This window comes from Cynocephalus volans, chromosome 16, assembly GCF_027409185.1.
Source record: "Cynocephalus volans isolate mCynVol1 chromosome 16, mCynVol1.pri, whole genome shotgun sequence".
NCBI lineage: Eukaryota > Metazoa > Chordata > Mammalia > Dermoptera > Cynocephalidae > Cynocephalus > Cynocephalus volans.
In genome coordinates, this window is record NC_084475.1 from 49,648,606 (window position 1) to 49,720,694 (window position 72,089).

A 72,089-nucleotide genomic window follows, 5' to 3' on the forward strand; every position below is an offset into this window, starting at 1 on the left:
GATAGTACATCCTTTCTATGAGACTCCTTTGGTGACATTTACGTTAGCATCCTGGTTGATCTATAAGAACATTTTCTAGTGACTCCTAATTTAAAATGCAGTTTGACACATTTAGAGCAGAAGGCTGAAGAATGAGGTTGGATTTCTTTTCCTATCCCACCCTCAATTTAGTTACCAAGAAAAGATCTTCCAGATCAAAACACTTTACTTCCTCACCTGCAGAAAAGATGTCAGACAACAAGCCTAGACATAATTTCAGATGAGATGCACTTGGGTACTGCATCCAAAGACCAGATGTGACAAGTACAGGGTTGACGATTATCTATAAGTCAAAAATTAAATACTAAATTTTGGTGCTTGAACGTCTTGCATTATGCTACTCAGCCCTTATTATGACCTCGGCATGAGGCTGTACACTATATTTATCTCCATTCTTTATACTTAAGAAATTAACTCTTACTACTTAAATCATCATTTGAAGTGACTTACCATTCATGTGTACTACATCCCAAATTCTCACAATGGTGGGAAAAATACAGAAGTAAATCTGCTCCTACATAGTTGGATTTTACAGGTGAAGAATTAGGAGCTGGAGAAGGGTGTATATTTAGACATTGCCATTTTATAAACATCTGTGGGTGAAAGACTGAGTGGCTAATTAGTGGATAACCAGTAGTTAAGGGAGCAGCAATTAGCTCCTCTTATGTTACCCTGTACTGCTAGAGTTTTTGGTTGGAAAAACCAAAGCCTGTTCTGGCCGATTTAAGGGGAAGAGGAATTTCTTAGAAGGTCACTGGGTAGCGTCCTGCTGGGGATGCTTTCCGTTGCCATCTGGGGACTCCACTGCTGCTGGCACCATGGTTGGTGGACGCTCATCCTGCTGCTGGAGTCTGTGTCCCTTGGCCATTTGCTGCCCTGCTTCTGGATGCTCTCCTCCACCATAGCCACCACGAAACACCCTTCCCTCAAAGATCTGGGGTCTGGGTGGGAGGGAGCATCTGATTGGCTATGTGGCCACTCTCTTTTCCTGGGAGGGGGGCAAGGGACTGTCTTTCTCAGACTTCCCCAACAGGGAGAGAACTCTGTCTCCCACCAATTCTGTGATTCACCCAAATGAAGGGGAGTTTAGATGCTGGGCAGACCTAAAAGATGAATGTTTCTTCTACATATCCTAGCCTTAGCATAGAAATATGACTAAAAGAAGCTGAGATAGCCTCATCTATATGGAGCACTGTTCAAACAAGGCCTGCTGTTATGCTAATGACAATGAGTCTAATTATGACACATTTATTTCTCAAAATCCATGGCCCTCCTGAACCTATTATTCACACAAAGTGAATTTGTCCAGGTTCTGGGTTTGCCTGACACAAGTAAGAATGCTCACACTCAGGCTGGCTTCTTTCTCACTGTGTGGCTTTGCAATTCAGAAGATGTAAAGAGGTTTTCCCTGGCTTTCAGCCTCCCTATCTATTTTGATCATGGGGGTTAATAATGCTGAAAAGCACTCAGAGTATATAAGGCCTCTGAGGAAACGAGAGCTCTATGTTTTATGGCTGGGACATGACTGGTAATGAATCTGCTGGGAAAGTTGCCATTCAGAATACAGCAATGGATATTGGATTCCATCAGTTCTCAGCCATTTCTCCCTTCCCTCACCTCACCCTGCCCCCTTGCTTCCTGCATGCGAAGCAGGCATTCAGAGCCGAGATCTGAGCATGCTGGTAGTCTGTCTTTGCAGGGCTCTGCCAGTATTGGGCAGTGGCTTACCATCCTGGCTGCATGTTGGAATCACCTGGGAGCTTTTAAAAAGCCTGATGCCCAGGTTGCATGCTAAACCAATTAAATTAGAACCTTTAGGGAGAAACTCAGGTATCAGTATTTTTTAAAGCTCCCCAGATGTATATGCAGGATTGAGAATCACTGTGTAGCTCAGCCCCTAAACTCTGCACAAACCAGCCTTCCCTGAGAACAAGCACCAGGCAGTAGAAAGGAAGACCCCACCCTCCTTTTTTTTTTGCAGGATTGAAGTGGTCATTCCTGAAAAAAGTATTAGGTAGTTAGACAAACGTGGGCTTGAATTCCAATTTTTTATTTTTATTTATATTTATTTATTTATTTGACTGGTAAGGGGATGCAACCCTCGGCACAGTGCAGTCTGCACCATGCTCAGCCAGTGAGCGCACTGGCCATCCCTACATAGGATCCGAACCCGCGGCCTTGGCGCTCCCAGAGCCGCACTCTCCCGAGTGAGCCACAGGGCCAGCCCTTGAATTCCAATTTTTTAGTTGCGGTTCTGGGCAGGATACTTTAGCCCTCTGGCCTTCAGCTTTCTTACCTGTAGCGATTTCTGCTTCACAGTGTTTCAGGGATCTTTAAATAAGCAATTTTATTTCAATTTCTTAGTGTACTATATGGAACATAGTAGGGGTTTAATAAATCCTAGCCAGTCTTATTATTGCACTGTCCTTAGAGTTTTCAGAGAATTTTTATATCTACTGCTTCACTAGATCTTCAGCACAGTTCTTTGCCATAAGCTAGTCTAGAATTTATCACCTGTTTTAAAGATGAAGACACTGAGATCCAAAAAGTGTAAGTGTTCTTTCCTGGGCACAAGGGACTTCTCACTTGGATATTGTCTTGACTGAGAAATAAGCAGTGGTGGTGGGGATGTCCCTTTTCCTTCCCATTGCTGCCTCAGCCAGGCATAAGGGTCCCTTTCCTTTATATACTCCCTGCCCCATGACAAGAAGCCAAGCAGCAAGTGTCCAAGGAGGCCAAGAGGATAGCCAAACTGTCAGGAGGAAGAAGTGGATTGTCAGCTTCCTCAGCCTCTGCTTTCAGCTCCCACTTTTCCAATTCTTCCTCTGGTCCAAATCTGATTTCAAGAGAAGGATCTGATGTCAGTCATTTACACTTTAGTATGAGTTTAGATGGTATAATGTCTAAGTGCAAAGGGATCTAATCCATCCCATCATTTTGCAGGTGAGGAAGTCCAGGCCCAAAGAGGACAATCACTTAGCCCAAGTTCGCTCAGCTGATTAATGGCAGAGCTGGGGCAAGGAAGCAGTTCTTCTGACTTCCCCCATCCAGCGTTCATTCTAAATCCGAGTTACGTTCCTAGGGACATTTTCATTTGTTTTCTCATCTCCAGTTGTGGACAGATATTTCTCCACTTGAAGAAATTTCTAGAGAAGGATATATTAAGTGATTAAAGTTTTTCTTAGTATTTCTAAGCCTTTTTAATTTCAAGAGGACACAGATAGGCCTCACATATTACTCATACTGGTTATCCATTGCTATGTAACAAACTGCCCAAATCTACAGCTTACAAATAATAATAATCGCTTATTTTTCTCATGAATCTGGGGATTGACTGGGTTCAGCATCAAAATTAATTTTATTGAATCAACAGGTCATAGTGATCATGTAGATCTAGTAATGACTCAACCAAGAAATTCTTCCTTCTCTGTGAGATTAAACAGCCTACCAAGGAATGTGGTAAAATCTCCCTCCCCCAGAATGCTCTAAAAAAGGACAGGGGATTTGTCTCTGCTTTATCGCTGGCCTTTGAAGGGGGCAATGGAAGAAACAGCCCCTTGGAATTTCTTCCTCATCTGTTCTGTCTCTGTAATATAACTATGTTGCAAAAGGCATTTCTTTCCATTTCTGAGCAAAATCTGGGAGTAACTTGCTACATAAAACAGTGAGTCTGGCTGAAAGGAGTCAATAGTAATAACTAACATTTGTATAAGCCATTTTAGAGCTTCTGGGGCTCCTCCACGTATATTTTCATCTGAAACCCATATCAACTATGGGAAGAAGGATAGATGAGTATTATTACTATCTGCTTTACTTTTCATGTGAAGAAACAAAGGCACAGAACTTAAAGAATTTACCTAATATCCTGAGGATAATAAGTAGCCAAATTCAAACTTGAATCTGTCCAACTCCAAAGCAAGAGCTCTCTACCCAAGACCACCTTACTCAAAGTAGGAGTGTGGGCTGCTACCAGGAGCTTGTCAGAAGTGACGAATCCTTTCTCTCACCCCAGACCCACTGAATCCAAATCTACAGCTGAGCAAGACTGTCATGGGATTCGAATATGCATTCTTCCGTAAGAAGGGTTGGTTCTTAGGTGACCCCTCCTCTCGTATTCATAGCATTAGTATTAATCATATGGACCTGAAAGCACAGGACTGCCCATAAGTAAGAATTCAAGAGCCTGCCACTCAACACTGCCCCCTCCCCCTTTTAAGTAAATAGGAAATGACTTGCTTACAGGCATAAAGGAATCTTGATATTATTTTTTCTTGCTGGTATCTTTGTGTCATGTTTTGGGGAGTATAAAATGACCGAGTCGGGGTGAATGGGAGAGGCAGCTCAGACTGTATGTTAAGCCAGTTGGAAAGGGAGCCTGGCCACTGGGCATCGTACCAGGAAGTCCTCTAGTTCTGCAAAGTATGACCACCGTGCTACAGGGTACAAAACTGGGTTTATCTGAGCGCCTTCTCCAGGCTTCAAAGCAGTTATTTCTGGCTTACTTAGAGATGGGTTGTGATAAAGCCATATGCCCTGCATGAGGGGACCTTTTTCAAACTGCATCTGGCTAGCAGCACTCAACCCCAGCAAAGCCCCAAAAGAGCCTGAGCAGGCTTTTCCTGCCCAATGTCCGGGCTTTGTCTTCTTTAAAGAGCCAGCTGTGTTGCTCAGCAATGTGTGCTCTCCCAGAGGGCTCCCTCAGTTACACAGCACTCCCCCCACCCCTGAAAGAAGTGTCCAGTGAGGGCCCAGACGCCTGCTGGCATTGTGTGGCCCTGGCCAGTAAGCTGTCTCCTTCTTGGGATGCCTCTCCATCCTCTACCAGTTGATCCTGGTGCAGGAGGAAGAGCATGCTTTAAAACATTTGTGCCCTGCTGTAAAAACAAGGGATTTATGAGCATGCCGGTGTGAAAAGAGGGCCTGGGGAATCATTACTGAAAGCATAAAAGACTAATTTTCCCCATAAAGTGGCAGCAATAAATGTCCTGTAAATATGGGCCTCCACTGACTTCTTCTTCAAAAGCATATTTTTATCCCCAATCCAGTAGAGTCTATTTCATATTTAAGAGAGTAAATAACACAGCCTCAGTGTCTGTTCACACACACCTGAAGTGAGGCAGTACGTGCCAAGGCATGGGAGAGCAGCAGAGGACGACACAGTCAGCACTGGCCTCGTCCAGCCCGGAGAAAGGGAAGGAGGGAGGGACAGCAGGAGCAGGACGGGGGCTGGCATGGGGCCGTGGAGGTGTGAGCGTGGGAAGGGCCAGAGAAGGAGCAATGTGGAGTGGAGACATGTCCTCCCCACACTCCAGGAGTCTGGGATGATTCCTCATCACCAACGATTGGGGAAAATGGTATTTTCATAATACCTATTTATGAAAATTAAGCCCTAATTTGGATATAAACTCTGTAGGTGCCCCCTCTATCCCCTGCCCAACTTGTGGAAAAGCACTTGAAGTTGAGAGAGATCTGGAAAACGTTTAGATTTCCATAGTCAGCAGATCAATGAGCAGATGCTGGGTTTCACGGTGTCAGCCAGGGAGATGATCCTTGCTTTTCTGAGATGCTGGGAGGTTGTGGCAGTCCAGGCAGCAGGTCCCTGCGGAGCACGTGCTGCTCACAGGATACATCCCTGGGTGGGTGGGGGTGGGAAAGGCAATCTATGCCTGCTGGTGGCCAAGGAGGAGGAAGGAGCAACGTGTTACTTCATGGTCAGTCAGTAGTGACAGTTTCAAGAGAGAGAGAGAGAATGTAGAATGTTATAGATCATTCATCTACAATATACTTCAGATCTTGCTCTCTGAGAGTAGGATCATAGAGTTGACTAAGGACTTCCAAGCTGGGAAGATCTGGGGAACTAAGCTCTGAATAGATGGGCTTGGGGGGACGGGGGTAAAGGACAGAAAAGAAACTTCTGCTGTTGATGTCATTTGTATGTGACTTGGCTAAAAAGCCTTCCTTAAAAGTCTGAGCAACAGAGGGGTGAGGCGAAACAGCTAAGACCAGGGAGCTTGAAGCCAGACACTTTGGGCTCAAGTCTCAGCTCCACCTTAGTTGACCTTTGGAAAGATATTTAATTTGCTTGTGTCTTGGATTCCTCATTTGTAGAATGAGGATGGTAAGAGGATTGATGTGAGAGTTAAAAGAGTTAATATTTGTAAATGACTTATAATGCTGCTGTGTCTGGCACATAGTAACTCACATGTTGTTGAAGTTGGCTTCATATATGTGTTGGCTACTAAGTTATAGTGAATTATATAAGTATCCTGCTTTACTTGCTATGTATCACATAAAGGAGAGTATCTATTATAATAAATGGGCTGTATTCTTTTCCCACACACACTTTGGAGGCATTGCTGAGGCCAGATTGTGTTTATATATTTAGCCAGTGAAAAACACATATTTTTCAGATGAACTCAGTGACTGGTATATATTTCTGGGACATTTGCTTCTCCTACCCCGACTCTATTATACTCTAGTGCATTTAAGGGAGTGACTTCCCTCAAGATGACTAGGATTAGACATGTCCTAGCTTGTGGGTTTTCTGGTGACTGTGCTTAAATTTCTGAGGCCTGAGTTGTGATTGTTTCTATGTTCCCATCTTTGTAGTGTTCAAACTGTGACCTCTCCTCTTCCCAGGGTGCCTTGATTCATGAGGCACTTTTATAGTGGCCCTGCAGGCTGTCACCCCACCCTGCAGGACTCATGCACAGTGGGAACATGTCCTTGTCTCCTCATTCTCAGTCACCATCTTTTTCTTCTTTTTCCTCCATGAAATCTATTCAACACCCCGCCCCCCCGCCCTCCACCCCCAACACATACACAAACTCTGGAATCTTGCTTGGTCTCCCATGGCTCTTGCCAGGAGGAATCTCTGAGATCCTTTCTCTGGTGCATCCTGACTGGGGTCAGGAGATTCTGGGAGGTGAGGGCCACACTAGTGTGTTACCTGCCATTGAAGCAGGGCAGGCTGATGCTGAGGAAAGCTACTTTTGTTTCTGGGACTGCCACACCCACATTTGGGTCCGGGTGAAGGAGGGGAGGGGCAAGCCTGCCACTTCTGAATCCTGGGAAACAGATGCTGAGACTATTTGTGAAAAAATGGAATTAAAGATGATATGAATCTTTCCATGAACACTTTGAAGTCCCCTTGTATAGGATGCCCCTCAACCAACCAATTAATGAATCAGATGTTAGAGTGTCTGCAAGTGCCTCAAACTGCCCTTTGGTTTGCAGGGGATTAAAATAAAGGGTAGGAGATGTCTCTTGGCTACAATGATGAAAGCAATTAGAAAATTGTTTTGTTAAGAATGAGAACAATTAGAAAATCAAGTTTTGAGTTACTAAAATTAATTGCTATTCATAGGAATAATAAGTATGATAGGCACTTAGAAATGCAGCAAAGATTGGTAGAAGTGTGTAGGCTGTAGAACACAGAACTTTGCTAAAGTGAGATCACAAATCATGAAAAAGTGAGAGTGCTCTGCCTACTCCCAGTGGAGTCAGTTGATCCATTTTTCTGGCCCTTTTACCCTGAATCCATGTATTCTTTACCTAGAGGGACCGGTCCTACTTGGACTGTTGTTTAGCTACCTGGGATCCTACCCTCATTTCCCTGGCTTCGTGCCTCTGTTTCTCTTCCATTTAGTAACCCAACCTTCCTCTTGCTTTTCATTAGCTAACTCCCCTTAGGTCTGAATGTGAGCCCAGGTACAGAATGCAAGACAGGAACGAATGCTTTTTCTTTTGCTTGCTTGAAAACAAGATAGGCTCATCTGTTTATAGACTATTGGAAATAATTCACACTTTTACTTAGTTGGGAAGAGGCACTTGCTGATCCAGTGTTTTATGGTTTTTTTTTTTTTAAAGAAAAAATGAGACATGCATATATTAGTTTGACTTTATGCTTTATCATTAGCCATCATTTTAAACTTTTCAGAATGCTGTCACCTACCCCCAAGGACCTTCATCATGGTTGATATTGGCACCAATTCAGATTACATTAGTGTAAATTTGGGTTTCCCATTGCCTGCTGCTTAATAATAATCTGCAGTTTTGTCCCCATAGTATCATTAGCACCTTCTTCCTGCAGGTGCTGACTGGAGGTGGCAGAAAGCCCCAAGCCAATAGCAATTTACACATATTGGCTCTCCCTGCAGCTAATTCATCTTCATGATCTGTCAGATTCTTCACTCAACTTCTTAACTCTCTCACTACTCTGAAGAAATTGGTCTATCCAGAGTCAACTGAATTAAAACATTTTTTTTGAATTAAAAAAATGTGTGTGTGTGTGTGTGTTTGTTTTTAGAGTCAATTGATTTTTAAGCCTTATCGTAAGGTTAGGGAGGTGATAGACTTTGCAGATCATCTTGTTGACATCCTTTTCTTTCCAGATGAGAAAAGTGAAGGTCAGAGAGATTAAGTGATTTGTCCTAAATCAAATAGAAAGGTAGAGGTAGAGCTGGGCATAGATCCCGTTTCCCCTAATCTTTATTGGGCATTCTTTCAATTGCCCTGACTGTAGCTTAGGATCAAACAGGCACCCCCATGACATAGTGAACTTGTGTATGTGTGGTCTCTTGTGATGGAACTGCTCGAAGCCACAGCACTAAGGGACAGTTTCTAGGCTGAACAGTCACATCTTAATATATTTGAAAAAAGTTAAAATTGAAGGTTGCAGAAATTTTTTAAACGTTGTTAACATATGTTATTGTAGAAGAAAAATAACTTTAACATGCGTAATTTGCTTCTGTATTTAATGCTTGCTAAAAATGAGAAAACATAACTAACACCATTTTAAGTAAGGCAGGCCCAGACACATTAAATTCCAGGAAGGGAGTAAAACCACCTGGTTCCAGGAACCTACTGACCAGTTCCTTATCTAAAAGCCACCTGGAAGATGAACGATTGGGAAGTGCACTGTTCCTTATCAGGGTACCAGCTCACTAGAGCCCACCAATAAATCTAAAGGTGCCTCAGATAATAAGCAAGTAGTACACAACTCATCCTGTTGTGAAAGTCTGTCTAAAAAACTGTATAAAAAGCTCTTGTGTTAAAGGCTCGGGGTCACTTTTGTCTTGAATGCTGAGTTTACCCCAGCATGCTGGAATAAACTCCTCTTGCTTGATTGCATCAGTCTCTGTCTCATGGTCTTTGTGAGGTGAGCCATCCTGACGTGTGGGGTTTGTGCACGGTGCACAGATCTTACATTATCCTTAGAAGGCTGCATAAACATTAAAGATCTACAGAGTATATTTATTCTTTGCCATAATGGATCAAATGTTCGCTCTTCACTTTCTCTTTCCTTATCTTCCTGTATCTGGTTAGTCATCAATCCTGCTCAGCATTGTCTCTTCAAAGTGTTTCTCAAATTCTTTTCCCATTTCCTAGTCAAAAATTTCTCCCCTGTTTCAGATCTGTATGGCTTCAATAGCTTCTTCACTGGTATTCCTGTGCCCTCCACTATTGACCCTGGAGATCTGTCTTCCTTACTTATTCTGGGGTAATTGTCGAAAACTCCTCCTAGTCTTCCTCAGCACATCGTATGGGCGATGACTTCTCCTCATTTAGGGAACAGTCTCCAAACTGAGCTACACAAAGACTTTGCAAGGGGTACGTGTGCATGGACAGATTTTGAGAAATCAGCTCCCGGATCTTCAATAGATATTCAGTGAGCCAACAGTCACAAGATTCTTCTCCCCCATACAAAAGAAAGGCAGGCCTTTTGCTCATCCTAAATCTTACTTCATGCATTGCCCTAGGGCGTAAAAACCGCAGAATACCAAATGAAGGGATGAATTGAAATACTGATTTTTGGAGAAGCTTTTTCAATGTTTAATCACTACACCTTGGTCCTTTCAGGCTTCCTGTTTTTTCTGTCTTCTACATCTCTCTGTTAAGGGTGAAGTTTGGATCTGGCTGGTATTAGGAATGATCTGAACTCAGGACAGATGGAGCAGTAAAAGGTTTAATGATTCTGATTCTTTTGGATTTAACTGGAATGTTTTTCGGGGACTATCACATTTTCAAGATAGTTGTATAAAAACTAGGGATAAATCTTTTGCGTGATTTCCCTCAGATTCAGTGTGCTTTATCAACAAGGTAGTTAAAATCTGTTTATCAAACCATAAAATACAGTTTTTGTTTCATAAACAGTCAATTGTCATCTTATTTCATTTTATAGAGTGTTTAAAATTTTCTTTGCCCTTTTGTCAAGAAAAAGTAAGCCTATGATGAGAAACCTTAAGTATATTGAAGGGTACAGTACATAGTTTTTTTTTTCTCCCACATCATTTTTAGGATGAAAAAAATTTTAAACATACAGAGAAGGTCAAAGAATTATACAGTGAATGCCCACATAGGCATCACTTGGATTCTGTAAACCGTTCGGTATATTTGCCTTATCACATATCTACTTACTTAGCCATTTACAGTGAATGCCCACATAGGCACCACTTGGATTCTGTAAACCATTCGGTATATTTGCCTTATCACATATCTACTTAGCCATCCATCTGTGCATCCATCAATCCATCTTGTTTTTCCATGCAATTCAAAGTAAGCTGCAGACATTAGGCACATACTGTTTCAGTTACTTAGAGGGTATATGAGCACAATAAGTTTAATGACCACAGACTTATAGAAGAAAGCCCCAGCTCCATAGCCTGGATTTCAGAGGCCTCTGTGGAGGGCAGGACTGAGTCTTTGGCAGGCAGTAGTTTTTGTCATGCTCCTCTTTTATGCTTTGTCCTTGGCACTTGCTGGACCCAGTGCTCCAGCAATACGAAGCCACTTGAAGTTCCTCTGCACCAACTGATTCCTGTCTCTTTGTCACGGTGGCATAGGCTGTTGTCTTTGCCACGGGTTTTCTTTCCGCCTCCCAGCTTCCCTGTCTCACTTCTTCTTAGCCTTTAAGACTCAGCCTAAGGAGGACTTCCTTCTTAGAAGAAGCTAAAAGAAAAATGAAAAACAGTAAAAAGCTTGTTGAATTCTACTGAGTATGGTGTGGTGAAAATTCCTTGGATTTCAAGTCAGGCACAGAAAGAGAAATACCACATGTTCTCACTGATTGGTGGGAGCTAAAAATTAATATATAAATTCACACACACACACACACACACACACACACACAAAACCGGGGGGGGGGGGGAGAAGATATAACAACCACAGTTACTTGAAGTTGATACGACAAACAAACAGAAAGGACATTGTTGGGGGGGAGGGGGGAGGGAGAAGGGAGGGAGGTTTTGGTGATGGGGAGCAATAATCAGCCACAATGTATATCGACAAAATAAAATTAAAAAAAAAAAAAGAAAAAAGAAAATTCCTTGGATTGCTAGTCAGATGACCTGAGGGTGAAACTCTTTCCTCAACATCCCACTCAAAAACTTTTTTCTGCATCTCTCATATTTCGTTGTAGTGTGTCTATCCTCTCCTTCCTAGTATGTGAGAGCTCCCTACGGCCTGAATCCTTTGTGATTTATATTTGTATTTAATTATATATAATTTAATAATGAATAATAGATATATTCACAAAATAATATATTTAATAATATAAATAAATATATTTGAATATATTGATATTTATATGCCTATGTTCTTTGTCTTTTTAGGGAATGAAAGCAAAAGCAGAGTCTCATCTCTAACACCAATTGTGTGGCTTTTAATCTTTCTGAATCACTTGCTTATCTATTAAGTGGACATAGAAATACCTGTTCTACCTACCTCATGATGCTTTCTCGAGGATAAAATACATGTGAAACAAAGTTTCCAAATGCTCTGGAAATAAGAAGTGCCGGATAGGTGTAAGAAATTCCTGATGTTTAGACGCCGTATGCAGGGAGGAGGCGTTGCTGGTGCAGGTACTACAGTCCTGTTCATCAGCTTGGTTAATAGTTCTGGTTATGCTCCGCTCTCCTTTTTAAAAATTTTTTCTAAATTCTCCCACACGATGGCTTCTTCCTGTCTAATCTCAATGCCAGCTGAATCCAGTGTGAGAGCCCGACAGATCCCTGACCCAGTAGGCAAACTCCATTTGAGAGCCCGTGGAGATGAGTACAGGCATCTTTGATCAGAACCAGATTTTAGCCTCAGTGAGAAGTTTTACAGGAAGGCTTTACGACAGTTTTCTTCTTACAAAATTAGACAGCAATGAACCATCTCCCAGAGTCCAAATCTGTGCCTGTTTCCCAGGCAGAGCAGAGCAAAGATGTGGTACCTCCTGGTGTCAATTAAGATTCCCCCAGCACAAGTAACAGAAACCTGAAGCAGCTGGCTGAAGCAGTGAGGACATTTATTTTCTCACATAGCATGAAGCAGAGAGGGAGGGCTCCAGAGCTGATAGCTCAGTGGTGCAGTTGTTGGGAATCCGCCTCTTTCCATTTCCCACTCTGCCATTCTAACATGGTACCAGCAGCTCCAGGTACCACACCCAGGCAAGACAATAGTGAGAGAGAGAGAGAGAGAGAGAGAGAGAGAGAGAGAGAGAGAGAGAGAGATCTGTTCCTTAGGTCCAGAATTGTTTCACTTGCTCATTTCTGAACAAAACCACTGGCACGAAGAGGTTTAAGGATACCTTGATAGGTTTGAGACAATCAGGATTCACCCTTATGGATCTGGATCTAGCCTGTCCTAAAGCCCAAGGCCATAGGCAGGGTAGCCACTTGCCGAAATAGAAGAAAGGGGATGAATGCTGGAGAGGTAGCCAATAGCATCTGAAAACTCTCTTCATCTAAATTAGCTACTTAGTCTCAGGAAAACTGGGGAGATACATGCATAGTAAAGATGGAGCAAAAATTCGATGTAATCATATTTTGTTGGCTTTTCCCCCTTCCTTCCTTCCTTCCTTCCTTCCTTCCTTCCTTCCTTCCTTCCTTCCTTCCTTCCTTCCTTCCTTCCTTCCTTCCTTCCTTCCTTCCTTCCTTCCTTCCTTCCTTCCTTCCTTCCTTCCTTCCTTCCTTCCTTCCTGCCTGCCTGCCTGCCTGCCTGCCTGCCTGCCTGCCTGCCTGCCTGCCTGCCTGCCTGCCTGCCTGCCTGCCTGCCTGCCTGCCGGGCATTTTGGCCAGTTGTTGCTACTGCTTTAGTTATCAAATTACTAACCTCTGAAAATTCCATCAGTTCACATTATCCTTTTATTTAATCAATTCAAAATACTTCTCCTTCAGGTTCTCTCAGATCTTTTCTCAGAATTAATCTCTGTCTGTCCTGTATTTCCACAGCATGTTTTGGTACCTCTTAACATAGACTCCCGTCTGCAAAGTTACTTCTGTAGGTTTTGCAGAAGGAAGTCTATGTAGGCATTTATTTTTCAATAGATAGTGAGCAAACATAGCTCAGGGGTAATCTATTTTCATTTCAGTTCCCTGAGCATCTTTCCAGCGTTTTAGACATAGCAGGTGCTTAATATATGTCTGTTCATTTGAAAAAAGGACAAGTTTCAGTGGCCATGTGCAAATGTGGTCAGAAGTAGGCTCTTTATTCTCTTTTGAATGAATTTAACAACCGCGACATTGGTTCCTGTACTTCTAGATGCTGTTGTCAAAGCTTTTCTCAATTAGCCTACAACCCTTCTAAGGATAAAAAACCAAAAGAAAAGTAAAAGGCTTTGTGATTTTCTTTGGTCTTAGGAAAGATGATGTGCATTTGGTGGGTTTCAACCAGATACCTTGGCAACATTCCCATCCTTTACAATAGTCCCCTCCAGTGTGACTCTAGCCTCCAGTTCCTGAGAAAGTTTCCCTTGAGATGAAAACAACTATTTTCGTTGGTTTGGAAACTGCTTTATTTTTACCCCTTCCTTTCTCTTTTTCACTCTCTTTGCTGAGTGGCTTCTCTTTTGCTTGCTGGCCTCAAAGGCTGAGCTCCTTCAGGAAGACAAAATACTTTGCATTGTCCTGGGACGTGGGCCTGAGCAGCCAGTGGAGAACTCCCTGCTGGACTAAGGGCTAACTTAACTCTAAAAGGCAATGGCACACTGTGGTGGAAAAGATTTGCTCCTGTTTTAGCTTCCTCTCTTTTCTTCAGACTGCTCATGCAGTGACTTATAAACACCTGACGTCTAATGTCTTTTATAACTGAGGACTTAGTTTGTGATATATTAAAGGAATATTGGATTCATCATGGGGCCCTTAGAGAATCAGAAGGCTCCTTTGAACCAACATGTTCTCTTTTTGATCCTGAAAGTTGATCACTGGCACTTGGGTTTGAACTGGGAAAGAGAAAGTTATTCACAATGTGGCCTCATTCCGTCCTTGGCTGGCCAGCTGCATAGGTCATGTGAGAGAGGAGGCACAGTGGTTAGAGGAAGAGGAAGAGACAGGGAGAGGCAGATGTGTTCCCTGGTGCACTAACATAGTGTGTTCTGTGTTGAAACAATGCGATAAATAATAGTTAGGTTCAAAGTTTAGCCCAAAAAATTCTTCTTAATCCGTAGAGTGCCTAAAGTCACAAAGTATCCTATATTTGTGTAGAACCGTGGTTCTGAAATGCTTTTGTGTATAGTGCCTTATTCAAACTTAATACTATATGCTGATACTACCATTCCCATTTTACAGATGAGGAACATTCCTAGCTTACAGTATCTAGTACATAGTAAGTGCTTAATAAAGTTTATTGGATGAATGCGCAATCAACAGAAGTAGTATGCTCAGTATCTCATGGCATTATGGTGAAGCTGGGCCTTGAATGAAGGTCTTCTGAATCTTGAGTCCAGTCCACGGATCTTTTCATCTCAGCATTTCTCAGACTTGCCCATGGAAAGACCTCAGTTTTGGAGGAGAGTCAGTGAATCATCTGTGTTTGGGGACATAGCCTAAATTTTCCCAGTGAAAGATTTTTTAAAGAGTCTCTGCTTTATTGACTTAAAAAAAGTGTTTTCCCCCCAAATAAATGTAGTCATGCTTGTTGTAAAAAAGCAACTCAAACAATGCAAATTTATATAAAGCAATCACAGGGTTAACTGCCATTTACAGTTTCTATGTACATCTGGGTTTTATTTTAAAGAATCATGTGAATTTAGCCTTATAGTCCGTACATTCATATACAAGTTATGTTTGAAATGACTTATCACCAACTACAACTGACTTCAGGAAGACACACCATATGTATCCTGTGACTGTGGTATCCCTGGTGCATCATGACCTACCCCTACGGGTACAATGAGTACCCTCGTTTCTTAGTACATTGGAACCCTATAACAAAATGCATTAGACTGGGTAATTTATAAACAAAAGGAATTTATTGCTCATAGTTCTGGAGGCTGCAAAGTCCAAGATCAAGGTGCCAGCAGATCTAGTGTCTGGTGTGGGCTCGCTCCTCAGAGATGGTGCCTTCTATGTGTCCTCACCTGGTGGAAGAGGCAAACAAGCTCCTTCAAGCCTGTTTTATAGGGGCACTAATCTCATTCATGAGAGCCCTATCCTCATGACCCAATCACCTCCTAATGGCCCCCCTCAATACTATTATATTGTTAATATCTTTCAACATATGAATTTTGGGGGGACTCAAACATTCAGACCATAGCACCCAGTTAGAGAACAATAGAGTCCTGCTCCTGCTCTTGCTTCTCAAGACAGCATGGATTATGAGGACTTGTCTGATACTACCCATAACAAATAATATTGTCTCAATGGGGAAATATATGCTTAGTTCCCAACAAATAATTGTTTGGCATGCTAGCTGGAGACTAAACGTGCGCCTGTGAGATTCTTTCTGACCTCACAGTGGTTTAGTTTCAGTCTCAAGCTTTTTGTCAATCACAGATCCTGTGGGTGAGTTATAAAATTCTTCATTTTTCTTCCTGTATTTCATTGGCCTTATCTGGAGATAATGAGAGTAAAAAAGTACGGTGGTGCCTCATGTTGGTAGCCACAGCATCTCAGGCTCCTGGCTGTAGATCATCACTCCAAGCAGTGATTTTTTGATCACACCTCTCCTTTGAATCAACTCTGGTGTTTCTACCCTCATCTCCTTCTGACCACAACTGCCCATACGCGATTGAAGGCAAAGGCCTTTATGGAGGGCAGCAAGGGTTACAGTGTGTCGTTTTCAGCTACACTTGTGTGATCAAAAAATGGGCCTCAGCTCTGAAGCTCCTTTCATCCTCACCTTGGTTTTGGTCTGTGAGTCAGCTTCTGAGGATGGAACAAATTTCCTCCCCTTCCCCTTCCTTTCCCACAACATCCCTCAATTCTGCATAGACCAGGATGGATGGTCCGACCTCACTGGAGGAGGAAATCGCTCTAATTTAGGTTTCGAAAAGGGGTGAAGGGAGGGAAACAAAAGATCAGTTCTTTAAACTGAGGACGGTCCCCTCATTTCTGACTAAAGGAGAAGGGTATTGTACACATGATGGAATTTTGGGTAATCTCCCTGTTTGATTATTTTCCTGCATATTTCAGGAAATGGCCTCTTTGTCTCGCCGTTCCCTGCCTGTTGTGAGAGGCCCATCACCCAGGCATGACGTGGATGATTAAAAGCAGCACATGTACTAGGTCAACAATAATACAGCTCTTCTAAAAATATACACGTGTCCGCTATGGTGTCATTGTGCTGGGAGGCAGGAAAATGAGCTCCACTCTCAGGAGAAATAAAAGGGAAAAAGAATCAACAGCATGATTATAACTCACTTTCCCTTTAGCCTCTCTTGTGTGTTTTAGAGTTTCTGGTATTTTTTTTTTTTTTCCTATGCACTGTCTTGGTGCTTATTTTCATTAAGAAAAGCTGGTACCTGCTGAATTGTGGCCCTATGATCAAAGAACTATGATTTCCTCTTCTCTGTTTTCCTGGAAGCTATTTGAAGTGGGGAGAGCTTGGGTTTAAATTAAGATGTCAATGACAAGCATGAGAAAATGTTTAATTAATGTAGTGACCTTTGGCTAATAAGGGAAAGTATGACCTGGGCTACATTGGAAGAGGCTACCTGGAATATCGTGAAACCTTCTAAACAGGCTGGTTCGGAAATTAAGGAACATTGTCCCTACTGGAACTGGAAGAAGAATCAAGGGAAGAGAACTAACATTTCTAGAGCACCTACTATGCGTGAGGCATTGGATTTACTTTAAGGGTGTGATAACATGCAAATCTGTAACTCACCCTGTGAGAGAGGTATTTCTTTTCTCATTTTGCAGATTAGAAAACTGAGGCTTACATCAATTCAATAACTTGCCCAAGGTCACGTAGCGTGTGAGGCGGCAGAGCTGAGGTTCGTACTCAATTCTGCCTGACTGGTGCTCAGTATGCCACATAAAAGGTCATGGTATAAATTTTAGTATTTGTGATAAAAGTAAACACATATAGTATAGGCAAATTTTATGCAACATAATTCACGTATTCAGAAGAGGATCTATGCGCCAAAATAACTTCTCTACCCAGTCCAAAATTCTCCCATTAGAGGCTTATTCTTTTTGGTTCAATGTTGACTGTTTAAAATACCTAGGAGAAAAAATACATAGACCCTGATGTTTTAAGGTTTGATGCCCAGTCCTCTTCTAAGACAAGACAAAATTTTGTATTCCCCAAATCTTGAGAAAATTAGTAGCTGCTATTGGGCAGAGATGGGAGTAGTAGGGGTGAGGTGGTAGTAGGAAGGACAGTGTTGACAAGTGACAGCAGGAGAGGGGACCAGCCACCGTGTCACTTTCCTTAACTACTGAAAGTCTCAGTGAGTTAGAAAAAAATATGGAAATAACAGTTCTGAAACGATGGGACACAAATTGTCGGGAGTTCATAGCTCAGACCTCAAGGAAGTGTCTGAAATAGTAGCAGAAAAGAGGGAGAGAGATCTTCTGGGGGCTGATGTGCAGTGTATACCTGTGTGTGTGTGGCGGGGGGAGGGTAGGGATGAGCTTGTCTTCTTTCCCAGAGCCCCCTTCTGAATTCTCCATGTCTGTTTATGTTGTCAGCATCTTCCTGTTCACCCTTAGGCACAGAATCTTAGTTATTTTTAATTTTTCCTTTTCTATCACCTGTCCCGTTCCCCAACACACAACACACCCATCTTTTTTTTCAGTGATACTTCAAGATCTAGGATCTTGCACAGTTGATTGTGAATGGCTTTCTTCAGATTTTCCAATCCACATTTAGCATTAAATTGTCTGTAGGTGGCACTCTTAGCTCTGATCACAACTCTCCCAACAGGAATTTAAACTGGCTGTAGAGAAAGTACAGATGGATGCAGAGTCTGGACAGTTGGCTCTAGGACAGGGAGCCCAAATTAGGGCTCAGTATTCCTTTGGCACCCAGAGAGGGTCCCATCAACCTGAAGGCATTCCCTCAGGCTTACCCCCTTCACTCACTGTCCGGCTTTCACAGATTCCCTCATTCACCAGTATTGCCTTTTCATTCCCGAACTCTAGATAACCAGAAGTTGTATGTTACCATGGTTTGACCTTAGGACCTGCCAGAATAGGCTACCCCATGGTAGAAATCCTAGGTATTCCAGTAATCAGCATGGTGATTTGGGTCTGCCAAGGAGATCCTGTAGTTGGGACATAATCTCCTGGATATACCTCTCTTCTTGAGAGAAAAAGTTGGAAAGCACGGTGGCTATGACTCCACACCCCTAACACCACTGGCGACTTAGCGGAGTTTCTGAAACTGAACCTTTAGGGGGTAGTTTCCCACTCCCCCCTTTTACTACCCACAAGCAAACAAACAAACAAACAAACAGCTTCAAAAAACCTCAGAAAGGAGAGAGTGGGAAAATCCCTTCAATTCTTTCAGCTGCATTTGTAGTTCAAATAGAAGCAAGGAATGCTATAAATGTTCTGACAAGGATTGGGGTATTTTTATGTTGACAGACCTACATGTGGGTGAGCAGCCTGTGGTACCACCTCAGGAGGAAAGCTCCCAACTGCTGGGGTCACTAAAGCCAGGTGCTCTTCCTTTCCTTAGCATTAACCTCTGTTTGGGAAGAAGGTTTCTGCCCAAACCAGTTTGGCCTCACTGATGAGAACAGGCTTTATGTTTTTGTGAAAAGAAAGACCATCCTTCCCCTATACCCCGCCCCCTCCCCGCAAAATCCCAAAAACAAAAACAAAAGAACTAAAAAACAAAACCAGGCTAGGGTTTACTGTGAGCTGAGAACAGTGGATGTGGCTTAAACCCTGTTGTGCTTCTGTAGGCCCAGAAGACTGCAAAAGACCTGGAAGTGGCTGTGACAGTCTGTAAACTGCAAGCAGCCCAGTTTGTAAATTATATGTATCCCCATATCCAGGGGAAGTGACTGGCCTGCTCAGCCAGACAGGGCATAGTGGGAAAGGGTGGTACAGTGAGTTCAAGTTCAAATGGGAAAAAAATAAACTACTTCTTTATGCATTTCACTCCTCTGATTTATTTGTTTCTGTATATGCTACCAACATTTTACCAAGGCTAAAAATGTGAATTTCCTATATCCTCCTCACCTCCATCTTTTGTATCCAATCAGCAGTCATGTCTTGCCAGTTTTGCTTTGTTCTACAAATTTCACTTACGTCTCCACTTTTTACACATGAGAACACACATGCATACCCCATGTCTTTCCATTCTGCACTATCCCTGCTCTAGCTCCTGCCTTTCTTGAGTGGCCTCCCCATCTCAGATATCAGATATCACTTTCTGCCCATCCATGGCACTCACTACTACGAGATGAATGGTTGATTGGGTTATTCACCTCCTCATAAATCTTTAGTGGTTACTCACTGGACAATACAGTCCAGACTCTACTCACTGCCCATTGAGGGAGGAATCATATTCAATTCACTTTTTTTTTCCGCAGTGCCTGGGTCTCCAAAATATTTACCAATCTGAATTCAAATTCGATGTTGCCTCATGATTTAGTGTTTTAGCTTTACCCCCATAGCAGATGCTGTCCGTGGCTCATCCCAGAGGGTCACCTATGGCTCCAGTAGACAGTTCTCTGTACACTTAGGCTCCTTGCCTCAAGTACCTGTGTCTCCTTGGCAAAAACTCCTTGGCTTTCGCTAGCTGCAGGAGAATGCTCAGCTGGAGTGTCTTGGCGTCAGCATCCGTGAAGCAGCAACCCTCAGCCAAAGACAGATGGGAGTTGTTGGATAACGACCCCAGCTTCCCTGTCCCTTGGGAGGACAATTCTGAACTGTGCTTTATGAAGTCCTTCAGTAGGTCTCTAGTGGGAATGCGTTGCGTTTGTCCACAGTGACAACCCACCCATTAACTCACCCTCCCTTTTCTGGATGATTTCATAACTCCCTCTTGTGGGTTTCCTGGAATCACTTCAAAATAAGCTATATAAACCCAAATTCTTGTCTCAGGTCTGCATTTAGGGGAACTCAATCTTCTCTATGCAGCACTAGCTCCACACACTGGGCTACAGGCTGTCCTCTGAACAAATCCTGTGCTTTTCTACCTGTCAGAATTGTTCCTTCTATCTGGAACACTTTCCTTTCATTTCTGTAGATTAAAACTCCATTTATCTTTGAAGACCTCACGATGTGTACTTCTCTTAGGATGTAAAACATATTCTCCCTTGCATGATAACCGTTATGCATTTGCTTTACGTCTTCTACTAGACTATGGACTCTCGGGGGCTCGTTGTCGTTCTGTTTGCATCAATCACAGTGCCTGGCACTAGTTATGTACTCAATAAATGCATGTTGGCTAATAGTTAAGTGGATTGTCAGGGATGGAAGTTTTTCATTCTTCACATGTCTGATTCCTAGGACACTGCCTGACACACTAGAGATAGAGCATTTCTAATTCCCAGGACTTTAATGGATCAAGATGTGATTCTCATTTAATTAGTTTAAGGATTCCAGGTATTTACTGAATGACCTTGCTTTGCAATTCTAAAAGCAGATTATTTTTTCAAATTTGGAACCAAGTAATCTCAGCACCTTCTATGGTACCCATAGCCCCTGTGTTATGGCTGGAGCTGACCTGTAGCAAATGTATTTTTAGTGATCTCAGAGCACATTATAACATCACTTTAACTGCAATTTCTTCTCACCATCCTGAGTGAACCATAGTGATTACTGGGGTAATAATGGACAGATAGCTAAATATGGTTAAATAGAAGCGGCTGATGAAATGTGTGTGGCCTGTGTGTGTCTCTCCCAAGGGACCAGCCATCATACACATTATCCTCCCTTCTAAATCCTATGGTCCCTGAGATGGCCCAAGGCCTGCTTATCAAGATTGCCTGGCTTCAACACCAGAGTACCTCCTGCTGGGAATAAATGCTTTAGCTGGGTCCCTGCCTTTCCGCCTGGGCTGCACCCATCATAAATGGCTGATTAAGGGTCAGACTCTAAGGGTTAACAGTCAGAACACAGCAGCTAACTGTTGACAGTGTCCCAGAACCCTCAAGTTAGGGGTGGGGGCTGAGCCTGAACTCTTGACAGCCTCTCTCCAGCATTGTGTCTTCCGTGTACATGAAGCTGAGACTGAGGGGTATGTGTGTGTGTCTGTGTGTTTGTGCGTTCCATATGGTATATGATGCTAAAGACTCTTGAAACTAGTAGGAGTATAGTACTAAATTTCCTTATGAGAAGCTGGATGATGTCTGCAGTGATTTTGGTCCACAAATCTACATACCAGAGCCAGGTCAGACAGAGTTTTATTTTCCCTTGATTATTATTTTTTTAAATTTTCACTATTGCTTACACCTGCATGCTGCTTAGGAAGTGAAAATTTGATTCCCAGCAGGATGAGGACTTCTATTTCTCTCTTCAACCTAGAATCGGGACTGTATAGCCAAAAGGCGGTCTTTGTTTCAAAATCACAGACCTGTCCCCTTCTTCCTGAATATTTAGGGTTTAGTTTATAACATCTGACTGCTTGATTACAGTTTATACTACCTGAGTCTGGAACAAATATCAGTGTGGGATGTGATCAAGCAGCTTTATTTCTTATCTCCCAAAGTCCATTTAACTCAATTCTGTTGGTTTTCTTCTTCTCCTGCTCTGGATGCAAACTCAGGTATACCCAAGAATTTTCTGGCTTCTTTAGGTATTATCAATAGTCTCAACCAGATATTAAAATCCCTAGTCCCATTGTAGTAGATTGAATTATGCACCCCCAATACACACTGAAGCTTGAATTGTGTCCCCCAAGTTTTATGTATTAGAAACTTAGCCTCCACTGTGACTATTAAAAGGGTGGGAAATCCTATTATGGTAATTGAAAGATGTAGCCTTGAAGAGGTGATTAGATTGTAGGACCATGCTGTAGTGAATGGATTAAAAATGGTGGTCAGGGGCGTGGTGCTGAGGGCTTTAAAAGAAGAGAGTCTGTCTTGCTCTCTCTCTGCGCTCTCTGCTTCGACGGTCTTGCAATGTGAGGCCCCTGGGTCACTGTCACCACCACCAGATGGACTTTAGACTTCCAGCCTCAGAAACTGTAAGCAATAAATTTCGTTTTCTTTATAAATTACCCAGTTCCATGTATTTTGTTGTAAGCAACAAAAACAGACTAATACACCCATGTAGTTATCCAAATGTCCAACTTGATTTAAAGGTAAAACTTTCCCTCTCCCTTAGGCAGCTTGCAGCAGGACACCCACTTACTGTGGGAGAGGGAAGTTTATGGCTTCTTCTCTCTTTCCCTGCTTTTAAGCTCTCCCTCTTTCCTTCCTAGTGGGGTGAGGCTGGGAAGTGTGGAGAGATATAAGAATAAAAATGTTCTTGCTTGATCAAGACTGTTGTGGGCTGATGTACAGACAGCAATGTCATGTTCCGGCTCAAGAGGTACTTCCGCAGGTTCTTTGGGAATCCCTGTATTTCTAGGGCTCTCTCACCTACAGTCTCCTTGGTGTAGGAGATGAAATCTATTCTAGCTCATTCCTTATAGTGGACTCCTCAGTACCTGAAGTTAAACATCTCACCTTCAGCGTCTTCCTGTGAAGATCCATCCACTTCTTGGGATTCTGTTTTCCCCCACACTGGCTGTCTTTCATTCCTGGGACATTGCACGTTTTACCTCAGGGTCTTTGGGAGTTGCAGGATGATATGCACAAAATAGCAACCTCTCCTTTGCTCCCACCATTATACCAGTTGCCTAGTTCATCTCTTGATTTTTAGGATTTTCAGTGGATTCAGATACCAGTCAGCTTTCTGAGTGGTCTTGTTGAATCCCTTCTAAATAGGTTTAAGATAAGGAGGAGGTACCTGTTATTTCTCCTCATGGGGGAAAGTCTCATAGCATACCAGCTGACCTTTGTAAAAATCATCTCCACAAATGCTGCCTCAACTTCCAGTTTTGACTATTTGTACCCTTGAGTAGATGAGGGGCTTGAATTATTTGACAGGTTTTTGATTATCTTCTGTATCAGTCAGGCTAGGCTGTGCTGTGCTGCAGTAACAAATGATGTTCACATTTCATCTGCTTATGACAACAATGGCTTATTTCCCACTAACACTACACATCCTTCAGGGTCAGCTGTGTTCTGCTCCCCAATGTCTCTACCCCTGGACCCATGCTGTTAATGCAGCCTCTCTCTGAAACATTATCAATTATTGTGATGATGGTGGAGCACTTATTGACTTTAAAAACTTCTGCCTGTGCATGATCTATGATTCTTCTGTCCACATTATATTGGCCAGATCAAACCACACAGATAAGCCTAATGTCAATGAGGCTGAGTATTAGCAAATATTTGTGAGCAATAATACAGCCTATCACACCTTTGTGAAAATTTGTACTTTGGCCTGACACCTCACTTTTTTTTTTGGTCACCAGCTTGACACCTCACTTTGAAATGTAATTTGCTATTAAATTCTGAGGCTTCAGTGAAATTTCCACTTTAATGTCCTGTTATATATGTGTGGCTTCTGTCAGTGACACATCATAGAGTAGTGGAAAGAGTTCAAATTCTGGAATCTCATTCTGCCACTTAACTGGTATAAGGCTTTGAGTAAGTTAATTAACTTATTTGAGCCACTATTTGTTCATCTGTAAAATGGGACTTCAAATAATGTTTTCCTCATGGTTACTGTGAGGTTTGTCATTAGTGAATGTGACGGCTTGGCACTCAGTGAGTGCTGTCTCTATTCTTATTACATCTTGGGGGTGAGAGAGACAGAAGCTTCATAACAGATGACTATGTTCTGAGTCCTGAAGAATTTTGGAAATCATTCTACAATCAACCTTTCTTAAGGAAATAATCCTACAGAGTCAAATAATAAAAAACCTCACATCCTGGCCACAAAATGTTGTTTCAAGACTGAAAAGTATCAGAAGAGGAAATGTTGACATTTATAATGGAGTTTTTTGGTTGATGTTAGAGCCCCAAATTATTTTTAAATGATGGCTAGAAGTAGGAAAAAAACTTCCATTCTAAAGGTTTCACCAATTATTCTGTTTCTCTGGGGGTTTAGATTCTAATTTACCTTTGAGGAAGGATTTCTTCATTGTTTGGGAAAACACCAACAGCCAAAACAACAAAGACAGCCCTTTCCTGGAACTTGATTGTGCGAAGGTACATCAAAGATCCTTTTCAGATATGAGGAGGTTCCAGGCCAGAGGTCTCAAACAGGCAGCTGCCAGCCTGATTGCTCCCATCAATATGTCTGATCCATTAATGACATTTAAAAATGTGTATCTAACATATAAATTTAGGAGGTGTCACATAAGACTGCACATTTTTCTTGAAAAATCAGAATAATCTGATGTATATCCTGGAGCTCCAACATGGAAATAATGTCCTTGGTGGTAGGGAGGGAGCGCCCCTTTTTGGGTCAGGTGTTTCCTCCTGGTTGCAGGAACATCACTCAGCTGTTTCATGGTTTGTGTTGTCTGCCTTGGTTGTGTAAGAATGCGAGTTTGGATTCTGGTTCTAGACAGGAAGCAGCTAAGTGGTTCTGCACAATAATTAAAAAGGTACAGATTAATTCTCCTGAAGTGCAGCTTTGATTCTGCTGAAATCCCCCATGTGTCTATTCCTATGCAATAAGACTCCAAACTCTATTTTGCCAGGACTTTAACATGTTCCGTGATCTGGATACAACTTATTTTTTCATTTCCTTTCCCCCTCTTCTGTCTGTCAATATTTATGATCCCTTCTATGCACCACCATATATCCCTACATCTATGACTTTATCAGGACTAATAGCAACCATAACTACCATCACTGGGTGCTTATGTGCCAGGCATAAGAATTAGCGCCATTCCTTCCATGTTACAAATGATATAATGGAAATTGTGAGGAGTAAGATAATTTTTCCAGGACATAGAGTATAAAGTAGTGGTATAGGGATTTGAAGTTTGATATGTCTAATGTTACAGATGATTCTATTTCCAAGACACCTTAAAGACTTCCACTGCCCTTTGCTAGAAATATCTTTCCCCTATTCTACTACACTCTTGCTAATCTATCAGTTTTCTAGTTTAGGTCAAATACCAACTTTTCTATGAAGCCTTCCCTGATTTTCTCCATGTTCCCCGCCCCATACTCCAACCAACCATCACACTTCTAAAATAGTCTCAGCCAAATAATCTCTTCTTTTCCTAAATAACCAGAGAACTTGGTGTTTATCTTATGATACTAATTATATTTGATCACGAATTTTTTTTTGCTTGTTGAGAACAACAAAATATTAGCACTGTGCCTCCTGGGTAGCAGGGCACCAATGTATGTTTACTGAAAGAAAAATGAATCTCAGAGATGATGGTTACTCTCCTCTGGTGCCTCAGCTGATTTTGTCTGGTGGCTTTGCCAAGTGCCACTTAGAGGCAGCTCAGGTTGTTTGCCACAACCCAAGGAGGCCAACCATAAATGACAGCCAGTTCTGCTGAATGATATATGCCCACACCCCAGGTGGACAAGCACAGAGTTCACCTTCGTAAAAGGAAGACAACTCTTTATGGAATATTCTGAGCTAATAGCAACTATTTAGTGTTGCTATGGCAATTATGTTGAACAACTCTCTCTGTCCCTCTTATGGGAACACTCCAGTGTCTTTGCCCTGGGAGCAAAGGGTGCCTAAGTAGCTCATTTGCTTTACTTTCAACAAAGCAGCTAGGCAGGCTTCTATTCATAACCCTCTTATATAGTGAGGCATTTCAGAATCACAAAATGAGTTTTTGTTCATATCCTTTGTAAATCCTGCATCATCTTCTATGCATGTATGCAATTACCCTTATGTTAGATGGCTCGTTATTGTCCAGCAGATCTCTGTTACTCAGTCTAATTTTTGATACCTTTTTTTTTGTGTGTGTTTCAGTTTGGATAATTCCTATGGGCCTATATTCAAGTGTGCTGATTCTTTCCTGTTTTGTATCTGCTACTTAGCCCCTTTAATATGTCTTTATTTATGTTTTTGTATTTTTTCATTTGTGGCATTTCCATTTGATTCTTTTTATAATCTCCATCTCTCTGTTACAATTCCCACCTTTTAATGCATTTGTTTTTTCCATGAGATTCTTTTACGTATTTATCATTTAACTTAGTTTTTTTTTGTAATTCCAAGTCAGGGTTATTTGGTGACCTGCTTCTACTGACTGTTTCTTCTGTTAACCATAGGTCACATTTTTTTCTTTAAGTGTCTCCTAACCTTTGATTGTATTCTGGGTATTGTGTGCAAAAGAATGGTAATGACTGAATTAAATAATATTTACCAGCAGGAAAAGATGCATCCCTTCTTCTGTCAGATCTTTGGTATGGGATCTAGTATGAGATCTACCAGATATCTAGTACAGGAATTCACTCAGTAGTTGTGCCAGACCTGAGCTTTGTTGCACATTTAGTTAAATTCAGTTTTCTATTAACTTTGAATGTTTTGCGGACATGGTTAAGACTTTCCCATTAGCAGGTTATGAGATCTAAGTATTTGTGAGATTCTGGAGATTTCTCTCTGCTTTGGAAGAGAGTCACCAGATTTCTGAACTTTGGCTGATTGCTTTACTGCTTGGATGCTAGTTATTTGGGTTACTAAAGAGTTCTTTTTGCTCTCTACTTATTTTCCTGTCTGTCTGAACTTTGGCAGTTCTCTCTTCTTCCTGTCCTGTACCTAGCTTTAGGAAGACAGCTTCAGTGTACTGGGTTAGGACTTGGATTGCCTACTGCAGCATCTTGAAGCATTTCTGTCAGTTCTTCTGGCTGTCTCTAGCCTTCAGTAAGGTGTTGCCTTGCACTTGAAGGACTTAGCGAATGCTTCATGTAGGATTTCCCTAAACTCTCCTGCCCTGTCACCATCCATCAGTGTACTAAACCTTTCATTTTGAGAAGGCTGGTAGAAAAGAACTGGCAGGTGGGTATACTCACTCTGTGTCTGGCACTCCTCAGGATTTTAATTTTTCATCATAGCTTGCATGTAGCTATTAAAAGTCTGTTAAAAAAAATAGAGCTCATTTCTCTTTACTCCCATTTAAGATGGCTTCCTCTTCCTCCAACCTCTGTGCCAAAGATGAAAGCAGCAATGTGTCTCTTCTCTTCTAGAAAAAGCTGCCACTTTCTGGAATTTAATTCATTTTTTAAAAAAATTTTATTTTCAGATCTCTGACAGGTTTTTTTTTTTTTTTTTTTTTTTTTTTTTTTTTTTTTTAAGCTATGACTTTGTAGCTTATTTGGTTCTTGTTAGAGTGAGAATTACACATTTTTTCACTTCCTATATTTTAATTGGAGACCAAACATGAATAGTATTTGGTCTGTAGTTATGCTGTGATTTATTTAACTAGTCTCTAAGAACTTGATATTTATAATGTTTGCAATTTTTTACTATATTCAGTAACTTTGCAATAAAAATTTCAGGTTATAAGTCATGGTCTCTTTTCCTAAATATTTCCTTAGTATTGATTCCTGTAAGTGGCGAATGGAAAGGAAGTTAGGGGAACTTCTGAAGTGCCGGTAACATTCTGTTTCTTAATCAGTGTTATGGCTACACTGGGGTGTCCATTTTATGAAAATTCCTTGAGCTGTATGCTTATATGCTTATTTTTTTAGCCCTTTTTTGAATGCATGTTAAACTTCAATAAAAAATTACTTAAAATTTTATGGAGTATAATTTTTGTTTGTAATGGTTTATTTTTCTGAGAATTATGTATTAATATTTTATGGTTCAATGGTTTAAATCAAATTATTTAACTTTTCTATACTTCGTTTTCCTCATTTATGTAATGGGACAATAAACATCACATATTCATGTGAATGAAATGAGGTAAAGCACTTATAAATACTTTGAAAACTGTGAAGTTGCATACAATATAGGAAACACCTTTACATTTAACTATAGATGAGTTTGGGTCACATTCAAGTCTGGGTACCATGGAACATCTAGGAAAGGATGAGTTCCCCTGAGAGGGCAGTAGTGTGTGAATTTGGGGGAAATCAGAACTACATAGAGTAGCACTGACTCTTGGCACAATTTTGTGGTCATCAAAATTTGCATTCAGTATCTTTTCTGTCCTGGAAACTCTGACTTCAAAGCCAGTGGTCTTCTTATACTTCCTTGATCCTGCTCTCTCAGAGAGTGGGGTCAGCCTGGAACAGCAGCTGCCTGATTCCTGATTGTAAATTTTGCCATTTTCATCACTGTTTTGCTCATTACAAGTTTGTGCCTCACAAAATAGTGGTTTTATTTGCCTCATGCACAGAGGCTACAGGGCCAACATAAGTAAATAGAGCAAAAGCTTGGTGGAGGGGACACATAGCGTAGGTTAACCTTTCTTTCTTTCTTTTTTTTTTTAAAGGTGACTGGTAAGGGGATCTTAACCCTTGACTTGGTGTTGTCAACACCACACTCTCCTAAGGGAGCTGACTGGCCATCCCTATATAGGGATCTGAACCCGTGGTCTTGGTGTTATCAGCACCACACTCTCTGAAGTGAGCCACAGGCCAGCCCTTAACCTTTCTTATAGAGTATTTTAGTGGCCATTTGCATGGAATGACGTTAGTATGAATAAGCCCAGGTGAAAATATAAAATACTGCATCTGGCATACCTTAGACCTTCAGTCAACAGGGGTACAGTACTCTTCTCTCCTTTCCTAGGATCATCTTTGCTTATGTGTCAGTGGAAATGTGCTTCTTTAGTGCTCTCTCCCTAGCCTCCCTGACCTAGCAAGAATTCCTGCTGGTTAACTAAGCACAGAGGAGGAGCAAAGCAGAGGGGGCTTGGAGGTCCCCCCTGCTAGGAAAGAGCTCTGTTCTACGAGCTGGGAAAGTACTTTCGATCCCACTCTCCAGAATGCACAGTACTGAGTAAGGTGTCATTACTGGAAACTTGAGCAAAGTACAGTCTAATCACAGCCTACAGAGGAAAGGGGAGGAGAAGGCTGCAATTCACTTTTAAAAAATCAATGATGTTTTCCCTGAATGACACTTCTTTCCTGCCAGGTTTTTTCTTGACTGTACCTTCTCAGGGGCTGCCAACAACCTTATCAAACATCACAGAATTTTTATACTAGAAAGTATTTAAAAAGTCCTCTAAGCCAGTTTCCTGAACAGCTATCTCTGGTAATGGAGATGATGTGGTCCCCACTTGGCAGCTTAACAATGTTAACCAATCTTCAAACACTTAAATTGCTTCTTGAAATCATAAACCAGAAGAATTAGAAAGAATCTCCAAGATGGTTAATTTAGTGTCCTCTTTCTCTGAATGTTGCAACTGAAGCTCAGAGAGGTTAAGTTATTAATCCAATACCTCTGAGTTAGTTAAGGCCAAGGGATAGGACCAAAGTCTGAGTACTCCTGAGGGGAGCATTTCATAGGACTGGAAAATCAAACCTTGTTGCTTTATTGGTGATTGGATTGGTCTGTTTGGATGCCATAACAACATATTACAGATTGAGTGCCTGAAACAACAAGGCTTTCCCCCCACAGTTCTGGAAGCTAAAAGTCTAAAATCAAGGTGCCATCAGTGCTGGTTTATGGTGAGGCCTCTTTTTCTGGCTTGCAGACAGCCACCTCCTTCCTGTGTCCTCACACAGCCTTTCCTCTGTGCGTGCATGGAGAGCTCTCTTGGGCTTCTCCTCCCTTATAAGGACACCAACCCCATCGAGATTAGGGCTCCGCTGTTACGACCTTACTTAATCCTAATTACCTCTCAAAGGCCCCATCTCCAAATACCATTACATTGGAGGTTAGGGCTTCAACATATGAATTTCGGGGGACACTATTTAGTTCATAACAGTGATAACAGAAGAGGCCACTGTTTTTGTCAAAGTGGGAATTGAAATGCTACGATATAGAGGAGAAGGGTTTAGGTCTCTCTGTAATGTTACCAGATACCCTCAAATCACCTCATTAAACAGGCTTTTTCTCCCTCTTCATCCCACTTACCTTTGTGCAGTGTGCCACGTGCTTTACCTCAGAGCCTGGTCTCGGAAAGCCCATTGGTAGCTCCCGTTTCTTTGGTTGTTCTGTGTCTCTGCCTAAGTCACCTGCCTTGGCACCTGCCCATGTGTGTTCATAGGACGTAGATGCCACCTGAGGGTTTTTATTTGACCTCTTCCCTTCCCCCTCTAATATCTCACTCTTCCTGGCAAGCTCCCATTGATTTAATTCTCACCTCTTTCCCAACTACCTGCTGCAAGTCTCCATCTAATGTCTTAGAAATTTGAAACCGAACTCGTTCTCTCTCTCTCTCAGCACCTTCTGGCCAAATCCCACTCCTGTCTTCTCAGACTGAGTTATTTTCAACTTTGACTTTATTTCCCTCTTATATCCAATCACTCAAAAATTTCCTTAGACTCTGCCTCCTCAGTGTTTCTGTTACTGGGGTTTTCCCCTCCTCCTATTGCCTATATCAAATCTAGCACTTTAAATTAAGGGTGTTTAATTAGATATAATACATTGGGAACTGAACTAAAGATTCCCTTTAAATATTCTTAAAATGGTTTTCAGATAAATCTTTCTGAAGTAATTCTCTGATTATTTTCCCTTTCTCATTCAGAAAACTTTCAATAATCCATAACTGAGTAACAAATTAATTACTTTATCTTGATGTTCCAATCCCTGGATGGTGCAGACCCAACCTATCACTATAACTTTTCCTCCCGCTCTCCTGTATATCTCCCTGTAAGTATTCTGGGCTCTGTTCTATTGGAACTGTCCCATGACCACATTTTTTTTTGTGTGTAATCCTACTAAAGAGGCATTGTTGTTGACTCCCTAACATCCATTCTCCCTGTTGTATGGCAACACAGAAATTTACACAATAGGTTAGAGATGGACTGGATGGTAATTGATTCAGGGACCAAGGCCTAAGAGACCAGGGTGAGCATGATGTGACCCACATTGGGCCAGTTAGAGAACAAAGAGAGAATTTTGACCTATGACAGGTGCAGAGGTACTGTTTCCATTGTGAACAAAGAAGCACACAGTTCCAAGTGTTGCTGAAGTCATCTGACGGTTGTAAGTGGAACCAGCCTTAGAAAGACACTGAAGCTGAGGACAGTGGAGTAGAAATATTATTGGGCAGAGGATACCATGGAGTCACTGAGCCAACCAACTTCATAGCCTGCTTATGTCTGCATTTTTTATTGATGAGAAAATATATTTCCTAATTATTAAAGCCAGTTCCAGCAGGGTTTTCTGTTGCTTGCAAATGAAAGTAACATAAAAACGCACCTATCTAGTCTTCTAGTCTTGAATGCCTTTTTTGTATATGGAACATCTCTGTATAAAACCAAACTGAGTTCTTTACTTTTGACATCCATAGTGGTGTTTATATTTTTATGAGACGGCACATATTTTCCTATACTTGTAATTGGAGCTATGTGAGTTCTTGACTTCTTCTTGAACAAGGCCCTGGTAGTTAAGGAATGTGTTTCCCTTGTCCTTATGTCTACTGCAATGCCTACTCTAGTGCATTGTAATGCCTACTATGTGAGGGTTATGGGGTAGCAAATGGATCCCTGTCACTCACTAGCTATGTAACCTCGGGAAAATCTCCCTAGTTTCTCTAGGTTCCAGTTTTCTTTTATATAAAATTAAAGGATTAGACTAAATGATCTCCAAGGTCCAAGATTTTCTCATTTAATAAGTTGTAAGCAAAGACAAGATAGAATGCTACGTAGCCAGGGTAGGGAAAAAAAAAAAAAAAAAACCTGCTGAATTTTAAACTAACTCCCACTTCTTAGAGAAGCTCTTTTTTTCAGTGAGTACTATAAACACAACATACTGAGATGTGGGAAAGATGGTCTGAAGCCAAGGATGACACTACAGGACCAAGGAGAATCATTCAGAATGAAAATGTAGGACAAATGCTTACAGGCAGGCGTTACTGAAGATAGTAGGTGCTCAATAAATGCTTGTAGAATGGATGACTGAAGTCGGAAGCTGGGATTGAATCATGTGAAATCTGAGGGATGAATTATACGAACCAGGAGGAAGAGGAGACTAAATTACCACATTATGTCTGGAGAGAAAAATCCTGCAACAATCCACTGACTTGTCTGATATGTTGGGTTAGTAAGTCTCTTTTTAGTAGAGCTTTTTGGAAGAGAATAACAATACTTTCAATCACTCTACCAACAATATATCCTGAATCACAATGGATACCAAGACATCTTTGATATATCCTTGGATAGTGGAATTTTTTCTTCAGACATTTTCCATTTCTGTAGAGCAGCTATTTATCTGAAAGCTGCTATGACATAATTTTCTTTTCTTAGTCAATTTAAAACAGTATTATTGGGGCATAGTACAAACTTGTGCAGTTGGACTGGCTAAGACTCTATTTTGCTTTCTTTGGGCCAGCTGTGACAGAATGTAAACTTATTTTTAACCCTTAATCTTCACTGCCATTTGATAAACCATACCACACAATTTCATGAATCATATAAATAATTTCCCCTTTAAAAATAAAATTATATTCCAAACCCTTGATTAGCTCTGGTTCCTCTTAATGTAATTATCCACTGTAATTAATTTTTAAAAAATATTATTTTGGTCAAATATGGTTGCAAACCTTTTCTAAACAAGCCAGATTTCCTTGAGAACTTTCACATTTCTTTGCAAGTTAGGCTATTGACTGAGGTATTTTTCAACAGAACTAAAATTTTCAACAATAAAAATTTTATTATTGGTTTGTACCAGTACACAACTATTTCTACTATTCTAATCATAAGTTCTTATATTTGGATATAGAGTACAGGATATAAAACTATTTCACATTCATGACATGATCGAGAGAGATGTAATGCATTGGGAGGAGTCCTGGACCTGAAATTAGGAGATCCAGATTCTGTCATTTATTAGATATATGGTCTAGTTATTTAAAATCACTGAGCCTCAATTTCCTTATCTATAAATGAGTATAATCTGAAAATATGTAAACCTCCAGCCTCAAGTGTTGTTTGTCTGTCTGTTTTTCAGTATCCAAAAAGACTAATGAGCCCTCAGCCCACTTAACGTGGAATGTACGGACCACTCCAATATTTTTAAGGGCCTTCTAGATGGAAATTGGGTGGGTCCTTACATCTTATTTGTCATCTGTGATGGTTAATTTTAGGTGTCAACTTGACTAGATTAAGGAATACATAGAAACCTGATAAAGTATTATTTTGAGGCATGCCTATGAGGGTGTTTCCAGAAAAGATTAGCATGCGAGCCTGAATGGACTGGTTGGGAAAGATCTGCCCTCAATATGGGTGGGCACCATCCAATCCATGGGGGCCCAAAGAGAACAAAAACAGAGGGAAAGGGAATCTCTCAATTTCCACTGGAGCTGGGATACACTCTTCTCTCCTGTCTGCAGACATCTGAACTGGAGACTCTTCAGCCTTTGGGTTTCAGAACTTACACCAGCGGCAGCCCAGGCTTCATGCCTTTGGCCTTGGGCTGAGAATCACATCATCAGCTTCTCTGGTTCAGAGGTTTCTGGATTTGGACTGAGCCATGCTACCCGCATCCAGTTTGCAGACAGCCCATCGTGGGACTTCTCAGCCTTCTGTTTATTCTTTCAAAGGGAAAAATGTGCTACTCTCTTAGAAAGAACAAGAGTTTTTTCCCCCTCATTATTCTTAATCCAGACGAGGCTATAGCTACGCAGTTCATACACATGACCTCCCAAACAAAAGAATGATTTTTTTCTTAAGAGGAATTCTGCTGTGCTCTTAGAGCAACTGGCTGAAACTGCAGCCAGCTTTTAAAATAATTTTCCCCTGCATAACATGAGAAGGGTAATTCTTATAATGTGGGCTTATTGTAAGGATTTAATGAGGTATCAATACTAGTCCAAGTAAGAAAGCAGGTCAGATGACCACATAGACTTAGCTCATGAGCTCGTGAGGATTTTCCTGGGATTAAGAAAAGATTCTACAAGAGAAGTACCAGTGACTCTTTCAAGGTCTCTGCAGACCTACCATGAATCTTGGTGAATGTTTGTGTGTGGCGTGCATGTGTATATGTGAGCAATTCACTAATTATCGATAACTTGTCACAGTTTCCTCTTCTACCAGATAGGAATTCTGTTTTCTTAAAACTTTTGTGAGGGTTAGATGAAGTAATTTATATGGAGTGTTTAGCACAATGTGTGGCATCCAGTAAATGCTCAGTAAGTTGAAGTTTCTTTTGCTATTAATTTTATTGCCTTTATACAATAAATACTTTATAGGGTACAAATGGAAAGATTGAGACAGTATCTTATGAGGTTCAGAAATCAAAGAGCAACTGCTATTCCAAGAATCCACCCAAACAGATACTCAGATACTCCAGACTTAAATCTGCTTTAAGGAAAGGGAAAATGAGACAGAATATTAGAAAAATCTGGTTTAGGATCCACTGCAGGGAATCATGGTGGTCAAAAGGCTTTGTATTGAGAAGCAAATTGGAAATTCTTGCTGGGCCAGGCAGATGGGCAAGCACAGCTCCAGACCAAGCAACACTTACCCACCCAAGCAACTGAGGGAGAAGCCAGCCTCATCTCTTACATGGGAAAGAGGAATGTCAGTGAACATACGTAGCTCATTCTACACTTTGCAAAGCCCTTTCTTATTTTGTTTTGAGTTTCACTCAGCCTTGTGTGGTAGATAAAGAGGTATTAGTACTTTTATTTTCCATGCAACAAAAGAGGCTGTGAGAGAATAGGGAATTGGTAATTCTCCTATACTGATGAAATATATTTGATCATGGATGCCATCTTATAATTTATTAGCAGCTTTTCTTCATCCTTTCTGATTTCCAGGACCTCATCTATTTTGAACAAAGAAGGGAGACCCGATTGTTGTCCTTTTATTTATTCTCTTTCCTTTTGACTATCTTAAAGTTCTGGTTGAATTTATTACAGCTGTTGGGGGTGGCATGGATGTGTGTGATTTAGAGACAAGATATGTTATTACTTCCCATAGACACTAACCTAATCCATGTGTTTTCTCTTCTTTTCTTTATTGAGCATGAAGACTCTTTTTTTCATGTCATGGTCTTTAAATCTCCAAGCAAAAGCAAAATTGTATTTTCTACCATTTTTTCCAGAAATTTTCCTAGTCATTTTTAGGAGAAAATGCTTATTCTCCAATCATAGACTCTCCTTCCATATGAGGGTATCTCCACTCTTTGTAAACTCTACTGGACTCCCTCCAGTAAATCTACTGACTCCTTACTTAATGGGGTAAAGAAGGGCTGACTAGAAATTTTAGAAAGAGAAACTGACCCTCATAGCCCAGACTTTTCCTCCCCAGTATCGAAGCTTCCCATAGGAAGTATATGCAGTAGATTGAATAGCCCCCCAATGTCATTAAAGCTTAATCCCCACTGTAACTGTTGAGGACGGGAAATCCTATTATGGCAATTGAAAGATGGAGCCTTGAAGAGGTGATTGGATTGTAGGACCATGCCCTAGTGAATGGATTAATAATGGTGGTCAAGGGTGTGTGGTTCTGAGGGCTTTAAAAGGAGAGCACATGAGAGCCTCTTTCTGTGTTCTGCCATTTTCTGCCATGCATTTCTGTAAAACTACCACCAAAGAAGACTCTCACCAGATGTATCCCTGGACTTTGAACTTCCCAGCCTCTGAAACTGTAAGCAATAAATTTCATTTTCTTACAAATTACCCAGTTTTAAGTATTTTGTTGCAAGCAACAGAAACAAATTAATACGGTATACATGCCACTCTTTCTCTAAGCAGCTGCCCTTGTAGTGGAATATTTTTGGCAAGCATGGGTGGCCTCAGGGTATAGGCTATCACCTGAATATGAGCCCTTCAGGTGTAGCTGAGGGCAATATTAGGAGAAGCATCTTTCAAAATACAGTACAAACTTTTTAGACATTGGAAGCAGTACAGTATTTGCTGTTCATAAAGTGAAAGTCAGTGAGTTCTGTACATGCTATAGAATACCAAAGAGACTCTGGATTCAAATAGTTAGTGCTCATGTGTCTAGACAGAAAGTACTCGACTGGATGCTCAAAATTCCATTCTGAATTTAGGGCTGAGGTGGGTAATGTGAAAGGTCTAGAGCTGAGTTCAGGTGGTTTGTATTTAGGCTGAAAATTGATCAATTGTCATTTTGTTCCAAGTTGACTCTAGGTTAGATAATTATGAAGGAGGTAAAATCATTACCCAGGAGTATGTTTCTTAGGCCTCAGTAATTCTTTATTAAGAGCTAGATTTAAAAAGAAAAAAAAAAAAGCCACTATATTACAACACTGAAAATGACTCCTCACAAGAGAATGTAGATGTTATGTCACTAGATAGATTCTATATTCAGTCCAGTCTTGTGGTGCCAGAATCTGGGGCCTCAAAGGGGAGATGGAAATCAGGAGGCTTTAAATATACCAGATAGAAAAAAAAAGAAAAAGCTTCCCCAAATAACATCTGGTGACAGTAGTTGCTGCTTTTCAAAGAAAAGTGTGTTATTCTCTGAGGGAAAAGACAATGTATTTTTCCCTTAAGATATGCTGACTATATAGTGCCAAAAATACAGTGCTGAAATTAACCTCTTGATGAATTTAAAGTCCAAAGGAGGTGAAGCTCACAGGTCCTGTATTCTAGATACCTGGCATAGGTTAACCAGCATCTTGGCAAGACTGAAACCAGTGAGGAGGGCATGGTGATCAGGAGCACAGGCTCTCGGAGCAGCCTGCCTAGAATTTGCATCTCGGCCTTGCCACTGACTAGCTCGCTCTATGACACTGGGAAAATTACTTGAAGGGACTGGCTTGTTTTCTAAATGTGGTGGGTGCAAAGCCAGTGCGTGGCCTAACTAACCAAACTTTAAGAATTCAGACACAGAAAAGACTTGACATTGAATTACTTTAACTTTGTAAGTTCTGAAGAAATTACATCTCTACCAGTACGAGACCACTGAGCTGTCTCTGCTGAAAGATTCCTAACTCCACACGGGCATTGGGAACTCCTCTGAAGCTAAGCTGACCAGAAGAAGAAATGTGAGAGAATGAATTTGGACTTTAGCTTTTTAGGACTTTTAACTCAAAAGAGCAAAATTATTCAATTTGAGTCTTTAATTACTTGGGGTTTTAACTTCCATGGGTATTTATGCTTTGGACTCATCACTTTCAAAGAATTTGGAAATGGAGGTTTATATTAAAATTTGGGGCATATTATTGTTGGCATTTTAACATTATAGTATCTTGTTGATTTTATTACTGAAGTATCATGTTAACTGGACCTGGGAAACGGTAAGTATTGAGTATTCTGTATGCTCTGATAAGACACATGCACACTTTTCGGTGGGAGATAAATTTTACCAAATTCAGGGGGCTGCCACAGAGATGAAGTGTCTGGGAATCCAGAGGTCTGGATATATGTTGTGATATCTCTTCCTTGTACATCCTACCACTAAGAAATAGGCATATACTTGCTAGGCAAATTTTGTAGATAGCACAGACCGCATTTGAGAATATTGTTCCAACTCATTTGTCATTTAATTCATAAGGCTACTGTTTTTGAATGAGGTGGAAAGAAAAAGGTTTTGACAGCAGTATCAGTTTTCGGTGCAAGTTCAGTACAGCTGACAGAAGATCCCAAGTTATTAGAGGTATCTGTGACAGGGTCTCTGGCAAGCCCCAATAGAACAGACCCCTGGAGCAGAGCCATGCCATCTGCAGCAGAAGAGTACCCATTGTTTGAGATGAAATTCCTGGCATGCTCCTCAGCCTCATAGAGGACACTGAGTGATTATAAAATTGGAGCTGCTCATGATGAGTTGGGTATTGTCTGACCCATTAAGCAATAATGTTGGGAGAACACAGTAGCAATCCATTGTATGATGAAAATGGTATACACAGGGTCAGGCCTGAATAGGTCTCAAGGACACAGCTGAGTGAACAGGTGGCTCAGACTCCCATGTCACCTGTTGTACTGATGCCTCTTCTTTATGGTTTTGGGGAGTTCACAATGACTCACTAATGGAGGAGGGGAGCATCTGGGCCTGGATCACAAAGGGGTTGGTTCAACATGGACTGTTGCTGTGCTACAGCTTCAATCAGGGGTGACCCTGAAGACAGGAATGATGGAAAATTCTCTCATTTGGTAGAATTTTGAGCAGTATACTTAATCACCAACTTGGTGGGTGAGGAGAAGTGGCTTGAAGTAAAGGTAAACATAAATTCCTAGGAAAAGTTATACAGCTTTGCAGATTGGTTGGAGCCTAGAAGGAGCAAGATTAGAAGACTGAAGACAAAGAGATGCAGAGAAGAGACACGTAGGTACTCCTGTGGGAGTAGGCACAAAGTGCACAAATCTTTGTGATACCCACCAGAGACCATCTACTGCAGAGGAGACACTAAACACCAGGTTAAATAGATGATTTATCCGGTAGAGATCAGCAAGGTTTTGTCTTTGGCCATCAGTACTTGCACAGTGGACTCATGACTAAAGTAGCATGATGGCAGAGATAAAGACCATACATGGGGCCAACAACATGGGCTCCCTTTTACCAAGGCTGATCCAACCACCCCTGCAGACTGTCCTGAATGTCCACAGTAGACATTAGTGCTGAGCTTTCAGTATGGTTCCACTCTCTGAAGAAATTAATTAGCCACTTGGTGGCAAATTAATTACATTGGACCCATTTCACCTGGAAAGAGCAGAAATCCATTCTTTCTTGTACTGGTACATATTCTAGGTATGGATTTGCCTTCCCTGTCTATAGTGACTTGGTTGGCACCTCTGTCTGAGGACCCAGAGTGATCATGTGCTTATCATTTGATTTATTGTCACAGGAGCCTGTATCACCTTGGATCAAGCAACCCATTTTTCAGGGAAGAAGATGTGATAATGAATGCCTTACCACCATGGGATCCACTGGTCTTAAAATATACCACCACCTTCAAGAGGTGCTACCTGGCAGAACTGTTGCAATGGCCTCTTGTAGCACAGCTAAGATGCCAGCTTGCTGAATATATCCTTTAGGGTTGAGCTACTATCTTTCATGGTGTGTTATATATTTTGAACTAATGTTCATTAGAAGGCATTAAGTCCTCAATAATTATAGAACATGGGTCTGGATAACAACATGTGGAAGAAGGAATGGCTCCATCACCATCATTCTCAGTGACCCATGTGGGGACTTTGTGCTTCCCACCCCCCAAATTTAGTTTCTACTGCACTAGAGGTCCTGGTTTCCAGTGGGATCATGTGGGGGACACATTAATGCTACCTCTAATTCTAAAGCTATGATTGTAGCCTGGACATTGTGGGCTCCTTATGCATGTAGACAAGCAGGCTAAGAAATGAGTTACTATCCTATACTGTCAAGGATAGATGGCCCTAATTCCTGTGCAGAGATAAGGTTGCTTCTATGTAATGGGAACAGGGAGGAATATGTCTGGAACTCCCAGGGGATTCTCTGGCCTGCCTCTAGGAGTATTCAAGCCCAGTATTCATTGTAAATGGGCAAGCAAGCACAGTAACCACAGCCTGTTCCTAGTTAAAAGTCAAGGTCATGACTAAACTCTCAGGGGACAAAAGCAATCTAGACCAATGCAAGTGCTTTGCTAAGGTCAAGGAGGATCTATTATGGGGGGGAGGGAAGGTAAAAGGAAGAGATAAAAAATGTAATTTGGTGAAGGAGTGACTTGAGTTTCTTCCACTAACCCTCCTATTTTAAATTTTGTTTGGTTTTGTTGTTGAAATTTTTACCACCATGGAGAAACAGTGACAGTTTGTAATGTGGGACATTGCATGGGGTATAATGTGGCAGATGTTGTCGGTGCCCCATGCATATCTCTTCATTGATTTCTAACCACTAGCCTCTACTGAAGACTTTCTCTGATGACCAGAGGCCACTCTGCTGGCCTCAAGCTGGCCAGAAAGCTAGAAGCTCTAGAGGATTACAAGCTTCTGGAAGCATCCTTCAACCAAGGCCTGATGCAAGTTGATGTGTCCATGCCCTAACTCCCTAACTTCACAAGTAGAGCAACTCTGAGATGCCTGTCCTATACCAGCTGGAGTTCCCTGCAGGCTTAAACCTCATTTACCCACAGTAGGAAACTTTCTTTATTGTCTGCGTCTCTGTTCTGTCTCACCTACTGCTCCCCCTCAGTGTCTCCCGGGATTATCTCCCAATTAAACCTCTGGCACTTCAATCTTCTTCTCAAGGTCTGCTTCTCGGTGAACACCAACTGAGACAATATACAAAATGTGTCACAAAACAAAATGTAGAACAGCTTTCTCCCATTTTGTGAATTGCTTACATTATAATTTATCTAAGTAAAGACAGATACATGTTAACCGTGTTTAGAAATTTGGTAAGTACCTAAACAACAAAGAGGTGTCTATTTGCCTAGATCAGGGATCAGCATACTTTGTAAAGAGACACATGATAAATATTCTAGGCTTATGGACCACATACTTTGTGTCATGTATTATTCTTTTGTGTTTTATTTTTGTTTGTGTTTGTTTATTTCTTTATTTATTATAATCCTTTAAAAATATACAAACTGTTCTCAGCTCTGAGGGCATATACAGCAGCGCGGGGGTCAGATTTGGCCCACAGGCTATAGTTTGCTAGGCAGAAACAAGGAGAAATAGGGAGGTGCTGATTTCACCACATAACTTTGCCTCAAATGTGAGAATTTGAGTTTCAGACAAGTTCTCATTCTTCCATATTGATTGATATTTACACAAATAGCCAAGGGTTTTGGTTGTGGGACAAGAAGTGCTTAAACCTTGTTAGGATCTAAGACAGAAATGTATGGACCGAATTTTCTTCCAGAACCACATGAAAAGAAAAAGCGCTGGGCACAGCTTTTTTGTGGGGGGAGGGTTATTATTTTAACAAAAACATTTGTGGGCTGAGCCCGTGGCGCACTCGGTAGCGTGCTGCGCTAGCAGCGCGGCGTCGCTCCCACCACCGCGGGTTCGGATCCTATATAAGGATGACCGGTGCACTCACTGGCTGAGCGCCGGTCACGGAAAAAAAAAAAAAAAAAAAAAAAAAAAAAAAAAAAAAAAAAAAAAACAAAAACATTTGTAAAATAGTTCTGGGAACTCAATAAACCAAAGAGGTGATTGACTTTGCCCTTAGGAGTCATTCTGCACCTTAAGCCTACACCCCAAGTATGTTGACATTTCAAAGCAGAATTTTAGCTTTTATAACCTTCACAATGTGTTCACAGCACTAAATATATTGAGGGAAGAAAGTCCAAATGGGGTGATTTATTTGAGAAATTCCCAGATTGGGGAAAGGTGTCTCTTGAAATGGTGGCCTGAGGGAAAGAGTATATTACGATACATTTAGTAAATGATGTTGAGGAAAATTTCAGAGGACTGTATAAATTGGAGCTCAGGGAGGGAATAGAAAGAGAGAAAAATATTTTCTCTGGATGAGATTTATGAACCAAGAAATAGATAGTTTGGGAAAGAATATATTTTCCTTTTGTTCCCTCAACTCTGATGAACGTAAAGCCTTCGGAAAATTGAGGTAGAAAATTATTTTCACTTATGCTTTTGCATTACTCCTCACCATTTCTCCACAGTGCATTGTGTGCAATGTATTTTCCTGTTTCCATTTCTTGCTCATAACACAAAAAATATGAATTTCCAAACTCTGTTGCTTGAAGACAAACAGTTCAAAATCACATCCATTGCCCTTAGAAAGTGTTTAGCCTTACCACTCCTCATGGGAACTAGAAGCAGTTGTCCAGAGCCTCAGTGAAGAATTTGTGCTTCTGCTTAGGAGTCCTAGCTTCTGCCACAAAGGGAGTTGTGACTCGATATCTCTTTATGGACAAAACAGTCTGAAGCATCAGTCCTCCTGGACTTTGAAATGTTTAGATGACTCAGTTCATCCGTAGTAATGGGGTACCAGAAGAATATGACAGCTGAAATTTTCAGAAAATGCAGATGTCACCAATGAGTCTGATATGCTCTCTTTCATCTCTTATCTCAAAACTATTAATCTGTAGCAAAGTGGATGTGCTGGATGTCTGGCCCCTAGCTGATTTTCAGTTGGAGGTAAAATGACCAGAGAATAAGACAAAAAGGAGTAAAAGAGGAAAGAGAGAGAGAACTGCAAAGAATATGAATTTCTCATTACTAGATAATCAGCCTGCAGGCAGTTAAAGGCTGGTGGCATGTGGTTTTGGGGAGGGAATTTCACGATTTCTACATTTTCTTTTCTTCCTAAACTAAGAGCCTAGTTCCATCACAGTGCATGTAAATGAATGGAGGGTTTTGCGCTTTCTGGGGATTATGATAATTCCTACAGATAACTAAGGAGAACGATTAAGTGTTAATATATCTCATATCCTTGAGCCTCACAATTTGTCAATAACTGTTTATAGAGGGTCTCCTATGCTCAGCCTTGGATAAAAGGAAACAAAGAAGTATATTGCCCTGGTGGCATTTGTGATCTTCCTGGGGAGAGATTCTGGCCCATTTCTGAGCCTTTACAAATGCTGTTCCTTTTGTCTGTCTCTTTCCAACCGCCCACCTGGAAAACGCTTACTCATTCTTCTAGGCTGAACTCACATGCCTTCCTCTTTGAAGCTTTCCACAATCCCCTCAAAGTGAGTCTCCTCTCTTTTGTGCTCTCACAGTGTTGTGAGACTCGGCTAGGTGGTGCAGTTGTTGTCTGTTTTCCGAGCAATCTTCCCTGGACAGTAGGCCCCTTGCAGGCAAGAACATTGTGTCTGTACTCCAGCACATAGCACAGAGCCTGAAATAGCCGAAGTCCAGTAAATGGCCAATAGTTTAGAGGCTAAATATAACCTGTACACGTTTGGTTTTGTCTGAGCACTGTGGGGCTACATAGCACTTTAAATTGTTTTGAATTAACTGCCAGTGAAACACAAAAATCCAAATTTATGGTATCTCTTGAAAAATTGGAAAATATAGCAGCATTAGCCTCGCTTTCCTGCATGGAGAAGTTGACTGGAACTGAGAAGTGGCGATTCCATGTAGAAAGGAACGAGTGCTTTCCAGCTTGTCACAGTTCCCAGGACTCCCCAACACCAGCTTGACGTAGATTGCTTTACTTTTTTGCACTGCCCACCTGGTCCCTGTAGATATTGGAGACTTCACTCCTCTTTCACAAAACCACCCAGCATTGAACTTGTTGCTTCCTTCCTAAAGTCATCCTGATCCCTTCTCCCCCATTCAGAAAGTAATCATCGCATCCTTTAAACTCCTCTTAGTTCAGTGGTCCTTAAAGAAGGAAGATGTGCATATCAGAATCACTTGGGATGCTCTTTCAAAATACCATTTTAGAATTTTGAGGTAGTGGAAACATTTTTTAAAATCTCCTGCATATAACATTCTTACCCACTGAATTTAGTCTTCTATCTATTCTCTTTTTTATATTATAGTTATCAGGCACATAATTTATCTCCTCTACTAGATTGTAAGCCCCTTGAGGACAAAATATTGGTTTATTTCATTTCTATCCTGGAAAGTGTATTGAACAAGGCAGACACTCAATAAATGTTTTTGAATGAAAACCTTATGTACTATAGATAAATTCAGAGAAAGGAGACCCTAAGTTGGCACAGGTGATTTCACATGGCTTCCTGGAGTTTTGTGGACTTGACTGTTCCCAAAATGACACTATTCTTGTTGTCAGTTCCAAAGGACCATTCATTTTGGATGCAACTGCAATATAATAGTCTGCCTAGAAGGCCTAATTTCCAAAAGGAGTACTTAAGGTACTGAAAGAATCTTAATTTCTCAAAGAAAAGTACTCTGATAGAATCTTCGCATCATGAAATATTTGACATCACCATGAATCTTTACTGAAATATCTGTATTCATTGAAAAAGAAAAAAAGTCAAGTATCAGATGTCACTGAGGGGAAAGGACACACTGGACTGTTTTATATATATTCTCTTTGTCTGTATTGTTCATGACTAAGACCTTAAGGAGATACATATAGCTGAAACTTGCTGGATTAATATATCTCAAATCACATGAATGTTGTAGTTTTTTTCTAATGAAGTATGCCTTGTTTCTATCAAATTCCAATTATGACTACTTTAAAGGAAAATGAATTCTCTCTAATTACCACAAGAGGGAGATCTATAAATGACAGGCTAGGCACTTGACTCTGTTCTGTTTGGTACTCAAGCTTGATGAGTTCCATATTCTAGACTCCACTGAGAGAAGAAAGCAAGAGAGAGGTTTTATGTTTTATATTATCCCCTTATTATGAGATATCACCTATCTTTTCTACTCTGAAATTACTTCGTTCTGCTCTAATGGATTCAGCATTCGTAACCTGCTTGTCAACTTATCAGTATATATGGGTCTACCTTACTTTATGAGCAAATCTGATATGAAGAGAATTGTAGATCTGCTTCACAGATTAGATTTGTCAATATGCATTCGTTGTATATTTTAGACCCTGAGCTAGGTAGAGGGGATAGAAAAAGAACAAGACAATTTTTTCATCATTGACCTCTCAATCTACAGGGTTATGTCAACACTCAAACACAAAATGACTAGGTTTAGTGGCAGTGATACACCACAAATGGTTAAAGGACACACAGAGAAGGAAGTAATTACTTCCAACTGGAAATTCCAGAGGAGGTGAAGTTTAAAGTGGACCATGAAGAATGAATGGTCATCCCACAGACTGAAACTGGAAGGAAAGGCATTCCATGGGTAGTACAAGCCAAAGCAGAGCAACTCTTTGAGCAAAGTAGAGCAGCCTGCTTGGAGAAATACAAGTTATCAGCATGGATGGACTGAAGGATGCACGGCAGGAATAATCGGGACAATGATGATAGAGGAGACTGGAAAAATAGGTTGACATTTTGGGTACGTATGGGGAGTCACCATATTCAATTCTAACCTCCTTTGTGAGAGCCTTCCTCTACTTCAGAGTCTGAAAACCTAAACATTTAACTTCCCTGCTTCTCTTGCAGTAGACAGGCTCCACCAATCATGTTCTTCCTTGAGATTTGGAAAGAAGAAGTGAGGGGAGCCCATCCTCCTGCTGCAGTTGTCTGTGTCTGCGGGTGAGCCCGGTGGGGAAGACCTTGCATTTTCCCAGCATCTAATCTCTAGCTCTTTATGGGTATTCAGAGGCTGTTGGGGGGCAGTGATTTTCTGATCCTGAGATCAAAATCATAGCAATATTTTTTGAAGTCAGGAGTTTGAGTGGTAGCCCCCCAACTCTCCACATTTTTCTCTGTGGCTGTGGCAGCAGTGCCTTTGGTGGGAAAGTTTGCTTGAATTGATCTGGGAACCATTCCAGGAGACCTGGCCTGGGGCCCACTTCTTCAGCCCTTCTAACTAATGTGTAAGCACCTAATCCCCTGGATAAAACCTTTTTCTGCTTCACATAGGTAGTGTGGTTTCCGTTTCCTGCAACTCTATGCAATTTTATCCTGAAGACAAGGGAAAACCATTGAAGGATTTTGAGGAAAGAAATGACATAATCAGACTTGATTCAGAAAAAAACAGTCTATTGACAGAATGGAGTGTGGATTGAATAGGAGCAAAATTGGACATGGGGTTATTAGGAGGTGGGTGCATAGCATGAGAGTGATCAAGGGATGGGGTAAGGTGTTGACACAGTAGTTTACCTTCAGGAAGAGTCAGCTTTATTAACTTGTCACACAGGGCCATGTGCTTAGAAGGGTACCATGCTTGGGGTTTAGTGGTCTGTTATCACTATCTTAAAATTCTTAATTATTTTAATCTTTGAGCTTGTGTTTTGTAAGTGTAGTCTGATGAGCCCCCGAGGAGCTCAAAGCCTCGACTCATGTGTTTGTCCTTGTGTCCCTCAGAGGGGATCCTTGGCCACCTGTTCTTTCTGCCTCCTGAAGCCCCAGACTCACCCATTCTTTTCTTTCCCATCCCTGCCTAGCTACTGCTGCCATTCCCTGTCCCTACTCAGGCAATGGCCTGGGCTCATGGAGGGTGGGAATTTGGCATGTGTAGTACCATGGCTGTACAGTAGGAAACATAGTGGGGTGAGCCTCCTGGACACCCCCTATTCAGGTACTGAGTGTGTCCTGGCATGAACGGTGCCATTCATTCGGGATGGCCCATCTGCCATGAGTCAGAGACACGGGCCTGTGGGAAAGTGAGACTGGCTTCTCTGCCTCCGGCCAAGAAGGTCAGTGCAGCCGCTGGCAGGAGGGAAACCCAGCAGTTGATGAGCTGCGCACTGAGTCACAGGACAGGGCTGCTGGGAACTTGTGGGGATCTACACACACCCAGCAACTATCATTGTGCCCAAGGGACCATGACATTAAATCACAAGTAAAAGTCATTATGACAAGTCAACAGAAAGACCACTGAACAAAGGAAAGTATTTTATACATTGCTACTTTTAGTGGCACCTTTTCCCTGCCTTTTGAATAAGACATCATGTTTTCATTTTGCACTGGGTCCTACACGTGATGCAGCTGGCCTAGGTAAAGCTGCCTCTAGGTAAAGCACCTACAATAAGATCAGACCTTTAGAATGGGGAAGAATAATCTTTTGCTCCTAATGTATTTGTGGCTTATTATACCAAAAGAATGACTGCCTCCTCCCCGGATTTGAGTTACATTCTAATAGGACCTATTCTATTCCCAGAAAGAGTGGGAAAAGGGGAAAATAAAAATGCTTTCTAATTTATCTGTGAGCTGTGTGTGTGTGTAGTGGTGGAGCCAATAAAGAGAGAAAGATAGAATGTAAGAGACAGAGAGAAAGAGAGAAAGGAGAGGAGGGAGAGAAGATCCAGAGGAGAGAGAAATAGGATTGGTACTAGGTCAAAGTCGATAGATAGAAAGACAGGGGAAAGAGGGGAGTGTGGCGGAAAGGTTTGAACCTGGCAAAGACAGAGATACTTGAGAGAGAGAAGGAAGGAAATGATAATGAAAGAAAAGAAAAGTGCTTTATAGAGCTGGCTAAGAGTGTGTATCTTTTGTTTCTTTGTTCTGGTTGTCTGTGAAAAAAGTTGAAAATTAGAAGATGGAAGAAAATGAAAAAGTTTAGTTGTGGCAGGTAGGAGAAGGAACAAACCAGAGAAGATTTGATTTGCTATTTGAAATAATTCTGTGATTTTAAAGAAGGGGGTCACCTTAGGCTTACTACAAAGAATAAACACCTTTCATGCATGAGAAGTGATTTTGTTTCAATAGATTTCCTGTGACACCACTTCCTCTGGCATGTCCATTGCTTAAAGCAAGGAATATTTTTATTTTGAGAGTTTCTTTTTAAATTTCTCTTGGCTTCAGTGGTTTCCTAGTTTGCTCTCTTGGACCTTACTTTTCACCCTTTGTCTTTGCTTTGTCTTGTGTTTTCCTGGCTTAGATTTCAGGGCGTGCAGGTCACAGCATCTACCTACAGCTTCCTTTGGCTCACGGGGCCTGCTCGTTAAGAACAAGCTTCAAGGGCATGTTTTGGTTGAAACAAGTGAGTAGAACTTTGCCTTGGCCTTGCTGTGCTGGGAACACATCCTGGAACTTACGTATTTGTCAACACCTGCAGTGTTGACCCTTCTCAATGAGGCACTGCTCCTGAGCGGCTCTTACAGATCGTTTCTGTGACAAAACAGGCCTTAGAAAGTTCGGTGAGGCTCTTCAAGCATTGCTCGGGAAGAGGGCAAGCCTCTGTCTTTTGTGGCCACTTAGTGCCTCCCCCGGTCTCTCAGTCTTATTGTTTTTGATCTTCAAGAGAGAATCTGTGTTAGGCGAGAAATTTGTTTCATCCTCCAGCTGTCCACATGGGGCCATTTTTACTCTGTTAGGAGATCTATCATCATTTCCCTTAAAAGCCAATATTTTTATATGGTGATAGGTTGGAGGGGTAGGTAATGATAAAAAAGGTATCTTCATAGTCTGCGCTTCTATATAAGTATTATATCTTCATAGAGGGTAGCATCGTACCTCAGCTGCTGGTCTTTGTTTGCAAACATGCAGATCCTCTACTGCTAACTCATGGGGAAAAAAGATATTTGTAGTAAGGAAACTGGGTAGATCCCAGACTCTAGGGTAGAATTAAACAACTGGGTCTTGCCAAGGACAGGAACCAGTGAACTTAAAGACAGATATACTCTTCTTCCAAGAGCTGCCACTGGAAAGACTCAGCACCTACTATTTTTCGTGGTTAATGACTCACACACGTTTCAGATTCCCAGGAGAGAGTGCGTGATTGGCCCTGTACTACACACACAGCTACCCCTTGGCCAGGCAGATGAGACTATGTTATTGACAATCCCACCATGATTACACCCAATAGCAGAGGGGACGTTCCCAACTGAAAATGAGCACCAGCTATGTGCCAGATTCATTGAACACTTGCCACCAGCCCACAGTCTACGCGGTATGTACCATTATTATTGCTTTCCAAACAGAGAAGCTACAGATCTGAGAAGTGACCTTCCCGTAACGGCAAAAATTAAGAGAAACAGAATCAGGATTCAAATCTAAAGTGAATAACTATACTTATCGGAAATTCATTGTCTCATATTACTAATCATTAGTTAATAGAGACGATGATGATAATTTTAGGGCTGTTTTAATATTCCCTTCTCCCTTCAGTTTTGTTGGTTTATTCATAGAAGGTGCTTACAAGGGTTTATCCTGTCCAAATGGCCCTCTCCCTCGCAACAAAATCATCTTCATGTGTCCTTTATTCATAGGAGAGGCCCTCAGAGCCTCATTCTGAGTCCCCTAATTTTTGACATAATCCTCAAGGAGCCATATTTTAACTTCGGAAATTTAATAGGTCAACAATATCAAAAACTGATTGGAATGACAACTGCGGTCTGGAAGAAAAATGGATCCAAGCAGATACCAGAACTCAAAAGACACAGTAAGAGGGTTTGCAACATTAAGCCTAAGGGCAAATGATATCTTAGTAGTCCCAGAGTGCATCACTATATTAAGCCACAGGACAATCACCATTATTTTAAAAGAAAGCTAAATTATGCTCAATGTCCTCCATTTGAAATACATGGGAGGACAATGTTCATTTCCACTCAGAGTAGAGGTGCCACATTAGCTTCCCAGTGTGCTGCCCTGAGCTGAGCTCCCATATGGAATGTCCAGATAGAGCCTTCACATAAAAATGACCCTTCCGGGCACAGAGGGAAAAATACTGCATGTCCTCACTCCTAAGTGGAAGCTAAGAGAGAAAGAAGGAAGGAAAGAAAGACCATGGTGGTGTGTGGGAATTGCAGAGGGAGAGAACATACCTAGGGTTGCTGGTGGTGGGGTGGGGGAGGGGTTGAGGAGAGGTTGTGGGGGGGACACAGGGAATAATTGTGATTTGTGGTGGTGAGCATGCTGATAGTATTGATCTGATCACAAAAACTTGGGCACAGGTGCTGATGGCCAGCTCTATGACCCATGAGTATGTATAATCAATTAAAAAAGAAAATAACTCTAATAGAAAAAAAAAAATGATGACTCTTCCATGAGCTGTACCCATTTGTCCTCTATCATAGGAGAGAGGCATCCAGGCCTAAGACCATGATAATATACTACGGTTTCTGTAAACACAGAATGGATTTTTAAAACATGCATCTTTCTTTTTTAGTGTTGGAAGTACTCTGCACACATGCCATGAATTTATCTTGACTTCAGTGGAACTGGAGATGAGATTTCAAACCTTATTTCCGACTATCTGAACTTCTTGGACTCTCTATATATCCTTTTTAGTAGCGCCTCCTATGTTTTAGTGAAAGCCCCAAGCACATGCCTTGGCAGTCTTTACTGCACTCCTTCTAGACTATAAAGTTACTTGTGGGGACAGAGCACATTTGACCATCTTTTTTTCCACCCTTTGCTTACTTTTCTCCCATGTATTTCCTTCTCAGACTATTGACATTGTAAGTGCTTTTAAATACTGTCAGAGGGCTTTAAGGAACAGGATAAGCATGCCATTGTCACAGAGATGTGTTCTGTGAATATCTGAGTTTCATGCTGTAAAGGGATAGAGAGGATTAGATCAAGGAAGGGATGATACTTCAGGATGGAGGAAGGCAGAGCTAAGTAGAAGGGGAGGAGAGTGTGACAACAGGGAAAACTGGCCGTGCAGAAAAGGAGAGAAAATGGGCTGTGGGTCCCGGAAGGAACTGTGGCAAAGACAGAAGAGAAAGAATGGGAAGAGAAAAGGCTTTCTAGATGAAAACATATCAAAGGGACACAGGTTGAGTTAGTGGGGAAGTTACTAAGCTGACAGCAGAATGACAAGAAGATGTAATGAGTGCACAGAGATCAAGTCTTTACGGCTTTCTCAGTTGGGGTAGGCAAAACTGCTATAATGAATAGACCCCAACACCAATTAGTGCAAAGGAGAAGCTTATTTCTTGCTTCTGTAACAGTCCAAAGTGAACGTTTAGGCAAAGAGCTCCCCTCCAGTTGGTGACTCAGACACCTGGACTCCTTCCATCTGGTGGCTCTGCATTCCCTAGGACTTGGTCATTGTCTGCAACAACAGGGTGAAAAGAGAAGGAGAGAATGGAGAGCCACCTGCTCACTTAGAAACCCCAGCCCAGAGGTGACAGGCATGATTTCTGCTCACATTTCACCCAGCCTACATTTGCAAGGAGGGCAGGGAAACGTAGTTCAGCCATGGGCTCAGATAAAATCCAGGCATTCTGGGAGACGGGGAGAATAGGTTTTGCTGGACAGCTTGTGGTCTCTGCTGTGGTGGCTCAGGAGTGAGAGAGCAGATAGGCTCGACAGATCTGCTTTAGAATCCTTCGCTGGTGAGATGGCTCAGTTACGTAGCTCTCTGGAGATGATAATAGCACCTACCTCATAGGATTCTTATGTCCATTAAATCAGATAATTAGTGTAAAGCATTTAGTTTAGTGCCTGACAAACCATAAATATTCAGTAAATGTTTGCTATAGACCAAATAAGGGAAAGCAACAAATACTTACTTTAGTCCCAAACTGATGATAGACAATTTATATGTTTATCATACAATTCTCAAAACATTACCTTGAGATAAATGTCATCTGCTTTTTACAGATGAGTGGCTCATAGCTTAGAGAGGTAACATGTCCAGGATACAGAAAAGTAGGATTTGAGGGTAGATTTATTTAATTCCAAACTTCATGTTATTTCTACTAGGGATACTGTGAGGAGAAAAAAAAAAGTGGGTGTTGGGGTGACCTAGGGGACCAGAAGAAACTACGAAATCCAGGACAAAAGAATGGAAATTGCTTAAACTCAGAGTAGGGGCTTTAGAGGCAGGGGGCCCAGACCTCAACCACCAACCTCGCCCTCCCCTAATCCTAACCTACAATGTAGAAGAGGGACCTTTATGCTAACAAGGGAGAAAGGATTTATATCTTAATAGGAGTTGTTAGACCCGTGCAAAACTAGTTCAGATTGTATTTGTGCTTGTTTTCTACCCCTGGTGTGTTCATTCTGCTCTTAGAGACTCCCAGGTACTGGCTGAGTTTAATAGTATGCTTGAAATCATTATGGGCTTTCACTGTTAGGAGCATTTTCAGGCAAGAGGCAGCAGAGGGATTTTGGGACCCAGATGTACAGTCATTGATGGTAGAAATTCCCCCAGATACCCCTGAAAGTAAATGGATATGTTCCCTCTTTAATTTGTTAAAGATATACTTTCCTGATTAGTCTTTAGGGATAATGACTCAGGTCATTTTTCTGGGATTGCTAGTCCTATGAGGTCACATAGAACCCCCTGTAAATGTACAAAATGAATAAAACAAAACTGAGCGTGTTCTTTATTGCAGGGCTTCTTAGAGACTTTGCTATGCTAATTTGCTACATAGAAATTTGGGATGTGAGGATATAGAATGCAACAGCTCCCAAATCAATTTGACCTTAGGACATTTTGCCATAGGGAACACACTTTGGGAAACACTGCTATAATGCATTTCATCAGCTAGTGATCTAGAGTGACCTGAATTTTGAGATCCTTTAAAAGGATTTGGTGTTTTCTGAGAAAAATGCATTTTACTAAAGTTTGTGAGACTTCTTCCACAGCCTTAACAGGGAAAATCCCTTTAAATCATTTCTCAAGCCACTATAAATGGAAACACTATTAATTACCTATGCAGCAGTCATTTCCTCTCATCTCTCCCTTGTTAGGCTGGCAGTATGCCCTCTTCCAGGGAATGAATTATGATGGGTTAATCAAGTGTTAACACTCATCTTGTCTTGTGTCAGTGCTGGTATAAGAGTTGGGCATGTGATTCTGTGCTGACCAATATGACAAAGAGAAATCTTGCTGGATTTCCTCAAAATATACGTATTTTTTCATTAAGAAGAGAGACTTGTGAGGAGCAAACCCCATTTTTGCCTGTTCTTCCATCCAATGATCTTTGAACACTGTCAGTTAAGAATGTGCAGCTATCATGGTACCAGGTTGAGATGATCAGGAGAGCTGCAGAAATTGCATTCATAGCTTTGATGTGTTTGATCACTGATCAAATCCTGGAGTCATCCACTTGTGAAATTCCTGTCAAGTGAGATGATATAGGTCTTTATTTGATTCACTTTTATCTGGACATTCTTTTACCTGCAGAAAGAATTCTAACTAATGCCTGAGATACATGTGGAATGACAAGTTGCACACTCCCTGGGCACACCCAGGGTGTGGTGGTACCTAGAGCACTAACTGTTAAGTGCCCATCTTTCTTTTTCCCTCTTAAAAACCATATTAGCATGCAAAGGAGAGTAATACTGTTGTATGAATCACTCTGAACCTGCACTCATTTAAGAAATAAGAAGGTCATTTGCAAATTTTATTACTTTAACTAGTACTTACAAGTAACAAATTATGTGGGACACAGCTCACAACTGACTGTTAAACATCAGTGTGCTACATCATGTTTGAAATCTTTGATAAGGACAATCAAGCCATGATAGATTTTGCTTTTCAGATTGTTCTTGTGGATGAAAACCCCAGAAGTTGGTGAACTTTCTCTGTAAAGAGCCTGAGAGTAAGTATTTTTGGCTTCGTTGGCCATATGGATCTCTGCTGCAGCTACTGAACTCTGCTTTCATAGCATGAAACCAGTCATAGTTTATAACTAATGGGTATATCTGTGTTCCAATAAAACTTTATTTATAAAAATGGACAGTAGGCTGAATTTGGCCCATGGATTTTTTGCTAACCCCTTATCTAATCCGTGCACATTTTCCCCCTTCTTCATATTTTCTGGCTGGTATTTGAAAAAAGATCCCCATTTTACAGACTAAGAATTTAAAGCTGAGAGAAGGTAAATGACTTGTACATAGCCAAGTCACAGGTGAACTGGGATTCCATCCCAATTCTGGCTGGTTCCAAATCCTGAGGTCATCCCTAGAATGCTGTCACTACACTCTATGTGGGATCTTCTCTGCCTTTATAACAGATCAGAGTGGGCTCATGTTGGAGCCGGAAGTCCTCTTTGTTGGCACAACAGAGGCACACTTAAAGAGTTCCTTGTGAAGACTAACATTTCAATTACACAATTGAAAATTGAAAGAGCTGTGTTATGGTCCCTCTTTCCCATCTAGAAGTTATTTTCTCAATTTATTTCAAGGAATAAGAAAGCCACCCTTTTTTTTTTTCACCTTGGACCTGCTTGGCTGGTATCTTTTTAGGTTTGTCACATGCTGACGTGGGCTTTGCCTTTTAGTGCCAGCCCAAGGAAACCAGCTGTCTTTGCATGCTAACAAGACAACATTTTTCTTGGATCATTTGTTCTCCAACTTGGGCCACCTCTGAGCCCATTTCTGTCAAAGACTCTCCTTCCCCACAGGCCAACCCCTCTCCTACACACTCTAAAAGGGCCTCTGAAACCAACACTGTTTACCCATTTGTTCTTAAAAGTGTCAGAACTGTAATCAGATGAGGTCAAGCAACAATTCTCACAGCTGTTATAAAACATTGCTAATTGCTCTACAGGCTTAATAGAAAACACAGTGCTGCAGCCTAGACATGGTAATTATTGTGACTCAGGTTTCTTGGCCTAAATTCCTTGGCTGCACATTCTTTTACAGCCCAAGGTGGGGGGGTGGGGGGAGGAAGAAAAGCAAAACACCCAACATTCCAACTTTAATGATAATAATAACAAACTGTAAAAAGTATTTCTAACATAAAGGATCTTTTTGACTACTAAAATTGTCAAGAAGGCACTGTAGATCTTATGAGTAGAAGGAAACTCTGAAGATTTGGATTCTTTACCTTGTGTTAAGAAATATTGATTGCAGCCCATGAGAAGACTTTCACTTAACCACATTTTAAAAAGCTTTCATAAATATTGCAATAAAGTGAAATTCATTGCTAGTTAAACTCTAACACCAGCATGAGATTATTTATCATCCAGATGACTGAGCGGCTGGTGAGAGGAAATCGAGGGACAGTAGGGGATTTATATTGCACATCTTGAAATATCTTCCTGCAAGGTAATAAAGGCCATGCTCCACATTTGGATCTAACGGCCAATAAACAATTTTCAGAAAAAGAAAAATAAAGATGGTGAAAATAGACTGCATTGGGAAATTCTATTTATACTGTGGTCAATTATTGCAGTGTTCTGCTTTACTATAAACTTTTTTTCCCATTAAGCATAGCTTGTCAGAAATCCTATACCAAGGGAATAAAATGTCAGTATGGTGTCCAAATCATTACAACGTGTGCCTCATAACAGATTCTTACTTCTGGAAACTCTAAATGATTTGTGACAGTGTTCATGTCATTTGAAAGTAAAATTAGTCAAGTGAGATTTTTTAATGAAGAATGTTTGATAAGAAGAATTGTCTGAGTTAAACCTGCTGGCACATATACCTGATTTTTTTCCTGCCATGCTTTCATTCACAAAGTGAAAAGTCCTGTGCAAATCTGTGCTTACATGTGCATCTTTGAATACAATACTGCTTTAATAAAATTTATGTCCCTATAGTCATCAAAATAAGAAAACAGTGTAAAAAGAAAGAGAGGTAAATTTATTGGCAAAGAACTAGATGGGATTCCCATTCCATTTGAAGTGGCTTTGACTTTAAAGATAAAATGAAATATAGACAGGTGAGGAAATAAGGTTAGAGGGAAACACAGAATAGAACAATATAAAAGAAGAGAAGCTGATAGACAAAATACACATAACGCACCTTTCTTAAAGGCCACGAATTTCATTCTGAGCTTCTTAGTTTGCAAAACATAAAAGATAAATATAGTTACATGATTCTGGGCTCATAAAATAAACATAATAGAAACCAATTGCTCAGGATATACATAAGTTTTTGGTACTGAAATTAATTGTGAGAAATTTCTTCTGTGAGTTCTTATGAAGAGGCAATTGTAAAGTAATGAACTACGTCCTCAAAACCATTATGACAGTAAGTGTAGTAAAGGATATCATACAGATCTTTCTCATAATATCTCTCAGTCTGTCAGTGGCGGATTGGCTCAGCACAATCCAGCCAAAGCAAGTGAGGCTAAACTGACGCTCTGACTGTAGAGCCTATGGTTTTCCTTTACTCCTTTCTCTCCTTGTTTCTGTCTCCCCCATTAACAGGCGTCTCATTTTCTATACTTACTTTCTATATCCCCTTAGTCCTACGCAACAAAACCTGCCCTAGAAAACATAAGTAGGTAACCCACGTCCCTTACAGAGTTATGGTCATGTCAGCTTGTGTGTGTCTGTGTGTGTGTGCGTGTGTGTAAAGTTAAAGGCACTTCAAATGGAATGGGAATCCCATGTAGTTCTTTGCCAGTAAGTTTACCTCTCTTTTTTTTAAAAAAAGAAATATGTATATATATATATATATATATATATTTAAGATATACATGTGTGTATATATAGAGAGAGTGTGTGTGTTTGTGTGTGTGTGAATGTGCATATCTAGAACTTCAGGCGGTCAAACAAGCAGTTAGTGTTTCTGTTTACATAAAGACCTGAAAGTAGGGTAGTTTGCCCACTACAGTCCTGGCTTATGCCTGTCATCTGGCTACAATTACAAAAATGTCCCTTTCCATGTTCCAAAGTATCTCAGTTTGGAAGCTAAGAAATATGGTCGCCCTACCTCTAAACATGCTGGAATCAAAGGAGGTAGGCTAACAATGTTGCCTGTTAGTTTTCCTCAGGTCAATTACTGGGGTACATGGCAGAAATTCCATGGCAGAGGACATAGTCAAGCTGCAAGATCATGGCTACCATTGAATTAACCTAAAGAACTGAAGTCACCAGGCAGCCAAATTATGTCATATTCAGCAGGTAAGTCTCTTTCCACTTGGAATAGAAAGAGCTCTGACTTTGGTAAAGGTAGTAGAACTTGGATCCAGCAGGTGATTAGGAACTACAGCATCATTTATAGCATCATCAACACAAAGGGACACGATGGTCATGAGAGGTGGCTGACAGGGGTAGTAGTTCCTAGTGTCTGAAAGCAAGATCAGAAAGGGCATGAGCCACAGGGGATACAGTGGGAAGGGGAGGACTAGAGAATCTCTTGCCAGAAACTACATACACTTTTAATTACTACTTAAGGTGAAAAATATAACTGGTACGTGTGTGTGAGTGTGTGTGTGTGTGTGTGTGTGTGTGTGTGTGTGTGTGTGAAAAACTGAGAGTAAGATAGAGAACAAAAAAATAAATGAGAAGAATTGGTGATTGGAGTAAGGAGAGATTGCTGGTGATTAAACTGGAGACCTAGGAAAAAAACTAAGCAGAACCAGCTATCTCTGTGACTGAAAACCAGACTGAAGGAAAGCAAGTGCCAGAAAAAGGCATGACCTTGAAATCAGTTCAGCAAACCTTGAGACAAGACTTAGAGGAAAGAATTTTGACATCCTATTTAGAACCCTGTGTTAAAATCCTATTTGTTCAAGTGTAACTTTACTGCCTTGTTCAGCTACTATCAGAAAGGAAGAGAGAAATAAAGATGATAATTAAAGCAGGTATAAATATAGGCCCCACATAGAAACAGGTGACTTAACTTTGACCTACGTAAGGTGAGAGACATGGATTTATGTTCCCTACTCATAAACAGCACAGCCTCAAAAAGCTACCCATGAGTGAAGGTCTGGAGAAGTGGGTGTTTGCTGGGCTATTTCTTTCCACGGGATTTATTGTGTCAAAACAGTCATCTATGAGAGATCAAAACCCAAGACCTCTAGCATGAGTGAGCAAAAGTCAGAATTTACATGGCTTATGTGGTATAAAAATTCTGGACAAGAAATTAACATACAATTGTTTCCAAAATAATTGGTAAATTAGGGATCTTGGCAGAAGGAAATCAGACATAGTCAAAATATAGGGCTTATAAGACTCCCAAAGACAAACTCTCAGTGAAGTTGAGTTCATTATAAAAAATTTACAAATATGTGAGTTCACAGATGATAAGAAAGGAGAGAATTAGTACTTGCCCCCAAAAGAGAAGAAATAATAGATCATATTAGAAAAGACTATACATTAATGTTTAAAATGGAAGAGAAAAGAAAAAAAAATAAATTACAATAAAAACAGATATGGAGGCTAAATACCAGTTTCAAAGGAAGCTAAATAGAAATTGAAGAAATAAAAAATATAGTATTTGAAATTAAGAACTCAGTGGATGAGTTAAATTAAAGATTAGATACAGCTGAAGAAAGATTGAGGTAATTGGAAGATCAATGTGAGAAAATCATCCACTATAGATCTTGGAGATAGAAATATGAAAGAGCAGTGAAGAGACATGAGGGAGAGCATGAGAAGGTATAAGTTCTGGTAGAAGGGAACAGAAAGAATAAAAAAGAGGCAACATTCTAAAAAAGGCAACAGTTGAAATTTTTCATGTTTGAAAAAATAATTGAATCCTCCAGGGGACAAAGCACATTAACTCCTGAATGGAATAAATTAAAAACAAACAAACAAACAAACAAAACCTATCCCTAGGCACAGTGTGAGAAATTAGAGAACATCAAAGAGAAAGACCTTAAAATCAATTAGAGGCCAAAAACTTTTCTCTAATAGAGGAATGACAACTAGACCTGTATATTTTTTGATAGTGGCAATGGATGGCAGAACACAATGGGATAGCATTTTCAGGGGCCAAGGGGAATTCTCTACTCCATTTAATAATGAGGGTAAAATAAAGACATTTTTAGAGAAAGAACAAAGAAGTTTACTAATCATGGACTTTCATGGGGAATTACTATAAGATGATCTATAGTTAAAAGAAAAAAAAAGGGAAGGAGTGGGAAACATGAAAAAATACCAAACGTGGTAAATATATGGATAAAACTGAACAAGACTTAGTGTAAAAATAGAAATCCTGTAGGATATACTCATATTGGAGATAGGCTTGTTAAAAACCAGATGGTACTAAAATACTAAACAATAACATGGACGAAAAGTGGGTGGTGATTTGAATCAAATCATTCTCAGGTCCTTGTATTATTTAAGAGGGGTAAGAAGATAGTTTTAGACATTACTGAGTCAAATATTTATGACAAAAATTAAGGGTAGCTCATAGAGTAAAAATAAAATGTCTGCTTTGATACCAATAGAGGGAGTAAGAAGGGGAATAAAATAAAACTTTATCATTTCAACAGGAGAAATGGAAAGCGAGAAAAAAAAAAGCAAACAAAAGGAAACCGAATAGAAAACACAAAGTAAGATGGGGGAAATAATTCCAAAATATATTAGGAAATGCAACAAGGCAAGTGGTATAAATTCATGTTATAAGAAAATTTCTTAGATTAATCAATAATAAAACAAAAAGAGAAAACAAACTAGTAGTAAGATATTCACAAGAGGTAAGCCAATGACACTAAGAGATTGAAAAGAAAGGGATAGAAAGATATACCAGGGAGGACTAACACTTTGCTCTTGATTGCATAGTCAGCAGTCTTTCTAGATGCCTTTCCCAGCTCTTTCTTCTTGATGGCAGAATCCTTATCTCACTATAGAGGTTTGAAATACCAGATTTTCAGATGACCAACCTTGTTAGTAACCAAGGCAAAGAACTGTGCACATCTCCTGGTCTTTGTGCATTTAACTCTTGCCTAGGTCATGCAGCAGCCTCACCCATTCTAACATTAGCATATCTTTACCCCCACTCTTCTTTTTAGTGTTAAAATTTTATGTTTACTATTTTATTTTACTAGAATGTTAACATATGTATTTTAACTGTACTGTGTATTTCATTTCAATTGTTGTTTTCATTAATAGTCTGGCTGCATATGCTTCAATCGATTGTAATCCTAACTGATATAAACAATACTATTAGCATTAATGAATAACAATAATTTGTATTTTGATAGAGCTCAGGGGCTTTTGCACCCCGTTTTCAACTTGAGTTTCCCCATGCTAAATAAAATTTATAGAAGGCCATTGGTTTGGACTGAGCTCCTGCAATAGGGCCAACAGATGAAACCAAAATGGAGTTAGTCATGCCGAAGTTCCATACCACCAGGTGGCACTAAATTAGACTAACCAAAATGAGTGAATGCCAGAGCCGGAGAAAACGTTAACCCTCTTCCAACTCACCTCTCAGATGAGTCAGATGATTTGCCTAAGATTACATGGCAAGTTCATGGAAAACTCCACCTTAAATTCTAAATTCCTAATACCCAGACCAGGACCTTTATACCTACCTCTGCTATTGAAAGAATTCATGGATTTGCTTTGCTCTCTTCCAGAACATAATAATAATTATATATATATTGTATATTTTATACATATATAATACTAATTAGACATCCTCTCCTTATGAACTTCTATTAAGACTTATGGTTTGAATTCAACTTGAACATTTTCTGTTAGCAAGGCAAAGAAATAATTCAGTGGCTCAGAATGAGAGTTAAAATTTTCTTGTGCTTTGAAACTTCCTTTTGAAACTAACTTGTAAAACCTGTCTGGTCTTCCACTTTTCTTTATTTCCCTTGCTGTATGTCTGGACTATGCTCAGAACTGCTCGCTTGCAATTCCACACTCCTGAAAGGTGAAGACCTTGAATACCTTAGATGAACTGATGTTCTTACTAAAGACACTTGAACTATCTGACCACTAATTACCAACTTGGACATAGCTCTACTTTCCAGCATGGGGTCAGCGATTGCTTAAACTAGGGGTCACCAAACTTTTTCTGTAAAGGGCCGGATAGTGAAATTTTTAGGCTTTGTGAGCCATACTGTCCCTATCACAACTACTCAATTTTGCTCTTGTCGTGTGAAAGCAGTCATAGACAATATACGAATAATGAGCATGTATATGTTCCAATAGAATTTTATTTATGGACACAAATTTAAATTTCATATTTTTACATAACACGAAATAATATTCTTCTTTTGGTTTTTTTCCCAAGCATTTAAAAATGTAAAAGGCATCTTTAGCTTGCAGGCCATACAGAAACAGGTAGCAGTCTGGATTTGGCACCAGGTCTGTAGTTTGCTGACCACTAAACCCATATTCTTCCTTCCCCACTTCCTCTCCCTTGACCCCTCCTTTCCCCAGAAGGGTCAAGGCATTAATGAGCATATCTTTCTTGCCATTAAAATTTTATTGCTGGGGGAAAAATAATTCTACTGCTGGTAGTTAATTTACAAAAAAGATTTGATCTGAAATACAAACTAAAAGTCCAAGATGTCATATCAATTCAGCAAATGTATAAGAAATGTTGTAATTAATCCTAGTTGGGGACATTAAGATCTCTCTAATATTGGTGGGAATTGGTACAAGGATTCTGGAAAACATTAAATACATGCATCAAGGATCTTAAGATGTTCATACGCTTTTATCTAGACTATCTCAGAAAAGAATCCATCCTAAAGAAATAACCAGGGATAGGAACAAAAGATACTTGTTTCCTAATGATCAAAGATAGGGAAAAATATGTTTATTGAAGCATTTATAATAATGAAAAATTTGAAAGAGTCTAAATGTCCAATCATAAGGAATGGCTAAGTACATTTTAGTTTATCTATGCAATATTAAGAGTGATTATCTCTGTGTGTAGTATTAATGGTAATTTTTTTTTCTTGTTCTTACTTTTTCATCTTCTTCATGTTTCCCACAGGAGTATATATGGCTTTTAAAATGAAGCAAGATTAAAAGTAATTAACAAATACAAAGAGATTAAAAAGTTTTCTAATAATCAGAGTCAACCTTGCCTTTAGCTTTTTTGTGTTGGTTATGTATGGCCAGTGTTGATCTGAAGGCTTCCAAAGTTGCTGAATTTACCTAATTCGTTTGGTGCACATGTGAATCTCCCAACTCTTTACACCTTCTTTGCCTCCTTGAAATCAATTCTATCTTCACAACTCTCTACCAGTTTCCCTTGATTCAGGGTGGGAGGTCCTTTTTCCCACCAGTGGTACAATTCTTCTGCTAGGAATAATATACTATCCCATTCTGTTTCTTGCAATGCTCCTAATGTTTCCAACTCTTAGTTTGGACTGGTTCTTTCATTTCCTGTAGCCCCTGTTTCTTGAGGAAACCAAGTTCCCTGATGCTTGGGTTAAAGGGAAATATAAGTATCCACTCAGTCCTGCATCTAATGACCTCTTCCCTCTGCATTCATGCTTTCTCCCTCTACTGAATACAGGCTCCTCAATTTTCTTATGAGGAAGGGCTCAAGGCCTATCCAACTTGGACTCTTTCTGAGAATTAAGGGGGACTCTTTGCATCTCCTCTTTATCTCCCCTTCTGTTTTATTGTGTTTTCATCTCTGTTTCCCACAAGAGATCTGTTAGGTTTCCAGGAGAATGAGTACTCCAAGGGAAAATGAGTCTCTTTACTCACCATGACTTTCCTATTTCCCAATGATGATCCTAAATACAAGGACATTGGGCAAGCTCTTCTTTGCTTTGAAAATTTTACCTTAGCACCTGCTCTGTCTCTGTCACGTGTTTCTTCTCTTTTCATGTTGGGTTCACTGGTTCATCTGTTGTGTATGATGCACATGTTACACCTTTCAGAACTCCAGGGGTGCCATCACATACAACCCAACAGTATTCTGTACCCTGCAATTGTTATTAATGAGGTCTTTATCGAAGGAGATGTGAATCAGAATAATTAAATAGCAGAGCTGGAAGAGAATTTAAGCCAGTGTTTACTAATGATCTTTTCACATCATGGCAGTTATATAAAATAAAAATCATTTTACAGCAGATTGGAATAAACCTACAAGAATTCTTATGGCTGGGAATGATTGGCCTAGAGGCTCTTGCTGTCCAAGACCACACTCAGTCATCAACAGGTCGAGCAGTATCTCAATGCACTTGTAATCTATTTGAGTCATATCAGAGAGCCATGACATAGCAGTTGGGAAGTTCTGCCTTAAAGATCACCTACAGTATTTGACCCTCAATCCCTCTGCTTTATAAGTTAAGAAAAGGAGACCCATTCCCTGACCTCAACGGCACCATGAGGCTGAGACTTTGAGCTGATCTGGGGAAATGGAAGAGTTGGGGAGAAGAAGGAATTTCATCTCTCTACCTGCAAGCATGTACTTAACTTCTTATTTTTTTTTTTAAGTGTTCTTTTTTCCCCCTCCTAACCAATACTGGCCTTATAAGGAGAGACTCCAAGCTGCATTCACAAGTAAATGGGGGAAAAGTGTATCTAACTGAAGGTTTATTAAATCTCATAATGTTCCTCATGCTGGCATTTTTTATAAGGTAAGGTTGTTCTTGTTTTCTTATAGATTTGATAGGAAAACTAAACATTTGTCTCAGCAGTAGTACCTAGGTACTTACAGAAAATACAAGTCATACATAGAATACTAAAAGGACTTTTGCGTGAGAAGAAAATCTAAGAGATCACTCACTTTGGATTACCAGGCTCAGAGTGACCTCTGACCCAGTCAAAGTGTCTGCTCTTGGGGACCTGAGCGAAGGTATCAAAAGTAGCTGAGGTAAACCCAATTGCCATTCTCAAATGGCTATCAACTTTTTTCCCCTGAATGTTCTGGAAGAGACAGAAAGCAAAGATAAAGCTCTGATTATCCTCTCTGGAGATCCAGTCGTTGAACCAAAAGCTCTGGCTTTTCATGAGCATCACTTGAGTTTTTAGCAGCACATTTCAAATTCCTTGCTTTTAAATAGACAGATGACAGGCAGAGGGGTAGGGGAGGAGGTGTGAGTCTCTGGCTTCAAGTGAATGAGATCATTCTGCAGGCCTCCCATTGCCCAGACTGCAGATGTCACAAGGTGGGAATGAATTCTCAACTTGTTCTGGTTTCCAGGTTATAATCCTTCTCTACTGCCCTTAGGGAATCTGTGGAGTCTGCAAAACCACTTGACAGACAATCATTCTCACAGGCAGCAGATACACATATGACCCCACTGAAACTCTCTTACCAAAGAGTTGAAAGCTCTTGTGCATAACAGGTTTAAGTATAAACATGTGTTTTGCCATTCGTCATTTTTCCTCCTTTAAAAAAGCCATATGTGATCATATTCTGGGAGACAACACAATCTTCAGCAGGTGGGCTCCTTAATTGGCCTGCTTGGGGAGTAGCTGAGGTTGAGTTCAAAAGGTACTGACCTTCTGGGTTTGGTTAGTAGGAATTTGCCAATGCGGTTGTAAAACCTAAACAGAGCCTCTCAGACCATAGGGAAATAGTGGAAGAAATGTGAATATTTCAGGGGAAGTGAAAGAACGTGAAGAGGTTGTGATGTTGAACACCGATAATATGTAGCTACAAAAATACCCACATTTCCCCCCCACAACAATCCTGTGAATGGTCCCCTGGGCTCACTCTGGGCCTCTACATTCCTTCATTCATCTCCCTTCTTGGAACATATAGGGCAGGGCCGACAGTGACAAAGCACACTGAGGCTTCAGGACTGTTCACAAAGCCACCGAGTTAGTGGCAGAGCCAGCACATTCCTGCTCTCATATCTTGGTTGTTCCTGCTTTGATCAGAAACTAAATCATAAAAAGATAATGTCAGCAGTGTCTTCACAGCAAAGTGGTGAAAGAGTGACAGCCGGTAAGTTCTATCAAAAGCGACTATATAATTCAAGTCCAAATTATCCACTTAGGCAGCCTATATCACTGAAATTAGCGGGATGATGAATCATGTGCTTTGTATTGCTGATGAATCAGCTTATTCTTTGTGAATGCTTTCAGGGTGGGATTCTGAAAACCCATTAATTCAGCTAATATTTACTGAGTGCCTCCTATGTGCAAGGTGCTGCAAATAAAAGAATGAAGCCGACTCAGGCCTTGCTCTGAGCAGTTAATGGTGTAGAAGGAGAAAGAGATTTGTGAGCAGGTCATTCAAATTCTCCCTGGTAGCTATTATGGCAGCATGTAAGAGAAACATCAAAACCAGCCTTGGTTATGGTGGTCAATAGTGGGAGAGGGTGGTCGAGGAAGGTTTTCTGGGGGAATATCTAAGATAAAACATAAAGGATAAATACACATTATTTGGATGAAAAGAGGGGAGAAAGAATGTTCTAGTATTGAGAATCTGTTCAAATCTCTGGGGGTAGAATAGAGTAGGATACCTCCCAGGACCTGCTAAGAGTTTAGGTGAGAAAAGCAGAAACAGTAAGGGGCAAAGTCATAAAGGATCTGTCTAGTGGTTAGTTCCATTGTACTTTGAATGTATCCTAGTCCCGCTTGGTGCAGAATACTCCATTTGGGGTTTCCTATGCATTGTTTCTATGCCATTTCTAAAACTCTGTCCATCATTACGGTAAAGAAAGGAGATATTGTATGAGGAAAGGGACATCAATTAACCACTTCTTCCAGAAAGGAAAGTAAGGATCTGGTGGAGGCATCAGAAACAAAGATGCAAATAGTAACTTTTGGATGTCCACATTGTACTGGGACAGGTGGGGTTTCTCAGGATGAAACACCAGAAAGTTACAAAATTTTCATAAGCAGCTATTGTCAAGAATTTAACCTGGCTCCTATTTTATCATGTAAAATTTTCAGGTTACACACTGGTATTAATTTCTGGAGGAAAATATTAAAGATAAATAATAAACTGTCCAGATGGTTATAACTATAATTAGCATGAGTTTTATGTGAGTGAACCACATTTTTGCAGTATTTTTCGTCTGCCTTTGTTAATAATTTAGAAACAATGATCATTATTTTATTGTTGGCAGATTTCCCAGATTCCACCTATATTTTAACAATAACAATAACAACACCTAGAATAATACTTGACATTAGTAGAATACAGATTACAATATACTTCTACAGGCCAACATTCGAAACTTTCTCATTTCCAAGATGTGCGTCACCTACATGTTCAAGTGATTAAGAGATAAATTCTGGATCTAGTTTCTCATAAACTGTCTAGGCCATACTAAAATATTAAAACTTGCCTTGGACTTGAAACCAAGGTCACTCATTTTTATTTTCTCACCTAAAAGCTCTGTTCATGATTATGGCAAATCGTTGGCTTCTTCTGCTACATCTTTGAGAGTATCAGCTTTTCCTATGCTGCCGTTTGCAAAACATCTGACTTGCCCAAGAGGAGTGGAAGGAAAAAGAATGTTGAAACTTCTGGGAAATGAAGTTATTCTTTCCAACATTTTTGAATTTTCTATTTCCTGCTAAGTCTACTCATGTGAATCTCGCAACCATCAAAAGAGTAGAAAAAGAAATTGTGCTTTATTATTACTATATAAGGGCCCTTTATTGAACTGTGTGTTGGGCATGTGGGAGAGATTATTTTAATCCTCACAATAAACCCACAAGTTAGATTCTATATTTCTATTTTTAATGAAACACTTTCAGAGATATTAGGTAAATTGTCAGCATCTATACTGCTATTATAATTGACACATGCGAGTTCTACCATGCCACTCTCAAACGTTGTCCTACACCAGGGTGACTTGTTTCAAATCATCTAGAACACTTAATGTGCTAAAACTCGTTGGAACCTCTGAACATCAGGTTGGAGGCCGCAGAACTAAAGCAAAGGGAAATGCAAAATTGCTCTATTAAAATGACAAATATTCCAGATGTAGCTAATTAGTATGATAACCTATGCGTAAAAGAGAATTGTAAAATTAGTGAGTTAAGCCTTGCAATGCCATTAACCATATTATAACTCTTCACATGGTTTTCCCCCCACCATGAAATGGTCTTGCAAATGCCTGATCTCAATTTGCTTTATCATATGGTGCAGCTCATCAGTGCCACACACTACTGTGAATACTGTGGTTTTCACAGTGGGATAGTTTTTATCTTTTCAAATTGGTAAATTAAAATAATTTCACCTAGGGTGATCCTGCACCAAAAATATAGTGGTGACCTTGACAACAGTTCTTTATTTTTTCCCCTCATTTGCTTTTTGATAATTTTCTTTCTTCATTTCTGCTCTGGATCACCAACTATAAGGGTATAAAGACCCAGACAGACTAAGAGGCCTATTCTGCATACACTGAGCTCTTTCTCCAAGAGGCAGGCTACCAGGAAGCAAGAAAGCTTAATCTGAGAGGCCAGTGAAATCCAAAGACACCAGCTTAGCTAGAGCTAAGCCGTCACATTTCTTCTTAGAAGGAGCACTTGGGGGCTAGCAGGTTTGGGAAAGCTATGGAGAACATAAGCACAATTACATCCACACTTTAGGTTAGAGACAGTCAGTACATTTATTGATTGACATGAAACTAACCCGTGAAGGAAGAATGAGAAAAGTCAGTTTCTGTGACTGCAGAGAAAGTCTTTGGAGGAGGTGACCAGCTTGATTAGGTTGGCTCCAGGAAGCGGCAGCACGACTCCTACGAACCTTGCCTCCCCTTCATTCTTCACCTCATCCTAACACTCCCCTCCTCTAGTTTTTACCTTTCTACACTGAAGCCTTTTCTGGCAATTCTCCATCTTCCAAAAGGATTTCAAATTTGAGCCAGAAATCTCATGGGACTGGAGGGAAAAGATCTGCTTAATGAACTTGGGCCTTGTGAAATGCAGGTGGGAAGAGAAACTGATTTATATAAAATATATTGTTGACCCATGATAGCCTGTGATGTTTGCCATCACATTTCATGTTATCTGGTTTTACTTTGAATTGAATTTGGTTTGCCACAGTTCTAAAGGACAGAATCTGCACAGTGCCTGATACATGAAAGAATCTCAAATGATTGAAAGAGAATAATGAATAGATAAATTGATGCATGCCTGCCTGCAATGAAGATAGGCTAACATGAGCTGACAAAAGATCTTGTCTTAATCATAAGAAACTAGAAACAAAACATGATTTGCAGAGGAAAGATATAAGTATTCGTTCATTCACTTAGTAACTCATTCAGATCATTCATTCATTTCACACATATTCATTCTCTAAACACCTATTTTTGTATTAAGCACTGTGCTAAATTCTGAATAAAGAGTAGACAGTAAAATAGAGATGGACCTTGCCCTTGAGAGTTTATGTTCTAGTGGAGGACGAACAAGAAATATCAATTTACAAATTGATAAAGGTGAAGATAATTTTCTGCATTCTTAGATAAATAGTAATTAGATAATGCAGTTTTTAGGGAAGGCCTATTCAGGGAGACTTGGCAGAGAAGAGGGGCTGGGTCAGGAACAAAGATGGAGAGCTCCACAGGGCTGGGTGGTCTGTGCAAGCTCCCCAAGGCAAGCCAGAGCTTGTGGTGCTGCAGGGCTGAGAGAGGGGCGCACGACAACCAGTGGGCTAAGCGAGGAGAGGCTGGCCTACACCAAATTATGCAGGGTCATGCAGCAAGACACCAATTAACAACAAGTTGGGTGTTGCCAAAACTCATTTGCAAGATCACTGGAAATTTGGAAGACATTTGCCCATAGAAAGAATATATGTGATTGTTAGCTGTCCAGCCTGCAAAAATCCACCTACCTTGTAATATCTCAATAGTCAAACCAGCAAAGGTTACAGTTTCAGAAGGAAAAGGCATTGGATTACAATTTGTACAGTGAGGAGACCCCCATCTTTAGCTTCCACCAGCTCTAGCACAGACAGGAATTTGTCTATGGAAATTCCAAGTATGAGTAGACTGGTTTTCAGAAAGGTGTTCCTTATGATGTTTAAAAATCTAAGGCCTCCAATTCTTATTCCGCCAGAAGTAGTCTATTTCTGTTGTTTTTAATTTTGTTTTGTTTTGCTTTTAGTCATTAAGAATACATTTTGAATTTTATAAATATCTTTTCTGTAATTACAAAATTGTGTAATGGTGGAAAACTTTTTGTGTTTTGGTAGCTGTCTGCAAGGTTCCTTGTCCCTGTGCCCCTCTTGCCTTCCCATCTGTGGCTCGGGTCTGGGCTCAGTCACTAGGGTTGTCATACTTAGCAAATAAAAATACAAGGTACCCAGTTAAATCTAAATTTCATGTAAATAATTTTTTAGTATATGTCCTATTCAATATTAAAAAATTATTAATACTAAAAAAAAATTATTATATATCTGAAATTTGAATTTAACTGGGCATCCTGTCCTTGATCTGGCAACCCTAGATGAGCATGCCCTCAGCTGGAATGTGAGACCCAGGCCAGCAGGTCAGTGACTCAGCTTTACTAAATATTATTATTGGCTTTATCTAAATATTATTTATCAGAAAACACAGAAAATTACCTTCACAGCTTTGTCTGCAGGCTCTGCAGCTGGACCTCTGCCTTGTCCCCTCTTTCCTGAGTAACTCTTGATTCTCTACTTAATGTCTTCATTCTTCAAAGGACTGGGGTTGGCCCTTTCCTACCCATGCCTCAGAGTCTGGTATCCTGCACGCAAATAAAGTCTGCTGGGTGAGTCCCTACCACTTGCTTCCAGTCCTCCCTGATGGTTTTGTGTGCAGTTCAGTGCAGAGGGAGGGAACTACAGGCTTTGGGTGTGAAGGTGAGTTAAATTTCCTCTGCCTCTCTTCCCCTGTGTAAACTGTGTGTCATATCTCTGACCTTCAGTGTTTTAAATCAGTACAAGGCAGTAATAGCAAACTTATAGGATTTGTGCGTGGGTTTGTGTGGAGTATACTATAAAGCAAATATGTTTCACAGGGCTTAGTTTCTTGTACTTTCAGGTTTAGTCTAACTTCTTAAAAGTTCATGTAAAATGTTGACCTTGCAAAAACCAGGAAGTTTTCCCCAGGCTATAGTCTCTGTTGTAAGATAAAAGAATTGTAACACACCAAGGTTGCTGGTTCAAAGACAGACAAGTTACTAATTGATATGTAAAGATACTGGGAAGCTCTGTAGGGAGAAGGAATGTTTGCTAAGATCAAGCTTTTGTTGGTGGATCACTTAAATTGCTTTATGGAATGTCACTTTGCTTGTTTTACTGAATGTCACCAGCCTATATTGTTAAACTATAACCCCACCTATGTTCTCTCCCTGTAACTTCCTGGTCTGGAGAATAAATGCAGGAAGAGAACCCAAATTCATGGTTAATTTCCCAAATGAAAGGAATACCTCTCTCTTGAGGGTTCCGGGAGATTAACCACTTTGGGTCTTCTCACTGCTCAGAAGAGATGGGCTTTGAGTAATCCTTTGTGGTTCTGTCACCCAGGGGAAAAGGGGTGACAAATCCATGGGAGGCAAAGCAACAGGTTTGATATTGTAGTTGCTCAATAAATGTGAGAGCTCTTCCACCTGTGGTGATTAGACACTGGTTTACTGCTAGGCCCTTTTATACTGTTTGCCTGTTGAACCTCTTCCTGTTCACAGATGCTGGAGATTCCCCAACACCTAGTAGATTTAGAACTCTATAAAGCCCTCTGTGGGTTTGACTGTATCCCTCAGTACTGAGAATAAATAGATGTTAAATGAGTGAATAAAATACCTGGCCCACAGATCCTGCTTGTATGCCTGGTTGCTGAGTCCAGCCCTCTAATTCCTGTCTCCAGATATGGTCTCACTCACTCCCTTAACACTGCAGACTCCTGTGGGAGTCCTATTTCCACTTCCCCCCAAGTCCTTAGTGGCCACGGGGATAGTGGTCAGGCTGGCCTTCCTGCAATAGGAGTAATCCTCTTGACCCTCTCCAAGACTTTCCTGATCTAGCACAAGATGTTAATCCTAAGATCCTGTCGCTGGACTTTGTTGTCCTCGTACCTATGCACATTTCAACTTCAAGGCTCTTAAGCTGTTTGTGTGAACAATAGTATCTATCCACCACAGCTTTCAGGCTCCTGTAACTCAGTCCTATGAGTCCCTCCTCATTAAAGTTTCTTGCTTGTCTGGGAAGGCCCAGGGGGCACAGGTGCTTACCTGTTTGTGTTGCTTATAGATGCTGTAGTTCTTCAGATCCTCCATGTCCAGTGCTCTCTCAACACGAATCTGGAATGTACTTTATACCTAACCCATTTGATGCCAGCTCCCTATGAACAAACAAGGGCATTTTCTAAACTTGAACTTTCAGTTTTGGCTCTCAGGTCCTACTCTCTAACTCTCAAATTCTCCAATAACCAAGATATAACTATTAGTAGTGCTGGCTGTGCTTGTCACCCTGGTGCTGTGTTCTGAAGCCAGGAGAGACCAGGGAATTCGAGAGGAACAGCTCGGGCTGTTTATTGCATCTTGAAATCTTTCCTCGCCTCCTCTTCTTCCTAGACAGAGAATTCTCCAGGGGGAGTGGAGACTTACCACCTGCTCTCTACTCCCCCTCCCCACCTCTCTCTAACTTAAAAAAAAAAAAATGTGATTGAAGCTAAAGAAAGGCAAAGAAGAAGAATCACATTACAGCATTGAGGATTAGAATGTGGGAAAAATAAATTCTGCATTTCCACCACAATAACAATGACAACCTCAAACTAAACCTCTTGGCCTTTTATTTCCCAGTCCAAAGGAGCTAACTTTCCAATTAATGCTTCAAACAGAGCTAAAAGTTCCCCTTTTAGGCAACTCTATGCAGAGATAGCTTCTAGCTAAGGGAACTTGGTAATTTGCATATAGAGACTTCTTTTAATTACTCCCTAAAACCTGCAGTTTTTACAAACTACCTCTGACATAAACTGCTACTCTACCCTATTGCAAAAGAATTTCTGTGAATCTAATTCTAGGGAAATCAGAGTCTTGATCAGTGTATTAGTCTATGTCTGTTGCTTCCAACAAAATACAGGGAACTGAGTAATTTATAAAATAATGAAATCTATTGCTTATAGTTTCAGAGGCTGGAAGTCCAAAGTCTAGGGAACACCAACACAACACGAAGGTGAAGGCCTTGGTGGTGACAACAGTGATGGCAGGGTATCACATGGCAAAATGGCAGAGCAGAGAGAGAGCAGAGAGAGAGACAGACTCTTCTTTTAAAGCCATCAGAAACACAACCCTGACCACCATTTTTAATCCATTCACTACTGCATGGTCCTACAATCCAATCACCTCTTCAAGTCTCCACCTTTCAATCACCATAATAGGATTTCCCACCCTCTTAACAGTCGCAGTGGGGGCCAACTTTCTAGTATATTAAACTTGGGGGACTCAATTCAAACTTCAGGGAGTTTTGGGGAGACCTCATTCAATCCGCTACAATCAGGAAAGAATTTTCCACATAATGTCGTGCCCCAACTGCCAAATTCTTTTCCTATTTAAGCTCTTTTGAACCTCTTGGATCTCTTTTTCTAGGTCCCAGTAAAGGGCTTTTACACCACGAGTCAGACTCATTAAACAGTCCTTGGATTGGATTAGGACTAGTCTGGGTTGATGATAAATTGTTCATTTTTGGGTCTCTCAACCTTGACACTGTTGACATTTTGGATGAGAAAAAGTTTGGATGTGGGGCACTGCCACGGGCACTGTGAGATGCGCAGCAGCATCCCTGACCTCTGCCTACTAGATGCCACTGCACCCCCAGTGAGATAACCCAAAACATCTCCAGGCATTGCCAAATGTCCCTTGGAGAGTAAAATCACCTCCAGTTGAGAAACACTGCTCCAGC